The sequence below is a fragment of the Procambarus clarkii genome, chromosome 30 (genome assembly GCF_040958095.1).
Source record: "Procambarus clarkii isolate CNS0578487 chromosome 30, FALCON_Pclarkii_2.0, whole genome shotgun sequence".
NCBI classification, from domain to species: domain Eukaryota; kingdom Metazoa; phylum Arthropoda; class Malacostraca; order Decapoda; family Cambaridae; genus Procambarus; species Procambarus clarkii.
This window is the reverse complement of record NC_091179.1, coordinates 31,511,564-31,583,652: the sequence shown is the minus strand read 5'-3', so window position 1 is coordinate 31,583,652 and position 72,089 is coordinate 31,511,564. Positions and strand designations below refer to the sequence as shown.

The 72,089-nt window shown below is 42.6% G+C and overlaps 2 protein-coding genes across 2 annotated transcripts; one reads left to right on the top strand and one right to left on the bottom strand.

Annotated features, from left to right (window-relative positions):
* Positions 1-20,612: 20,612 nt before the first annotated feature.
* LOC123753523 (mucin-2-like) lies at positions 20,613-51,109 on the top strand. The gene is made up of 18 exons (XM_069333800.1): positions 20,613-20,641; positions 30,329-30,845; positions 40,814-40,936; positions 41,258-41,827; positions 42,150-42,347; positions 42,582-43,121; positions 43,227-43,796; positions 43,962-44,354; positions 44,589-45,083; positions 45,466-45,873; positions 46,213-46,347; positions 46,438-46,635; positions 46,870-47,409; positions 47,515-48,084; positions 48,250-48,642; positions 48,877-49,371; positions 49,754-50,161; positions 50,471-51,109. The coding sequence occupies exons 1-18, from the start codon at positions 20,613-20,615 to the stop codon at positions 51,107-51,109; spliced, it is 7,221 nt and encodes a 2,406-aa protein (XP_069189901.1).
* Positions 51,110-65,548: 14,439 nt separating this feature from the next.
* LOC138370028 (putative carbonic anhydrase 2) lies at positions 65,549-66,127 on the bottom strand. The gene has a single exon (XM_069333799.1). It carries the CDS (start codon positions 66,125-66,127, stop codon positions 65,549-65,551), a length of 579 nt encoding a protein of 192 aa, XP_069189900.1.
* Positions 66,128-72,089: the final 5,962 nt, after the last annotated feature.

Sequence of the window (72,089 nt, the reverse complement as noted above, 5' to 3'; positions counted from 1 at the left end):
AGAGGTCATCTCTCGCAAGCACAAATAGGCGAGTACAAACAGGTGAGTACAAATAGGTGAGCACAGGAGGCACTGAACTACAAGACAGTATGCATACCATGCAAGATGATGGAGAAGAGTGTGCAAAAAAACTAGTGGAACATCTGGAGCGAAAAAACTTTGTAACGCAACAGCAGCCTGGGTTCTGAGATGGCAAATAATGCCTCCTGGGATTAATGGAATTCTTTGACCAGGCCACACAAATCAGGCAAGATAGTGAGGACTGGGCAGACTGCGTATTTCTGGACTGCCAGAAAGCCTTTGATACAGTATCACTTAAGGAACCACTGCACAAGCTGTAAATGCAGGCAGGAGTGAAAGAGAAGGTACTCCACTGGATAAGGGAGTACCTAAGCAACAGGACACAGCGAGTTACTGTGAGGGGTGAGGTCTCGGATTGACGAGGCGTGACCAGTGGAGTTCCACAGGGATCAGTCCTTGGACCTATACTTTTTCTGATATACGTAAACGATCTCCCAGAGGGAATAGACTCGTTCCTCTAATGTTTGCTGATGATGCGAAAAATATGAGGATGTTCAAGACAGAGGAAGATAGTATGAGGCTGCAAGATGACCTAGACAAACTGAAGGAATGGTCCCACAAATGGCTACTAAAGTTCATCCCAAGTAAATGTAAGGTAATGAAACTAGGCGAAGGAAATGGTAGGCCAGACACTTATTACCAAATGGGAGACGAATGTCTTCACGAAACGGACAGAGGGAAAGGTCTAGGAGTTCATGTCACGCCAAACCTGTCTCCTGAAGCCCATATCAAAAGAATACCATGCTAGACTGGCTAACATCAGATCTACCTTCAGAAACCTGTGTAAGGAATCCTTCAGATCCTTGTATACCACATATGAAAGGCCAATCCTGGAGAATGCGGCCCCAATATGGAGCCCGTACCTTATCAAGCAAAAGACGAAGCTAGAAAAAGGTAAGAGGTTAGGCTAGTATTTTTTTTCTACCACAGACGTGGCCACACATTTACAATGTTAACCAGGCATATATACATTTTCTTCTGTCCTCCATGGACAGGGTTAGAGAAGTGTTAAACATATAGTTCAGGAGTTTATTGAACACAACCACAGAAGGTGATTCGGTGCTTTTAAAATGCTAAGCTATCTTGAGGTTATCTTGAGATGATTTCGGGGCTTTTAATGTCCCCGCGGCCCGGTCCTCAACCAGGCCTCCACCCCCAGGAAGCAGCCCGTGACAGCTGACTTAACACACAGGTACCTATTTTACTGCTAGGTAACAGGGGCATAGGGTGTAAGAAACTCTGCCCATTGTTTCTCGCCGGCGCCTGGGATCGAACCCAGAACCACTGGATCACAAGTCCAGTGTGCTGTCCGCTCGGCCGACCGGCTCCCGTAACCTACATACGTAAATACATTGATACTCAGATTTACGTATGCCCTACATAAAGTGTTTGATGTGTCTTTTACATAGTGTCATTAATGTACAATTACAAAGGTGAAATGTAATTCTGATCAGCTTCCATATATACTTTATACCCATACATATACATACACACACACATATACATACATATATACACACACATGCATTCATATACATTTGTCTCATTTACTCTGACAGGGTGAGATAGCTGATAAAGAAACTAGTGTGCAATTAAGCACTTAATCACTGAAGGTGATGAAGGTGCTTTTACAAGCTCAGGTTATATAGTTACATCATATATATACATTGTATAATTGACATATTAAATGGTCAATCTTGGATACAAGTCCAATATATCATCAAGTGTTCCAGTACTCATGTAATAACTACAGAGTTCAGCATACCTTAGCCCAGGAGGGCGAAAGTCAGTCAATATGGGACATTCTACAATATAATGGTCAAGAGAGTGCATGTTTTCTCTTTCACAAAGTTGACACATTGTGTACTCGACATTTGGGTTTTGAGAAAGCTGCCAGATACGTCTATATCCCGGCGTATTCTGGCCACTATAACATCACATTGCCGGGTTCTTGTTCTATTAGTCCCATATGTGAATGTCTCCTCACGATATCTATCATAATATTTAATGCTACAACTTTCAGGTCTTTGTGAATTTGTTAGGTCGGTGAGATCTTCATTTGATATTTGTTTAAGTATTCTCTTTGTCACTGCTAATGAAACACCCATATCAATTTCTACCACTGGTTTTCTGCAGGCTGTCTTTGCAAGCATGTCAACAGTGTCATGCCTTGAGATGCCAACATGTGATGGTATCCATAGGAATTTAATCTCAAATATGTTTTCTTTAGCAGCTAAAACATTCATTAGAATATCACTGACTATTTTCTGGGTGTCACTACTATGTGCGTTCAATGCCAGGAGTGCACTCTGCGAGTCACAGTATATAAGTCAACTGCCTTTGTCTTTTAAAAATTCAGTGGCAAGGTATATGCCTGCAAGTTCGGTTTGAGTTGTACTTGTCAAGTCATTGAGGCGCTTCATTGTTGTATGTACGAGAGAAGATTGTTCAAATATGTTACATGCACATCCGGTACATCGTCCACCTTCTTCTACAGAGCCGTCGGTATAGCACTGATACACATCGTTACCCATACTCTGAGTACTTTCAGTGATGCTTTTCAGTGTTAACTGTTTTAATAATTTAGTGTGCACACTATCTTTCTTGGGCGCATTTACAAAATCAACTGATAGATCCCAGTTATCCCATGCAGTAATTGGTTGATTTATCATTAGTTGAGTTGGGTACATATTTGATATTTTGATGGAGTTGGCTACCTTGTAGAACCAATTAGGCTTGAAGCCAATTAGGCCAACTAGGCTTAGAACCAATCTGGGTTAGGCTAGTCCCAGAACTGAGGCATGAGTTATGAGAAAAGGCTGCTTGAAATACACCTCACGTCGCTGGAAGGCAAGAGAGCTCAGGGAGACATGATCACCACATACAAAATACTCAGGGGAATTGACAGCATAGACAAAGAGGGATTATTTAACACGGCTGGTACACGCACAAGGGGACACTAGTGGAAACTGAATATCTGTGGGGGTTTTCTTTTTTGCTTGCACGACTGCAATGTGTACGTCGCCAATGTACATGTGGCAGGCGCTTCACGAAACTGTCGGAATTAGCAGAATAGAAAATACGAGAGCAACCGTACAGGGCCTGGGAGCAAGGTCGAGTTAGAGTCCTTGAGGGTCTCTTCTCAGACTAGCCTCACCTGGTCCTGCTCCACGTTGATCGTTGGAATCTCCTCAATGATTTAACACTTTAAGGGACTCCTAGGGTCCTCATCACATTTATAGTTTAGTGAATTAGGCACCTCGGTGTTGAAGACACCTAGAGCTGAAGAACGACTCGTATCCACTCGTGGAGAAACACCTAACTTAACACAGTTGACAGCCAATCATTAACACGGCAACCTAACTGCCAGTATGCAAAGGGATCACAAGAGTTCCAACCGGATACTCGGTTAATGATGATATGCAATAAACACAATGGCACTGTCAATGGGACAGGCCATAACATGCACAATAATAATCACACACAATAAGTAAATGTGTGGTGTATGTGAAGCTCACATTCACAAACGAGTGAAATGCAGTGATACCACACATAACCACGCATTCACCGTCGATTCACCTATAACCTGTGACAGGTATGAGAAGGTGAGAACTGTGGTTGATACCTCAGATCAACACAGACACAATAAAACAATGACAAGATCTTGTACTTACAGATAAGGTACCTTTCCTTACTCACTCACTCACTCAGACACATTTATGCAAGAACTCGTAGGTGGCCTGACAGCTGGTTTCGCTCGTAGACACGGAGGGTACTCGCAGTAAGGCGTACAGACACACGCACACACTCTTGGCACTGGCGGTGAGTAAGGGTGGTGACGTCACGTGGTACAGTGAGGGCGGCTGCAGGTTATATGGTACCATGCACTACACTGTACACTGTGGTACAGGTACACTGTGGTAAAGTCACACACAAGTTACTTAGGCGGCGGCACTGCCTTAGTTCACTCTAAGTCACTCACAACGATCTTTGTCACCAGGGGTTCCCTGATACCAGTCTGTTTCGCTCTGGGGATTTTGTCACTTTAAGCTTCTGAAAAATATATTCACACTCGTGATTCTGGGCGAGTGTGGAGTATATCGCAAAGATGCTGAGTTAACTTGACGGTGAGGAATAGACGGTGTTCAGTCTATTGTCCGATAGACAGAACAGCTACACGTCCTCTGGGTTTAGTCTCCCTCACGTGAATGCTTTTGCCTGAAGCTCAGGGTGTCTCGTGGGCACCCAACACAAAAGCTTACAATTTGACCAATAGCATTGCAGTAAATGAGCAGGAACCAATCATATTCACCGTTCGATGATCAGTAGCAGGAGTGACGTCATGAACACATCACGACCACGTCATAGCTGTTATTTTCTAGCGCGACGGTTGACCCCAGAGGTCAGACGCTGCTGGCGTCTCCCCTCTGTCCCATGCTCCCACCGGCCAATGTACCCACTGACCCTTGGTGGCAAGTATGCTTAACTCCCTGTATCTACTTCCTGCCTGGACATACAGCGGCCTCTGTATTATGAAAGTGTCCCTGGTTAAGTGGGCATTCTGGAGATACCAAACATGCCAGGTCACTATCCAGGGTTAACAGAAATAGGACCTTCCCACCAAACACACAACGAAACTAGGACGTTGGTACAACGTTCGAACAAATTTTAACACTACCTAACCAGTTATAACAACCAATATAGCAAGTTGTAACAACGTTCTAATACGTCATAAACACGCTAAGCCAAGATGTAACAACTTTATTACAAGTTGTAACAAGCGGAAAATAGAGACAGTTTCGGTTTGTGTTTCCAGGGTTGTGCACGAAGTCGGTGCACTGTGCACTGCAATGAGCCATTCCAGTCAGCTGTGGGAGAATCTTGGGAGACATACTCCCACGTCACCCAAATGAGCCAAAGAGACATTAGAAAGAACTTTTTCAATGTCAGAGTAGTTAGTAAATGGAATGCACTTGGAAGTGATGTGGTGGAGGCTGACTCCAAACACAGTTTCAAATGTAGATATGATAAAGCTCGAGAAGCTCAGGAATCTGTAAACCAGAAGATTGACAGTTGAGAGGCGGGACCAAAGAGCCAAAGCTAAACCACCGCAAGCACATCTAGGAGAGTACAACTAGGTGAGTACACACACACACACACCATGCACCATGAAATATCCATCAGAGACACTTTAAGTTATTAAGTTATTGCTCTACTGGAGTCAAGATTAGAGTCATGAACTTGTTACAAATTGGTCTCTGTAAGTATTGTCTAGGCCTCTAGAGAATAGATAACTTAAAACGACATTTAAATATAATTTAAATTATCTGCACCGCTTATAAACTTGAACCATAAAAACTCTTTATTGCAAAATAGCAAAAACTGCCAAAATACCTATTGCAACTGTCTGCATTACTAACAAACAAATTACACGAATACAAGCGTAAGCTAACAACTTTATTTTCTATCTCAGTTTTAATTCAGTGGTAGAGTCTAGTGGATCATCCTTGTATGTCACAACTGTGCCTTGATACAAGAGCAGCTTCGTAGGAGGAATACAGACAGATGGCGCCTCTCCACATGCATCCAAAGGCCTACCAATAATCTCCATATTCACTTGCCAGAGCAGGCAGAGTATGTCACTCTATTACCCCCATTCACCCTATGCTGTTGTTTGTTGCATGAGAGCAATAAAGATCACTATGCACATGGCTTCTCTTAAGAAACACTTGTCGTTTCATTAAGCGCACCAAAGCGTAACTTTGGTACACTTAAGGAAGCATACCAAACATTGAATGACATATGTGAGGGAGCATATGCAGTAGGCCTAAATATTAAGGTTAGATCGAATATATCAACATGCCTATCAACAGCGAAGATTAGGAAGGTTGCAAGTTACATTAAACACATGTTCTAACCTTATCTTCAGGTTATCTTGAGATGATTTCGGGGCTTTAGGTGTCTCCGCGGCCCTGTCCTCGACCAGGCCTCTACCCCCAGGAAGCAGCCCGTGACAGCTGACTAACACCCAGGTACCTATTTTACTGCTAGGTAACAGGGGTATTGGGTGAAAGAAACTCTGCCTATTGTTTCTCGCCGACGCCCATGATCGAACTCGGGACCACAGGATCACAAGTCCAGCGTGCTGTCCGCTCGGCCGACCGGCTCCCCTGCAAGCAGTATTATAATCCCAAACAAATGTGAAGATTAAGATATATTATTAGTATATTTATCCATTAAGACATAGGCTGCCTCTCCAGTTGTAGATACCAATCTATAGGGGAGCCGGTCGGCCGAGCGGACAGCACACTGGACTTGTGATCCTGTGGTCCTGGGTTCGATCCCAGGCGCCGGCGAGAAACAATGGGCAGAGTTTCTTTCACCCTATATGTCAACCATTAAGTAAACCATTCACTGAATGGACGTACCAAGAGTGGGTTCGAATCCTACTCATGGCTTTCACTGATTTCCTCATTTATACATCACCTTATTGTGACTTCATTGTGCACTGACATCACTGCTAGTTGAACTGACATCACTAACGTCACTGTTGCCCGGGGCAACAACAATTTTCCCCATGAAATATACTCACATTATCTCACATTGCTTTTTCGGTCATTAATTGCAAACAACATCGTTTTTTCGTTACATTTTTTGGCAATAAAAATAATTTCACTTCACGTTAAAAAAGAAAATGGAAAATTACCAGACGACCATTATGTTAAACTGGCGAAGAGCAGTGACGTTATCATTATATGCAGCTCAACGTTCATCAATGCTTTTCTAACAGCTTCATATTTGACACAGCATATCAGTTCACACACACATATATATATATATATATATATATATATATATATATATATATATATATATATATATATATATATATATATATATATATATATATATATATATATATATATATATATATATATATGTCGTACCTAGTAGCCAGAACGCACTTCTCAGCCTACTATGCAAGGCCCGATTTGCCTAATAAGCCAAGTTTTCATGAATTAATTGTTTTTCGACTACCTAACCTACCTAACCTAACCTAACCTAACTTTTTCTGCTACCTAACCTAACCTAACCTATAAAGATAGGTTAGGTTTGGTTAGGTAGGGTTGGTTAGGTTCGGTCATATATCTACGTTAATTTTAACTCCAATAAAAATTTTTTTACCTCATACATAATGAAATGGGTAGCATTTTCATTTCATAAGAAAAAAATTAGAGAAAATATATTAATTCAGGAAAACTTGGCTTATTAGGCAAATCGGGCCTTGCATAGTAGGCTGAGAAGTGCGTTCTGGCTACTAGGTACGACATATATATATATATATATATATATATATATATATATATATATATATATATATATATATATATATATATCAAACTGAGTTTTCAACTGAGTTTTCAGCTGCATATTGTCCTGGGGACCATTCAGGCTTGTTCGCATTTGTGTTCCTCACGTGTGCCCCAAAGAATGAGGTGATTTGGTAAAATGCTATGCCCAAGATTACTATCCGAGTGCCGGCGGTGGGGTGGTTCAAATAGCCTCGGCTATCACCTCATTATGTCCGGTCGTGATGGTCAAGTGGATTAAGGCGTCTTGTACATACCAGTTGCGTTGCTCCTGGGAGTATGGGTTCGAGTCACTTCTGGGGTGTGAGTTTTCAGTTGCATATTGTCCTGGGGACCACTCAGGCTTGTTCGCATATATATATATATATATATATATATATATATATATATATATATATATATATATATATATATATATATATATATATATATATATATATATGTCGTACTTAGTAGCCAGAACGCACTTCTCAGCCTACTATGCGAGGCCCGATTTGCCTAATAAGCCAAGTTTTCCTGAATTAATATATTTTCTCTATTTTTTTTCTTATGAAATGATAAAGCTACCCATTTCATTATGTATGAGGTCAATTTTTTTTTATTGGAGTAAAAATTAACGTAGATATATGATAGAACCTAACCAACCCTACCTAACCTAACCTAACCTATCTTTATAGGTTAGGTTAGGTTAGGTAGCCGAAAAAGTTAGGTTAGGTTAGGTTAGATAGGTTAGGTAGTCGAAAAAGCATTAATTCATGAAAACCTGGCTTATTAGGCAAATCGGGCCTTGCATAGTAGGCTGAGAAGTGCGTTCTGGCTACTAGGTACGACATATATATATATATATATATATATATATATATATATATATATATATATATATATATATATATATATATATATATATATATATATATATATATATATATATATATATATATATATATATATATATATATCGTCCCCTCGTCCTTCTCCACCATTATCCCCCTCACTTGTCCCCTCGTCCTCCCCACCGTCTCTCACTTCCGTCCCCTCGTCATCCCCCACTCCCTCGTCCGATGCCTTCCCAGATGATCTGATGTTCCAATCAGAAAATTGGGACCATCATGTGATCTGATGTTCCCATCACTGAAATATAAGAAAAACAGTTAAAATATGAAGTGAAAATGTGACAAGATAAAAAAATAAACTATACTCATGAAATGAACGGTATGGTAAACAACACAGCTCAATTCCAACGCAATTCACACAAAATAATTAAATAAAAATTAAAATAAATCAAAATCTATTTAAATTCAGTTTATCAACACAATCAGAAACATTGAAATGGAATTATTACATATATAGTATAGCATGTGAGTTGATCTTACATGCAACAGATGGCGCTGTTTTTCAAGAAAAGCATAGTTTTACCTGTCACAGGTGTGGCACCTTTACATCAATACTTATAAGGGAGCCGGTCGGCCGAGCGGACAGCATGCTGAACCTGTGATCCTGTGGTCCCGGGTTCGATCCCAGGCGCCGGCGAGAAACAATAGGCAGAGTTTCTTTCACCCTATGCCTCTGTTACCTAGCAGTAAAATAGGTACCTGGGTGTTAGTCAGCTGTCACGGGCTGCTTCCTGGGGGTGGAGGCCTGGTCGAGGACCGGGCCGCGGGGACACTAAAGCCCCGAAATCATCTCAAGATAATCTCAAGATACTTACGATATGAATGGTATGGTAAACAACACAGCTCAATTCCAACACAATTTCACACAAAATAATTCAATAAATAAATAAAATAAATCGAAATATATGAAAATGAAATTTATCAATGCAATCGGAAACATTGAAATGGAATTCGTGACATATTTAGTATAGCGTGCATATTGCTATTATGTTCAACGGATGGCACTGTTTTCCAAAAACGCATGTTTTTGTGTGAAAATTTCAAAGCAATCGGTGATGAACTTTCGGAGATTACATCGTGTTTTGCAATTACGTCCAACAGATGGGGCTGTTTTTCCAAAAAAGCATGTTTTTTCCTGTCACAGGTGAGGCATGTATATGGTAGATATATAAAAAGACGCACCTATTCGAATACAACGTTGTTCCAAAATTTCAAAGCAATCGGTAAAGACAATAAAGAGGTTTCGAAGATTTCCCTCACTTTAAAAATACATGAAAAACACATTTTTTCAGAAAAAGCATGTTTTTTTCCGTCACAGACGTGAAAGCTATTTAGTATTTATAAAAAAAAAACGTGCTTGGATTCGAATGGAACGTTGTGTGAAAATTTCAAAGCAATCGGTGAAGAACTTTCCGAGATTAGCGGTTATGCAGGCGATGAGTCACAAATACGTGGCTGAAGTAGGTTGACCAGACCACACACTAGAAGTTGAAGGGACGACGACGTTTCGGTCCGTCCTGGACCATTCTCAAGTCGATTGAGAATGGTCCACTACGGACCGAAACGTCGTCGTCCCTTCAACTTCTAGTGTGTGGTCTGGTCAACATTAGCGGTTATGCACAAACGAACATTTCCATTTTTATTTATATAGATATATATTAGTAGCAGTCTTTCTTGTAAACACATGTTGTTGAATATGACTGACAGGGTAAAATTAATGATTCTAACACGAATCTTCTCAATGTTTCTTATGTTTTTCTTCACTGTCGGGGGTAATTGACAAATTAACTCTCCAAAGTTAATTTTCACACTTTATTTATAGTCTGACGTCAAGAAGCGTTTTGCAAGACACTTCTTACATTTTCAAAAACAATTTTAAATATATAAAATTGTCACTATATATATATATATATATATATATATATATATATATATATATATATATATATATATATATATATATATATATATATATATATATATATATATATATATATATGTCGTACCTAGTAGCCAGAACTCACTTCTCAGCCTACTATGCGAGGCCCGATTTGCCTAATAAGCCAAGTTTTACTGAATTAATATATTTTCTCTAATTTTTTTCTTATGAAATGATAAAGCTACCCATTTCATTATGTATGAGGTCAATTTTTTTTTATTTGAGTTAAAATTAACGTAGATATATGACCGAACCTAACCAACCCTACCTAACCTAACCTAACCTATCTTTATAGGTTAGGTTAGGTTAGGTAGCCGAAAACGTTAGGTTAGGTTAGGTTAGGTAGGTTAGGTTGTCGAAAAAACAATAATTCATGAAAACTAGGCTTATTAGGCAAATCGGGCCATGCATAGTAGGCTGAGAAGTGAGTTCTGGCTACTAGGTACGACATATATATATATATATATATATATATATATATATATATATATATATATATATATATATATATATGTCGTACCTAGTAGCCAGAACGCACTTCTCAGCCTACTATGCAAGGCCCAATTTGCCTAATAAGCCAAGTTTTCATGAATTAATTGTTTTTCGACTACCTAACCTACCTAACCTAACCTAACCTAACTTTTTTGGCTACCTAACCTAACCTTACCTATAAAGATAGGTTAGGTTAGGTTAGGTAGGGTTGGTTAGGTTCGGTCATATATCTACGTTAATTTTAACTCCAATAAAGAAAAATTGACCTCATACATAATGAAATGTGTAGCTTTATCATTTCCTAACAAAAAAATTAGAGAAAATATATTAATTCAGGAAAACTTGGCTTATTAGGCAAATCGGGCCTTGCATAGTAGGCCGAGAAGTGCATTCTGGCTACTAGGTACGACATATATATATATATATATATATATATATATATATATATATATATATATATATATATATATATATATATATATATATATATATATATATGTATATATGCATACAAGCCTGAACGGTCTCTAGGCATATATGCAACTGAAGACTCACACCCCAGAAGTGACTAGAACCCATACTGCTAGGAGCACTCCTCATCTGGCGTACAGGACACCTTAACCACTCGACCAACACGACCGGACAAAAGAAGATGGTAACCGAGGCTAATTCCCCATCCCCCCGCTGGCACTCTGATGGTAATCTTGGGCATGGTATTTTATCAAATCACCTCATTCTTTGGGGCACACGTGAGGAACACAAATGTGAACAAGCCTGAATGGTCTCCAGGCATATATGCAACTGAAAACTCACCCCCCAAAGAGACTCGAACCCATACTGCCAGGAGCACTCTGCCTCTGGCGTACAGGACACCTTAACCACTCGACCTATCTTGAAAATAGGGACCATCGATTTTTATGAAATGTGAGCAGCAAATCCCTTATGATTTAATGCTCTTGTAACATCCCTATAACACTCAGTACTTGGTAAGGATCAAGTCTGACGTCTCAAGATGTTTCCATGACTCTTCCCTGTTCCGCTGATACTATTCCGGTTCCCATTGTCCTCGTATCTCTTCCTCGCTCTGGTTACATCATTCCGATCCCAGTAGGAATATTTCCTCACTGCGTCGGTCGCTCTCCTCTCTTCTCCGTTCATTATCGAGCCTTCTCAACTTGCCAACCGGGGTCTTATTACAGCAATGGATCATTCGCTTGAAAGTGACCATCATCACAGAATCTAAATTTTCTTTCCTTTGATTAATGTCATTCAATTGTCGAAGTTTTCACCTAACATTTCATGCTCAGCTGCCAGAGTGCATCTTACAAGACGGCGTCTGTTGCACCAAATCCATATTGGAAGATAACTTTAGATGAAACAAATCTGTTGGATGTAGCGTAAAATATGTTTGAGATTCCTAGGGAAAGAGATATGAAACTAGGCAGGAAACATATTTAAATATCTACTAAATCAGAAAGAAAATAATATGAAAAACGTTGCAGATGATTAGTAGCCTCATAAAAAGTAAATATTTCAATTAAGAAAACATTGTGAACTGATCCTCGTATTTTATTAAGAATTTTGTTATAATAATGTGGCGGCGGTCGCCTAAGGGTTAATGGCGCCGGCCAAGTGATATGGTAAGGATAAGATATCAATGAGAGGAGCTCACCTTGAGCTGTAGTCGTCTGGGAGGCAGGTGAGGCGATGCTAGGCTTCTCAGGGAAGGTAGAGTAGAAGACTGGCCAAGTCCAAAGGAAAGATTCAGCCAAGAGGTGAGTATCCCAAATACTAGTGGATGCGGTATGAGGTCCGTGCTGGGTCAGGTGCGGTTGTCTTCTGTCTCTCTGCTCCCTCCAGACGTGCGCGTGGGAGATGCGCATAGACGCTGCGCACGATCACCGTCCACCAATCAGGGCACAGTTCTGCCTAAGATAAGAAATGCTTCCCCAAGCGGGCTCTTTGAATGTGGTTCTCTCCACAATAATTATAATAATAATAATAATTATTATTATTATTAATAATAATAAAAATAATAATAATTATTATTATAATAATAATAATAATTATTATTATTATTATTATTATTATTATTATTATTATTATTTAAAAACACATTATCTGTAAAGTGATATAACATAGTCTGTTGTGTAAGACAATGAAAGAGAATGGAACACGTGAGATGGAGTTATTGTTGTTGTCTTAGATTCAGTTACTGGGAACAGAAAGTTGCAAGTAGCACATATGGTGAGCTCATAGTGGACTTCCCAGGCAAAGGAGCGGGGCTCTAACATGTGAGGTGGAGCTTAAGCGCTTATATGTATGTTTTGATTAATCTGTCACTTACGACCAAATATCAAATTCATATCTACCACTTACTGGATATTCAATCCCGTGCCACCTCTTGGTTGTCTTAATCTGCACCAACCAATGAATCAATCGACCAGTCAGCCTGCAAGTAGCGTGCGATGGGCACCTGGTTCAGCCCTGGCGACGAGCGCACGTCATTACACCTGCTTTGATTAACGACCGCACGAACTCATTACGCAATTTTCTCCCCTTTCCTCTTCAACGGCCAGACTGCCACGATGCCCTGGGCACTTTTCGCTCGGATCACAGGGAAGTCGACTTTCTTCAGAAAGGCAAAGAGCAGGGGTGACAGTATGGAAGTATACAAATGTGTGAAAGTGTAGTATAACTAGGGGATTATTATTGCGGTAATAATATATCAACACATATTAGAACACTAAACACACATTAGATAGGAGAACTGTAAGTCTCTTTATCAGGGTGACGTGAGAGGCGAGGGAGCGCGAGGTATAGTCAAGCGCAGGTTAGATAGTCTTGTATAAATAAGATTGATTACATATAAACAAAATCTGACTCGAATGGTTTCGAGCCATGGTCATTGTGCTTGTCGTTTTCTTTTAGTTTAATAACATTTATAATGCTCCCCCCCCCCCCCCCCGCATACTTATCCGGCTGGCGGTAGCAGAAATAACACACACACACTGGGTTTTTTTTTTCTACCACAGACGTGGCCACACATTTACAATGCTAATCAGCATATATACATTTTCTTCTGTCCTCCATGGACAGGGTTAGAGAAGTGTTAAACATATAGTTCAAGGGTTTATTGAACACTCAACCACAGAAGGTGATTCGGTGCTTTTAAAATGCTAAGCTAACCTACATATGTAAATACATAGATACACAGATTTACGTATGCCCTACATAAAGTGTTAGATGTGTCTTTTACATAGTGGCATTAATGTACATTCACAAAGGTGAAATGTAATTCTGATCAGCTTCCATATATACTTTATACCCATACATATACATACACACACACACATATACATACATATATACACACACACACATGCATTCACATACATTTGTCTCATTTACTCTGACAGGGTGAGGTAGCTGATAAAGAAACTAGTGTGCAATTAAGCACTTAATCACTGAAGGTGATGAAGGTGCCTTTACAAGCTCAGGTTATATAGTTACATCATATATATACATTGTATGATTGATATATTACATGGTCAATCTTGGATACAAGTCCAATATATCATCAAGTGTTCCAGTACTCATATAGTAATTACAGAGTTCAGCATACCTTTGTCCCGGAGGGCGAAAGTCAGTTAGTTTGATTTGAGATTAAATTCCTATGGATACTATCACATGTTAGCATCTCAAGGCATGACACTGTTGATATGCTTGCTAAGTCAGCCTGCAGAAAACCAGTGGTAGAAATTGATATGGGTGTTTCATTAGCAGTGACAAAGAGAATACTTAAACAAATATCTAATGAAAATCTCACCGACCTAACAAATTCTCAAAGACCTGAAAGTTGTAGCATTAAATATTATGATAGATATCGTGAGGAGACATTCACATATGGGACTAATAGAACAAGAACCCGGCAATGTGATGTTATAGTGGCCAGAATACGCCTGGGATATAGACGTATCTGGCAGCTTTCTCAAAACCCAAATGTCGAGTACACAATGTGTCAACTTTGTGAAAGAGAAAACATGCACTCTCTTGACCATTATATTGTAGAATGTCCCATACTGACACACACAGTACCTTTGACACAGTACCCCATAAAAGATTGATGCATAAGCTGGAGAGACAGGCAGGAGTAACTGGTAGGCGCTCCAGTGGATAAGGGAGTACCTAAGCAATAGGAAGCAGAGAGTTACAGTGAGGGGTGAGACCTCAGACTAGCGTGAAGTCACCAGTGGAGTCCCACAGGGCTCTGTACTAGGAACTATCCTGTTTCTGATATACGTAAATGATCTCCCAGAGGGTATAGACTCATTCCTCTCAATGTCTGCTGACGACGCCAAAATTATGAGAAGGATTAAGACAGAGGAGGACAGCTTGAGGCTTCAAGAAGACCTGGACAAGCTGCAGGAATGGTCGAACAAATGGCTGTTAGAGTTTAACCCAAGCAAATGTAATGCAATGAAGATAGGGGTAGGAAACAGGAGACCAGATACAAGGTATCATTTGGGAGATGAAATACTTCAAGAGTCACAAAGAGAGAAAGACCTGGGAGTTGATATCACGCCAGACCTGTCCCCTGAAGCTCATATCAAGAGGATAACATCAGGAGCATATGCCAGGTTGACTAACATAAGAACAGCCTTTAGAAACTTGTGTAAGGAATCTTTCAGAACATTATATACCACATATGTCAGACCAACCTGGAGTATGCGGTTCCTGCATGGAGTCCATATCAAGTCAAGCATAAGACTAAACTGGAATAGGTTCAAAGGTTTGCCACCAGACTAGTACCCGAGCTGAGAGGTATGAGCTACGAGGAGAGACTATGGGAATTAAATCTCACTTCGTTGGAAGCGAGAAGAGTTAGAGGGGACATGATCACCACATTCAAGATTCTTAAGGGAATCGACAGGGTTGATAAAGACAGGCTATTTAAGTGGAAACTGAGTGCCCAAATGAGCCACAGAGATATTAGAAAGAACTTTTTTAGTGTCAGAGTGGTTGACAAATGGAATGCATTAGGAAGTAATGTGGTGGAGGCTGACTCCATACACAGTTTCAAGTGTAGATATGATAGAGCCCAATAGGCTCAGGAACCTGTACACCTGTTGATTGACGGTTGAGAGGCGGGACCAAGGAGCCAGAGCTCAACCCCCACAAGCAGAACTGGGTGAATACATAATGGGTGTAAATAATGTAAAATAGGTTTGTAGTCAATAATAATCTAACCTATGCCTAATTATACATAAAATTTAATTAATACTATTAATAAACGACAAAAAACAGAACAGGACACAGAACTGACAATAACGTGATATACACGTTATTGACCAATAACGTTATTGGTACAGTTAACAAAGGCCCAGCGGGGAACATCCCGTGCGTAGGTTCGAACCCTCATCAAGACCCTTGTGGATTTGTTCATCTAACAAAACTGGATTTTGAAAAAAACTTTACGTTAAAAATATCGAAGACGTGTTTGGAGTCGCTGGCGCTTAGATGAGCCAAGCCTGAGGACAGGTTGTTTGTTCACTGGTGTTCTACTCGCCTCGTCCCCACGACCCTTTGTGCTCCACTGAACACCACCTGGTGCTCCACTGAACACCACCTGGTGCTCCACTGAACACCACCTGGTGCTCCACTGAACACCACCTGGTGCTCCACTGAACACCACCTGGTGCTCCACTGAACACCACCTGGTGCTCCACTGAACACCACCTGGTGCTCCACTGAACAGGTGGAGGCTGAGGACACAGGTAGAGGCTGAGGACACAGGTAGAGGCTGAGGACACAGGTAGAGGCTGAGGACACAGGTGGAGGCTGAAGACACAGGTGGAGGCTGAGGACACATGTGGAGGGTGAGGACACATGTGGAGGGTGTCCACATGTGTATATATATATATATATATATATATATATATATATATATATATATATATATATTTATATATATATTACTAATTTTTCTCATTTGTAATAGAAAAAAGCCTCAAAAATTATAGAATTATGTTTACCTCTTTATAATGGATATTTCGGAAAAGAAATCTAATTTAAAGCTAAAATTTACAATGAAACCATGAATGATTATCTCAGATATAGTTAATCGCTAAATATTCCATCAATATAGAGATAAAAAAACATGCTTTAACTTTAATAATACCATCAAATAACACTGACACTGTACAAACACTGCAGTATAACATATGATTCGATAACACCACTGAATATTAACGCTGCCAATATAATGACAGCGAATAAATAACATGCCCGAGTGGAAACAGAACAATGAATTGATATTATATATTTCTAAAACTAATCCCACATGAATCTGTTCTCCACACATACACCTGTCCAATAATTCTAGATAATATATTACATCAGTAACTTTGAAACACCAATTTTACATTCATGAACACAGCACTACACTTGAGACCACGGGCTCACCATAGCCCGTGCTACTTGGAACTTATTGTTCCTGGTAGCAAATCTTAAACAACAAAAAAACCTGAGACCATGGAATGGGGGGGAGGAACAAGTCATATTTCTACAGGTGTCATATCTTGTCTCTCATCTCCCTGTATTACCTTGTCTTACTTGTTATCTCAAGACAACCACCTGCTCACTACGAACAGTATCCGTTAGCAACGCCAATTCAAAGCGTTATCAATGTTGATTCAACCTTAAATTAACGTTAATAATTATAATTCTACGTCGAAGCAAAGCCACGTTAGGATACTGTGTCCACTGGCAGCCTTTCAGTGTGTCCTCTTTCTCATTGTGGTGGTTATCTTGAGGTTATCTTGAGATGGTTTCGGGGCTTTAGTGTCCCCGCGGCCCGGTCCTCGACCAGGCCTCCACCCCCAGGAAGCAGCCCGTGACAGCTGACTAACACCCAGGTACCTATTTTACTGCTAGGTAACAGGGGCATAGGGTGAAAGAAACTCTGCCCAATGTTTCTCGCCGGCGCCTGGGATCGAACCCAGGACCACAGGATCACAAGTCCAGCGTGCTGTCCGCTCGGCCGACCGGCACCCAATACTGGTATCTATACTCGTCAACTATTTCCACTATTTATGTCACTAACTCCTATTAACTAGTTCATAAGTGGTTATTTACCCCCTATGAAATAGTTCATGTTTGTTTCTAATAATAATACAATATCATTGATTTCAAGAACTAAATATTTATCAATAGTTTCCTTACGATAACAGAGCAATATGAATGATTCCCAAGAATTCATATCACTTAAGAACACGTCACGTTGCGCATGCGCAAGAAAGACTTGAGGCTCGCAGGCAGCAGAGATTTTATGTAACGCTCTAACTTAGCGAATGGAGAACTCCAGGAAATTTGGGGCCAGAATCACGAAACAGTTACGCAAGCACTTACGAACCTATACATCTTTTCTCAGTGGCTTTGTTTACAATTATTAAACAGTTATTCAGCTCTGAAGCACCAGGAGGCTGTTTATAACAATAACAACAGTTGATTGGGAAATTTTCATGCTTGTAAACTGTTTAGTATTTTTTTTTTTTAACAGAGCAATTACAACATACAGTAACCATATAAACAGGAAAGCAGAGTAACAAATAACACAGAATAACAACAACACAGATAACAAGGAACACAGATCACCATAACACAAAAGTGAAAACAAAGAATAACATAAAACTCATAAGAAGACACACACACAAAAACAAAAGCAGCACTACCCAGACGGGGCGCGCCAAAAGTGTCAGTAATTACAATAGCACACAAGGAGCACAATAAAACCAGAGGGGAAATATAAACAAGGAATACACATACAAAATTACACAACACACCACAGAATCGAGAACACAATAACAGAACATGGTAATACAATACTGTAAATACAACATAGTAAAGAAAATGCAGGAAATTAACAAGGGAATACAACAAAGCAATACACAGCACAGTACATAGAACAAAGGAAACAGAACACATTTGCATGACATAGTAAATTATCAAATAAAAAATAAAGAATCGGTATAGCGCAAACCAACATCGGAACATATAACACAGTAAATAGGGCACAGATAAGAGAACAAATCGTAAATAAGCATAAACAAAAATGGAATCTTACACATAGGTAACAATGAAAGAGTCAAAAAAAAAGAAAAAACACTAGAGCATTATAACCCAGCAAGAACTAGGTAAGAAAACAGGGGAAGAAAAAAAGGAACCCGTAACACATAGCTCAACAAACCAATGAAAGAAAGAAGCAACACAAAGCAAGAACCACACACACAGTCAATCTTCATATTTATCCGGATAGTAACGACGCGGGTACTTCTTCCGATAGGCATCCCACTGTGCCCACATTTCCATAGGCGCATTAACGTGACTACGTGACCCTCGTGGTCGACGCATAAAGTTAGGAACCTCCAGCTCGGCGCCCTCCACCAAGGGGGCGGTAGGCACGGGAAGAGGCCGCACAGAGGGCTTTGATACAGACAGTGGAACCACGCGGGACTGAAGCACAGGAGTCGGCTGGACACAGGCCGGCAACATAGCGGGCGGAGTCGCAGGGGACGCAATCACAAAGGGCGATGGTGCAGTAGCCGACACCACAGGGGACGGAGTAACAAAGGATGACTGAGCAGAGGGCAAAGGCGAGGAAGGCACAGACATGGACGCCAGAGGCACGGAGGCCGCCGGAACAGAAGCATTTGTAAGAACCGGCACCAAGCCTCTACCCTCTCTCGCAATCTCGGCCGGTGCCACAACCTCCCAACCCGGGGAACCAGCATCCGGTGATGCGGAGGCAGCCGGAGAAGACACCGGACCAAGGCCAGGCGACAATCCCACCACAGGACCCATCACTGCTGCAACACGACCCACAGGAGCCGCAGGCACTCCAACAGCGTCGCACAAATCACCATCCCCAGACGATGAACTCCCGGAGTCCTCAAATTCCCCGACGTCGGCTCAGGCCGCATTACGAGGCGGAGACAGACTCAAAGCTCGTCGCGAACGCTTGGACACAGGTCGCAGATCGTCGGAACTATCACCCCCGCTAGGAAGCACCGTAGCAGAACCGCTGGTTGCCCGCGCAACTCCCTGCAGCGCACGATCACTCGATATTGCAGCCTCAACAACCTGGGGAACAGGACCACACACCTCAGGAGACATCACAGTGTTCACGTCGACACGGGTCGAAGACACAGCTGCCGGAGACAGTACAGGCCGAGGCGCAGCCTCGACGTCCGGAGCCACGAGACCACACACCACAGGAGACACAACTGAAGACTCGACTGGAGACGAGGCAGGCAGGGGAGGCTGAGGTGCGGGAGCCGGGGATGCACTTCCTTCCACTCCGACACCCACAGCCACATCGAGGCTGGCATCAGAGACCGGCAACGGGGCAACAGAGGACTGGGTAGTAACACTGTCCACAGCAGCACCTTCCGACAGGTCCGGGACCGCCAACGGGGGAAAGTCTTCCTCCCTGAAGAGGTTCACAGGCCCGCGGGTGCGGGTCACAGTGCGGGTCCCATTCGGGATACCCTTCCACCGCCCGGAGGAGACTGCATTCATTCGGACACTCAAGACCAGCCCATACCGGGTAAAATGACGCTGTAGAAGAGAGTCAGGGAACTCAAAGGGAGCACCATTAACCGCCACATAGGTAGTCTCACTGCACCTGTCCGACACTAACACCGAACCACCACCCTCAGGCAGAGTAAATGTCCTCCCGTCATAGCGTTCCACAAAGTCACGATACACAGCCGCAGAGCAGAATTTCACAACAGCTCGATGCTCGGATACAAGTTGAACGCCGCACACAGACGCAACATGTCAATCATCACCACCTCAACTGCCGGGTAAGACGCTGGGCCAGTAAATTCTAGGCCAATGGTATCCCTCCGCTTCACAGGGGGGAGGGGGGCCGCCATCCCTCCAGCCGCCACGGCCCCAAGGGTCCGCTCACACAAACTACCACGGGCCAGCAAACCAGGAGCTCACAGGCGACACGTCCACCTCCGCCCAGAGCTAGGCGAACACTCATTTAGTAAATGTAACCAAAACCGTCAATGATTGAGGAAAGACGTACACGTTCGTACGTACTTGCGTAACTGCTTCGTGAATCTGGCCCCTGGAAGAATGTAAATGTGCCTTCCGTAGTCAGTAAATAAGACATGAGAACTTAAATTTCAGCCTAAGATACGTGGATTGCATCTTCCAAGATTGCCAATATACCTTTAACACTTTCCAGCACAAAAAGCTAATTTACAAGTTGGGAAAGCAGGCTTAGGTTTCAGGAAAGATATTGGGCTAGATAAGATGGTATTTCATAAAACGAAAATAGAAGAAAGAAGTGAGGGAAAAAGAGTGAAGGTTGGAAGGAAGAAGCGGGGAATTTCTTGGATCTCAACTCTTCCTGATTGATTTCATTGACATCCCAGAAGAATAAGGATCATACATGTCAATGTTTACAGATAATTTAAAGTTCATAAAAGATGAAATAATCAGGAAGGATCTCCAAATGGACCTATTCAGGCTTCATGAATAAGCAGACAAATGGCTACTTAAAGCTTAATCCAAAAAATGTAAAGCAATATGGCTTATAAGATGAGAGAAGACAAGAAGAGCAGTACAGTTAGCGAGAAAGAAATTCCCACCAACAATAACACCAGAGATAAACATTAACAAACCAAACACGGCTTCATGAGCAAGATTAATTAATTTTATGTAATTCAATAAATCTAATCAATGAAATCTTCATAATTACACACGACGTTTGTTAAAGCCGCCCTAGAGTATGTATCTTCAACATGGAACTTGAGCCTGATAAGGCACAAGACAAAAGCCACAGACTTGGGTAAAAGAGTTGTCAGTGATAAGATAAATGAGCGATAAGGAAAGCCTAAGTGAACTAATACTATCAATACTGGAAGAGGGACATTAGATGTATTAGAAATGAAGGGAAGGGAACTGTCAGGAGAAGCACCAAGCCATTAAGACTATATAGCACTTGGAAGGGATCAAGATTAGGATATGGGATGGGAGTGGGGGAAGGAAGGGCGCCCAACCACTTGGACGATCAGAGATTTAATTACAACCTGCATGAAGTGAGATCTTCGCTCTATCGTCCAGCTCAAGTGGTTGTGCGGTCATTTGCTGCCAGTATACAAGATACAGAGGGGAATAAGCAGAGTTAATAGAGTCAGGTATGTAAAGTTAGGGACAATAAATAAAGAAGATAATTTTAAGAAAATACTCGTTAGCAGTGAGGGATAAACAAGAGGAATGACTTTGAATCAGAGGTGCTTGATATCCCCTCCCCCCTCCCGCCAATCTCCATAATAAAAACAAGTTTGAAAGATATCTGGGGTCAGATTCACGAAGCTGTTACGCACGTTCCAAGGACACTAGAGCAGGTAAGCAGGGGATGGAAGGCCGGGGCGAGGATGTAGAAATATTGAGCTAAGGGCTGGAGACAAGTCGAAGAGTGGAGACAAAAGATCGGTGGGCCAACCACCGTGGATATGACTTGCAGCTGGCGCTGTGGGTTGGTGGTGGGAGGAATTCTCATGGATGCTCTCTGACACAGGACTGGGCTCGCAAGCAGCTGGCAGTTGATGGTAGTTGAAGGCAGTCGATGGTGGGTGTCGCCAGTCTTTCTTCATTCTTGGTTCTACATTTCTTTGGTCTCCGTTCTTCAGTCTTCTTCGTTGTTTTCTTCTTCTTCTTACTTCTTTTTCTTCCTTGTCTTGGGAATAACAGATGTCGTTATTGTCTTACTTCTCGTTGACATTGCCGTGCTGTCGTTCGAGGTGGTGTCCAATAGGAAGTCATATTACTGTTTAACAATAATACAGAGGTTAACTTAAAGTAAAAAGTTACGCAAATACTTAAGGTAGTTTTCGCTCTTGCCATCGTCGTGGCGGCTACGTCGGGATTCAGAAAAGCATTTAAGAACGTCAATCTCCCTATGAACACCGCCTCAAGACAAGACGCCTTGAAATTTAATAATAAACAAAACATTTCTGCTGGGGCGTCCCATGAAGAAGAAGTCCTTCATGTTAGCTATATATATAAATATATATATATATATATATATATATATATATATATATATATATATATATATATATATATATATATATATATATATATATATATATTATTAAATATGAACGAAAAAGTAAGATTAATAATTCTAACACGAATTTTCTCAATCTTTCGTACATTTCTTTTCACTGTTGGAGGTAAATCAAAAATCAATTCTCCAAAATTCATTTTTATTTCTAGTCTGACGCGACACGAGCGCGTTTCGTAAAACTTATTACATTTTCAAAGACTTTAGTTTACAAATACACAACTGAATAGAACTTACGCATCTTCGATTTTATATCTACATTTGAGTGAGGTGGATGAGGTGAGGTGGCATTAATAGGGTATTAATTTCATCAACACAAGACAGAACAAGAGGTGGAATTAATAGAGTATTAATTTCATCAACACAAGACAGAACAAGAGGTGGCATTAATAGGGTATTAATTTCATCAACACAAGACAGAACACGAAACAATGGGTATTGAATAGAAGTGTTTGTAGAAAGCCTATTGGTCCATATTTCTTGATGCTTCTATATTGGAGCGGAGTCTTGAGGTGGGTAGAATATAATTGTGCATTAATTGGCTGTTGATTGCTGGTGTTGACTTCTTGATGTGTAGTGCCTCGCAAACGTCAAGCCGCCTGCTATCGCTGTATCTATCGATGATTTCTGTGTTGTTTACTAGGATTTCTCTGGCGATGGTTTGGTTGTGGGAAGAGATTATATGTTCCTTAATGGAGCCCTGTTGCTTATGCATCGTTAAACGCCTAGAAAGAGATGTTGTTGTCTTGCCTATATACTGGGTTTTTTGGAGCTTACAGTCCCCAAGAGGGCATTTGAAGGCATAGACGACGTTAGTCTCTTTTAAAGCGTTCTGTTTTGTGTCTGGAGAGTTTCTCATGAGTAGGCTGGCCGTTTTTCTGGTTTTATAGTAAATCGTCAGTCGTATCCTCTGATTTTTGTCTGTAGGGATAACGTTTCTATTAACAATATCTTTCAGGACCCTTTCCTCCGTTTTATGAGCTGTGGAAAAGAAGTTCCTGTAAAATAGTCTAATAGGGGGTACAGGTGTTGTGTTAGTTGTCTCTTCAGAGGTTGCATGGCGTTTCACTTTCCTTCTTATGATGTCTTCGACGAAACCATTGGAGAAGCCGTTGTTGACTAGGACCTGCCTTACCCTACAGAGTTCTTCGTCGACTTGCTTCCATTCTGAGCTGTGGCTGAGAGCACGGTCGACATATGCGTTAACAACACTCCTCTTGTACCTGTCTGGGCAGTCGCTGTTGGCATTTAGGCACATTCCTATGTTCGTTTCCTTAGTGTAGACTGCAGTGTGGAAACCTCCGCTCTTTTCCATGACTGTTACATCTAGAAAGGGCAGCTTCCCATCCTTTTCCATCTCGTAAGTGAAACGCAGCACGGAACTCTGCTCAAATGCCACCTTCAGCTCCTGCAGATGTCTGACATCAGGTACCTGTGTAAAAATGTCGTCAACATACCTGCAGTATATGGCCGGTTTCAAGTTCATGTCGACTAAGACTTTTTGCTCGATGGTACCCATGTAGAAGTTTGCAAACAGGACACCTAGGGGAGAACCCATGGCGACCCCATCTACTTGCTTATACATGTGCCCATCCGGGCTCAAGAAGGGTGCCTCTTTAGTACAAGCTTGGAGTAGTTTCCTCAGAATATTTTCTGGTATGTCAAGAGGAGTACAGGCTGGATCACGATACACTCTGTCGGCTATCATCCCGATTGTCTCGTCCACAGGTACGTTGGTAAACAGCGATTCTACATCCAACGAGGCTCTTATCCCTGTGGCCCGTGTGCCCCACAGTAAGTCAACAAATTCCTTTGGAGACTTTAGGCTGAAGGCGCAGGGAACGTAAGGAGTCAGCAGGCCGTTGAGTCGCTTCGCCAGTCTGTACGTGGGTGTGGGTATCTGGCTAATGATTGGCCGAAGTGGGTTTCCAGGCTTGTGTGTCTTGACATTTCCATACGCATATCCAGGTTTATATTCCCCAATGATCTTTGGCAGGTGGAGTCTGGATTTCTTGGCGTTCACAGTTTCGATCAGTTTGTTGACCTTTGCTTTTAATTCGGCTGTAGTGTCCTTCGTTACCCTTTGGAACTTAGTTTGGTCAGAGAGTATGATGTTCATTTTCGCCAGATATTCGTCTTTTTTAAGAATGACATTTATTGGCGACTTGTCACCTTTCCTGACAACTATCTCCTTGTTCTCACGAAGGCTTTTAGCTGCCGCTTTGAGCTCGGGGGACAGTATGGTGCTTCTGTAATTGCCTCGATTCTTTCCTCCTTCTGCAATAAGTTCTGCTTGTAAGGTATCTTTGGTAGTGACCTTCTTTTGTGTCTCGAGGTCGAATATGTTGTCCAACAGAATTTCCAACTCTACTTTCCGGGCCATCTCACTCGGTCTGGACATAACATGACAGTTTATGCCCAGATTTAGGAGAGTGACTTGGTCCTCAGTGAGGTTAATTCCTGCAAGGTTCAGGAAGCCATCTCTTGGTCGTGGAATTGCCATAGGTCCTCCATATAATGTTGTTAGTTTCTTGATAATCCTTGTTTCAGTGCTGAGGTGATGTTGGTCTGTGAGGATGTCGAGGTGTTGTTCAATGCGGGTACGGATACTTTCGTCGATGTTGCTATTTCTCCACTCGTTTGTAGCATGGGTGGGACAGGAATACTTGCAAGCATTTACTATCACCTAATGCCGCTGTTCACCTAGAAGTAAGTATAGCTACCCACGAGTTTGTCAGCGTGTTGTGAGGCTGCATTCTGTGAGTGTTGGTGGGGAAGGGGGGGGGGGGTAACCTTTATACAAGCCTAACGTGTCTATAATAAATAATATTAATTCATTTTGTCGGGGACAGGATGCCAGATTGTATATATACATGTTAGGCTAATATCGAGTCCTCCCCTTCCCAAGAGTCGAATTACTGACCCTCACCAAGGGTGCAACTCAACAACAAGTTGACTAACCATTGGATACCCACTTATTGCTAGGTGAACAGTTGTATTAGGTGATAGGAAATGCGCTCTACCATTTGTGTCTCGCCCAGAATTCGAACCCGGTATGCTCGATTATGAGTCGAGAACAAACCTGACTATACTACCGGGACCCTCATATATACACTGGCTGCCTGTCCCATGACACAAAGAATTATTATATAAATTATTATTTCTAACTTTGTCAACACAAACAGGAAGGCCCTTTGTTGGTTTTCAATGCTAACTAAATCCTTTGTAATTGTCTCATTAGTATTATATATGTAATTTTTTAGATTAAAAATATCACGGCAGTATAGAATATTATTTGATTATTTAATAAATAAATGTAAACTGCTGAACATGATAAATAAGGCAATAAGCAAGATGTATTTTTTTAAACATTATTTTAACTTACATGTAATTGTACTTCACCCACAATGTCAAGCTTCCAACTCTATCTCAACCCAACCCATCGCAACCTAACCTTACCGAACCCAACTTAGCCCAACCCAACCTAACCCATCCTAACCTCCTAACCCAACCGAACTCAATATAGCCAAATCTAAGCTACTGCAGCCTAGCATAATAATATATAAATTACAATTTTAGCAAACAGAAAATGATTTTTGTCAAATCGTCTTGTGTCCGAAACGCCCAAGTCAGGCACCTTGCAATTTATACGCTTCATATTCCATTATTTACAAAAGTTTTTCAGTTATTATTAAATCTTAACTAGGACAAACCTTCACCTAACATCATTTTTCCTGCATTTTTATTCAACACTTATTGTGTTGCATTTTCTACAGTATTGTTTCTTATCTGTAATCACACTACAGACTGAAGATCCTGTTGCCTTTAAGTAGTCATGGCGTAACAACGATGGTATAAATTTATCGTTATGTGCAGGCGATGAGTCACAATAACGTGGCTGAAGTATGTTGACCAGACCACACACTAGAAGTTGAAAGGACGACGACGTTTCGGTCCGTCCTGGACCATTCTCAAGTCGATTGTGAGAATGCTCGACTTGAGAATGGTCCAAGACGGACCGAAACGTCGTCGTCCCCTTCAACTTCTAGTGTGTGGTCTGGTCAATTTATCGTTATGTGATGAGGTAGATCGGTCAGCTGCTTCCTCTACACGTAGCGTTGAAGAAATGTGTGTCCACGACTTCTTCCTCTGTTACACAGTTTGGTTCTGTGTAACAATAAACCTAATTTGTTTTATAACAGAGAAGTGCACTTGTGAGTAAACAAAAGTCATGTCAGCTGTAAAATCATTTATACACTTGCTATTCCATTCACCTTGGCCGTATGGGTCGACTATGATCAGTCTTAGTGTTATTTGTTTGTGCAGTCTTAGTGTAGTTTGCCCGAAACGCATTGCGTAATAGTGGCTTTAGGCATTGTATGTACTAGCTCTATCTATATATCAATCCATTAATGTAACATCACTTGTATGTATATACCTTACCTGAATAAACATATTTATTTATTTACTTATTTGTTATATACTTGTTCATCTCAATACCTCCTACATCACTGTAACTCTTTGCTTTCAGATACTCCCTCACTCAGTGCAGTGTTCTTCCATCTATCTCAGCCTGATTCTTCATCTTGTACCAAATTCTTTCATAGAGAATAGTGTTAACTGCCTTTTGGCAGGCTCGAAACATACAGTCTACTCTGCCTTCCTTTTCCTGTCTTATTTATGTAATTTTGTCATAAGACTCATTCAAGTTTGTCATGCACGATTTTTTATTTCTAAATCTATGTTTTTTTTTGTCACAAAGTTGATCCTCTCAAGATGCTCCACCATACCTTACCTTGAGGTTACCTTGAGATGCTTCTGGGGCTTAGCGTCCCCGCGGTCCCGTCGTCGACTAGGCCTCCTAAAGCCATCCTCGACTTGATGACTTTCTCCCACACTCTGCAAGGAATACTTGTCAGTGACACTACTCTGTTGTTTAGTGCCCCCCTTTATATCCCCTTTTTTGTATAATGAAACTACATTTTCCTTTTTCCAGACAACTGGGAGACTTCCTGTCCCAAATGTTTAATTAAAAATGCAAGACCCGTTCAAGCAACCCGTGACAGCTGACTAACTCCCAGGTACCTATTTACTGCTAGGTAAAGTGTGCAGAGTGTTTCTTCAGCCTCCGTCAGCAGCCTTGGTAAGGTCTCGTCCCACGGATTTTCTCTCATCTAGTTTCTCCAGGATTTTTTTTTTTACCTCTTCCACGATGACTACAATGTCATCCAGTATTTCCTCTGGCCTTTCATCTTTCAGCCTTGGTCTCCACCCTGTGTGTGTGTGTGTGTGTGTGTGTGTGTGTGTGTGTGTGTGTGTGTGTGTGTGTGTGTGTGTGTGTGTGTGTGTGTGTGTGTGTGTGTGTGTGTGTGTGTGTGTGTGTGTGTGTACTCACCTATTTGTTCTCACTTATTTGTGCTTGCGGGAGTTGAGCTCTGGTTCTTTGGTCCCGCCTCTCAACTGTCAATCTACTGTTTCTTTTTATTTAATCTTTCCCCACACCACACACACACACATACACACCCCAGGAAGCAGCCCGTGACAGCTGACTAACTCCCATGTAACTATTTACTGCTAGATAACAGGGGCATAGGGTGAAAGAAACTCTGCCCATCGTTTCTCCCCGGCGCCCAGGATCGAACCCGGGATCACGTGTCCAGCGTTCTGTCTGCTCGGCCAGCCTTGTGCTCCCTTGCATGTGTGTGTGTGTGTGTGTGTGTGTGTGTGTGTGTGTGTGTGTGTGTGTGTGTGTGTGTGTGTGTGTGTGTGTGTGTGTGTGTGTGTGTGTGTGTGTGTGTGTGTATGTGTGTGTATCCACCTAGTTGTGTTTGCGGGGGTTGAGCTTTGCTCTTTCGGCCCGCCTCTCAACTGTTTACTAACTTCTTTTTTTTCTCGCGCTCTCTCCACTCCACACACACACACACACACCCCAGGAAGCAGCCCGTGACAGCTGACTAACTCCCATGTAACTATTTACTGCTAGATAACAGGGGCATAGGGTGAAAGAAACTCTGCCCATCGTTTCTCGCCGGCGCCCGGGATCGAACCCGGGACCACAGGATCACGTGTCCAGCGTGCTGTCTGATCGGCCGGCCTTGTGCTCCTTTGTGTGTGTGTGTGTGTGTGTGTGTGTGTGTGTGTGTGTGTGTGTGTGTGTGTGTGTGTGTGTGTGTGTGTGTGTGTGTGCAAGTTTTCAAGGGTGTGCGCGCGCGCTACAACAAGAATAACACCTTTCAGGCAGTATTTAGTGTGATTTTAGCCTTCGTTTACACTAATGAGACGAGGAGAAAAAAATGAATTTTCCTCGTTGCAAGATTAGAAACTTTTCAACGTTTAATTAATGTTGGTTCCGGGGCACACCTTGTCGTGTTTACTTAGTGGTAATTACAAGCAGTAGCGATCACTCTAGCGTTCCTCTCAGTGTGTGTGGCAGCTCCACTGTGACAGGAACCGACCTTTCCTCTGTGTGTGTGTGTGTGTGTGTGTGTGTGTGTGTGTGTGTGTGTGTGTGTGTGTGTGTGTGTGTGTGTGTGTGTGTGTGTGTGTGTGTGTGTGTGTGTGTGTGTGTGTGTGTGTGTGTGTGTGTGTGTGTGTGTGTGTGTGTGTGTGTGTGTGTGTGTGTGTGTGTGTGTGTGTGTGTGTGTGTGTGTGTGTGTGTGTGTGTGTGTGTGTGTGTGTGTGTGTGTGTGTGTGTGTGTGTGTGTGTGTGTGTGTGTGTGTGTGTGTGCGCGCGCGTTTGCCTGTGTATCTGGGTTCTCTCTAGGTACGCAGAATTTCCTCATTTTGGACGGACATACCTGCACAATAAGAAATAATGAAAGCAATTTTTCACGTGTAAATAATTATTTAATTGTTGAATTATATCAGGTGCATGTAAAGCACATGAAATTCATAATTACATTCTGGTTTAAAATGTAATTGCTAACACTCATTCAACAAAAAATGTGGGATTTAATTTCTGCAAGCTTGCACACGCGAACGCTTGTGACTTCGAATATTTCAGTTGATATCACCTAGGCTCACCAGACCTATACTACCGTGAACCTGCATAGGACCATTTGAGAGATGGTTCCACCAGCTTAGAACCTGCTTAGGGCCAGCTCTTTGTTTTTTTTCTCACGATCTTCTCCATCACCTTGCATTGTATACACGTTAAGGGCACCGGCCTCTAGTTCAGTGCCTATTGTCTGACCCCATAAACTAAAACACATTTCGAGGAACTCAAGTCTCCTGCCACATTGCTTCAGATCTATGAGATAAAATAGGAAGTGCCTCGATGGGCCAATTGGCCTTTTTCAGTTTATTTCCAATTCAAGTCCAATTTCTCTATATATTTTTTCTTGTGGTTATTTGCGTAAGGTCGACCATAGAGAACGGAACCGTAAATCTGTGAAGGTCTGACAACCAGAGGGACGAAGAATGCACCATACGAGAAACATAAAGCTCTGGACACAGTGGACACAGACACATGTGGCAACCTGAGGGCGCAGGAGGTAACGGGGGACACAGGGGACACAGACACATGTGGCAACCTGAGGGCGCAGGAGGTAACGGGGGACACAGGGGACACAGACACATGTGGCAACCTGAGGGCGCAGGAGGTAACGGGGGACACAGTGGACACAGACACATGTGGCAACCTGAGGGCGCAGGAGGTAACGGGGGACACAGGGGACACAGACACATGTGGCAACCTGAGGGCGCAGGAGGTAACGGGGGACACAGGGGACACAGACACATGTGGCAACCTGAGGGCGCAGGAGGTAACGGGGGACACAGGGGACACAGACACATGTGGCAACCTGAGGGCGCAGGAGGTAACGGGGGACACAGGGGACACAGACACATGTGGCAACCTGAGGGCGCAGGAGGTAACGGGGGACACAGGGGACACAGACACATGTGGCAACCTGAGAGCGCAGGAGGTAACAGGATAATGAGTTGAGAAAGAGGGACATGAGAGAGCACCTCTTCATTTCCCGGGCACTAAATGCATGTGAAATGAACTAAAATGGGCGGCAATGTTGGCTAATTGAGTTCACAGTTTTCAAAGTGTGTGTAAATTAACTATAACATGGTAGTCATGTTATAGAGTCATAACTCTAGAAGAGTCATCTAAAGTCCTTAGGAGAGACAATATTCTGTTCAGAGGCGGGGCCCAGCAGCTAAATATGAACAGCTATATAATACCAACTAAGAATAGCAGGCGAAGACCACGTTAAATGTTATGTATGCATATCCTCACATACTCACAACCTATGTACGACCAACAATTCAATATGCAGCCTAGGTGTGAACCCTTGTTACGAGTCAGGTAATTTCCTGACTCTCACTATTGTTAATGTATTCATAATTATATATTCATCCCAATTCAGTTTGACATATATGATAAAAATTACCATATTATGAACAAATCCACAAGAGCCGTGACGAGGGTTCGAACCTACGTCCAAAAGGATCCCAGATACGCCTTAATCGACTGAGTTACGACATGGTATAAGAACTGCAACCGGGAAATCACCTTGACCTACCACGGATCCTGCAGTCTCTCCGAGACACAAACCAGGTTTTTACACAATTTCCCCATGCACCCGAGCACTGCCAATAAGCTGTTCTACCTCTTCGCCCTTACTTCATTACACACAGAAGTTTGACTAGTCCCAGAACTGAGAGGTATGAGGTACGAGGAAAGGCTAAGGGATCTGAACCTCACTTCCCAGGAAAATTGAAGAATAAGGGGAGACATGATAACCAGCTACAAAATTCTAAGGGGAATTAACAGGGTGGACAAAGACAAACTCTTTAGCACGGGTGGAACACGAACAAGCGAACAACGGTGAAAACCTAGTACCCAGATGACCCATAGAGACATTAGAAAGATTTTTTTCAGTGTTAGAGTAGTTAACAAACGGAATGCATTAACTAGGGATGTGGTGGAGACAGACTCCATACACAGTTTCAAAATGTAGATTTCATAGAGCCCATAGTTCAGTCCATTGCTCATCAGATTTCTGAACCAGTAGGTTCAGGAATCATTTCAACAGTTGTATAATCAAAGCGGGACCAAAGAGCCAAAGCTCAGCCCCGCAAGCACAATTTGGTGAGTACAATTAGGTGAGTACACACACACACCAATCAAGACCAATCCTGGAGTATGCAGCAGTATGCCTGGAGTCCATACTTAGTTAAACACAAGACAAAGTTAGAGAAGATTCAGCGGTATGCCACCAGACTCGTCCCAGAACTGAGAGGATTGAGCTGCGAGGAAAGGCAAAAGGAGCTGAACCTCACATCCCTGGAAAACAGAAAAGTAAGGGGAGACATGATAACCACCTACAAAATTCTCAGGGGAATTGACAGGGTGGACAAAGATGAACTCTTCAGCACAGGTGGGACACGAAGAAGGGGACACAGGTGGAAACTTAGTACCCAGATGAGCCACAGAGACGTTAGAAATAATTTTTTCAGTGTCAGAATTGTTAATAAATGGAATGCACTAGGAAGTGATGTGGTGGAGGCTGACTCCATACACAGTTTCAAATATAGATGTGATAGAGCCCAGTAGGCTCAGGAATTTGTACACCAGTTGATTGACAGTTGAGAGGCGGGACCAAAGAGCCAAAGCTCAACCCCCGCAAGCACAATTAGGTGAGTAGACACACACACACACACACAGTCGTGACCTGACCACCGCCCGGGTCAGAGGTGACATGCCGTGCTCTGAGAATGTGTAGGGAGGATGAGGGTGGGGTGGAACTGTGAAGGGATACTGAGGTATAAATAGTGGAAAGTGAACTGGCAATGCTGGGAACTGTGAATGAAGAAATTGGAAGCTCCAGACTGTGCAGATAACGTACCTGGAAATGCTCACCTATTGTGCTGGCAGGAGGGTAGGGTTATTGACACGCTTGCTTCTTACGGAAGTCTTGCCTTGACTGACACAGGAAGCGTAACTAGTTCGAGGACCAGCATGGAGAAACTCACAATGGGAGGAGCAGATTAGACTGTAGAGAGAGCTCTGGGGTAATGGGAAGAGAGGAGTAAACTTTGGGTTGAGGAGATCGTCATAGCACAGAAAAACTACTTAGACACTTAATGGGAATATGCAATGACCAAACAGAAGCAGTGGATAGAGGGATATTATTAAGCAAAAATAGGAAGATGGGGACACGGTGGAGGGCAACAATGGAAAGATTGGAGAGAAGAGTAACTAAGAATCAGTCATTGCTGGGCGGAAGGGGGACATAATCCTCGACACCAGAGCAGCAGAGGTAGCGTCAACCACCACTGGAGTAGCGAGCAAGCTGGGAGGGGGGATGGGGTTATGAGACTACAACAGCTAGAGGACACATTGAAAAGATTACAAAGCACCTCTCGAATATGTAAAAATGAAGAGAGCAATACGGTAATTAGAAACGACAAAGAGAAAGCGGGCGGCACAATACACCAAGGGACTTTGAAGCAGAGTGATGAGAGACATGTCGACATGGAACTACAGAAGAAAAGAACAATAGTAATACGGGGGACTAATCCAGGAACGCCATGACTTCACAACACGAGAGGATACAATGTGAAAGACTAGAGCCTGGGAGAGATCATGAGATTTAATTTTTTTTAAATTTTGCCCCGAGGGGCGAGTTTATTGGGCAGCGCCACTCATCTTGTGAGTGGACATACCGCCATAGCAGCACGATCATCATGAGATCATCATGGGTTACACGATCATCATGAGATCATGAGATGTTTGAATGCTGTCTGGGCGATGACGGAGGTTGTGATATCACACCTAATGGATCATATACTCAGAATACTACGAATCGACCTGTTGTTTTTAGATTTCACCAATGTACATGCAGTTGAATATATATTGCAGCACAAACATTTGCTAAGGAGGTCATGGAATTACTATAATGTTTACACAAAACGATTCATGACAAAACAGGAGCAGAAGGAACATAAATCACAGAGATTTCATGACAGTAGAAACGGAACTTCCATACATTGACTGGCAAGACCTCGACCTCACAACCACACACCTTCCCTCACCCAACCACAACCACAACCACACACCTTCCCTCACCCAACCACAACCACAACCACACCCTAACATGTCCCCCAACCCTCCATTACCTGAGTATGACCAGACACCCCCCCCCCTGTCGCTTGGTGCACCAAATTCCCCCACCCATTCATGCTTCCCAACACACTCCCTGACCGTACAGGATCCTGCTCTGCCCCCCCCCCCTCTTTGACTAATACCCATGCCCTACCTCCCACCAACACCTTCCTACTCCCACCCACACCCTGAGCCCCCCCCCCCACCCTCACCCCCAGACTTCCTCCCACTGCTTGACACTGAAATCTCTGGAAATAGTGTGTCCAAGAAGAGCCTGAAGATTTGGTACACGAACGCCGACGGAGTTACAAACAAAGCAGAGGAAATTAAAGAGTAAGTGAAAATGACCCAGATTTGATCGCAATAGTGGAAACGAAAATAAATGATATGATCTCTGATGCAATATTCCCAGGGGAGGGGGGGGGGGGTCCATGTGATAAGGAAAGACAACAAAGGCAAAGAAGAGAAGTTACACTCCTAGTAAAACGGGAGTGTTAATTTAAAGAACTCAAGAATCAGAGTGAAAACATATACACAGACTCCATAATTAGCACACTGACAACAGATGGAAAAAGAATTGTGGTCCAGGTAATATACAACCCTGTATATATATTGTATTAATATACCATATGGTAATATACAATATGTAGGCTAGCTAAGCAGCAAAGTAAAAGGGCATGGAGAAACTATAGGAATAACAGGACATTGGAGAGCAGAGAAAGATACCAGAATACCAGGAATGAATATGTCAGGATGAGAAGAGAGGCAGAAAGACAATACGAAAATGACATCGCAAGCAAGGCAAAGACTCAGCCTAAATTGTTACATAGCCACATCAGGAGAAAAACAACAGTAAAGGAACAGGTTATGAAATTAAGGATAGGGGCAGAAGGATTCACTACAAACGACAAGGAAGTGTGTGAGGAACTGAATAAGAAATTCCAAGAGGTCTTCACCTTAGAGCAAGGAGAAATCCCAGAGATAAGAGAGGGAATAGCTAACCAGGAACCACTGGAAGAGTTTGAGATTACCAGCGGGGAAGTAAGGAAGTGTTTACTAGAGTTGGATGTGACAAAGGCTATAGGCCCAGATGGAATCTCCCTTTGGATACTAAAGGAAGGTGCTGAAGAACTGTGCCTCCCACTCTCCATTGTGTATAACTAATCTCTGGCAACAGGGGAACTGCCAGAAATTTGGAAAGCAGCTAACGTAGTCCCGATAGACAAGAAAGGGAATAGACAGGAGGCATTGAATTACAGGCCAGTGTCCCTAACCTGCGTACCATGCAAGCTGATGGAGAAGATTGTGCGAAGAAAGCTAGTGGAGCACCTGGAGCGAAAGAACTTTGTAACACAGCATCAACATGGATTCAGGGATGGCAGGTCCTGCCTCACAGGGTTACTTGAATTCTTCGACCAGGCAACAAAAATAAGGCAAGAAAGAGAAGGATGGGCAGACTGCATATTTTTGGATTGTCAGAAAGCCTTTGATATAGTACCACACAAGAGGCTAGTGAAAAAGCTGAAGATGCAGGCTGAAGGGAAAGGGACGGTACTCCGTTGGATACAGGAGTTCCTAAGTAACAGGAGACAACGAGTCAGTGTGAGGGGTGAGGTCTCAGATTGGCGAGACGTTACGAGTGGAGTCCCGCAGGGGTCAGTCCTTGGACCTATACTGTTTCTGATATATGTAAATGATCTCCCAGAGGGTATAGAATCGTTTCTCTCAATGTTTGCCGATGATGCAAAAATTATGAGGAGGATTGAAACTGAGGACGATAGCAGGAGGCTACAAGATGACCTAGACCGACTGAGTGAATGGTCCAACAAATGGCTGTTGAAGTTCAACCCGAGTAAATACAAGGTAATGAAACTAGGCATTGGAAATAGGAGGCCAGACACAGGATACAGAATAGGAGATGAAGTACTTAATGAAACGAACAGAGAGAAAGATCTAGGAGTTGATATCACACCAAACCTGTCTCCTGAAGCCCACATAAAAAGAATAACGTCTGCGGCATATGCGAGGCTGGCTAACATCAGAACAGCGTTCAGGAACCTGTGTAAGGAATCATTCAGAATCTTGTACACCACATATGTAAGACCAATCCTGGAGTATGCGGCCCTAGCATGGAGCCCGTACCTTGTCAAGCACAAGACGAAGCTGGAAAAAGTCCAAAGGTATGCCAATAGACTAGTCCCAAAACTAAGAGGCATGAGTTACGAGGAAAGGCTGCGGGAAATGCACCTTACGACACACCACAGCTCATAAAATGGAGGAAAGGGTCCTGAAAGATATTGTTAATAGAAACGTTATCCCTACAGACAAAAATCAGAGGATACAACTGACGATTTACTATAAAACCAGAAAAACGGCCAGCCTACTCATGAGAAACTCTCCAGACACAAAACAGAACGCTTTAAAAGAGACTAACGTCGTCTATGCCTTCAAATGCCCACTTGGGGACTGTAAGCTCCAAAAAACCCAGTATATAGGCAAGACAACAACATCTCTTTCTAGGCGTTTAACGATGCATAAGCAACAGGGCTCCATTAAGGAACATATAATCTCTTCCCACAACCAAACAATCGCCAGAAAAATCCTAGTAAACAACACAGAAATCATCGATAGATACAGCGATAGCAGGCGGCTTGACGTTTGCGAGGCACTACACATCAAGAAGTCAACACCAGCAATCAACAGCCAATTATTGCACAACTATATTCTACCCACCTCAAGACTCCGCTCCAATATAGAAGCATCAAGAAATATGGACCAATAGGCTTTCTACAAACACTTCTATTCAATACCCATTGTTTGTGTTCTGTCTTGTGTTGATGGTGGGTCGTGCACTTTAATATTAGTATATTTTGGTAGCAGTCTTTCCTGTAGACATATATTATTAAATATGACCGAAAAAGTAAGATTAATAATTCTAACACGAATTTTCTCAATCTTTCGTACATTACGCTTCACTGTTGGAGGTAAATCAAAAATCACTTCTCCAAAATTCATTTTCGGTCATATTTAATAATATATGTCTACAGGAAAGACTGCTACCAAAATATACTAATATTAAAGTGCACGACCCAGCAGCAAGGAATCAAGCCTTCACGATAAAATATCGCCAGGATCTGATTCGTGATCAGATATACAAGGCAGAGAATGAAATCAAAGACAACAAAACGCAACTACTTCATGCTACAAACGAGTGGAGAAATAGCAACATCGACCATAGTATCCGTACCCGCATTGAACAACACCTCGACATCCTCACAGACCGACATCACCTCAGCACTGAAACAAGGATTATCAAGAAACTAACAACATTATATGGAGGACCTATGGCAATTCCACGACCAAGAGATGGCTTCCTGAACCTTGCAGGAATTAACCTCACTGAGGACCAAGTCACTCTCCTAAATCTGGGCATAAACTGTCATGTTATGTCCAGACCGAGTGAAATGGCCCGGAAAGTAGAGTTGGAAATTCTGTTGGACGACATATTCGACCTCGAGACACAAAAGAAGGTCACTACCAAAGATACCTTACAAGCAGAACTTATTGCAGAAGGAGGAAAGAATCGAGGCAACTACAGAAGCACCATACTGTCCCCCGAGCTTAAAGCGGCAGCTAAAAGCCTTCGTGAGAACAAGGAGATAGTTGTCAGGAGAGGTGACAAGTCGCCAATATATGTCATTCTTAAAAAAGACGAATATCTGGCGAAAATGAACATCATACTCTCTGACCAAACTAAGTTCCAAAGGGTAACGAAGGACACTACAGCCGAATTAAAAGCAAAGGTCAACAAACTGATCGAAACTGTAAACGCCAAGAAATCCGGACTCCACCTGCCAAAGATCATTGGGGAATATAAACCTGGATATGCGTATGGAAATGTCAAGACGCACAAGCCTGGAAACCCACTTCGGCCAATCATTAGCCAGATACCCACACCCACGTACAGACTGGCAAAGCGACTCAACGGCCTGCTGACTCCTTATGTTCCTTGCGCCTTCAGCCTGAAGTCTCCAAAGGAATTTGTGGACTTACTGCGGGGCACACGGGCCACAGGGATAAGAGCCTCGTTGGACGTAGAATCGCTGTTTACCAACGTACCTGTGGACGAGACAATCGGAATGATAGCCGACAGAGTGTATCGTGATCCAGCCTGTACTCCTCTTGACATGCCAGAAAGTATTCTGAGGAAACTACTCCAAGCTTGTACTAAAGAGGCACCCTTCTTGAGCCCGGATGGGCACATGTATAAGCAAGTAGATGGGGTCGCCATGGGTTCTCCCCTAGGTGTTCTGTTTGCAAACTTCTACATGGGTACCATCGAGCAAAAAATCTTAGTCGACATGAACTTGAAACCGGCCATATACTGCAGGTATGTTGACGACATTTTTACACAGGAACCTGATGTCAGACATCTGCAGAAGCTGAAGGAGGCATTTGAGCAGAGTTCCGTGCTGCGTTTCACTTACGAGACGGAAAAGGATGGGAAGCTGCCTTTTCTAGATGTAACAGTCATGGAAAAGGGCGGAGGTTTCCACACTGCAGTCTACACTAAGGAAACAAACATAGGAATGTGCCTAAATGCCAACAGCGACTGCCCTGACAGGTACAAGAGGAGTGTTGTTAACGCATACGTCGACCGTGCTCTCAGCCACAGCTCAGAATGGAAGCAAGTCGACGAAGAACTCTGTAGGGTAAGGCAGGTCCTAGTCAATAACGGCTTCTCCAATGGTTTCATCGAAGACATCATAAGAAGGAAAGTGAAAAGCCATGCAACCTCTGAAGAGACAACTAACACAACACCTATACCCCCTATTAGACTATTTTACAGGAACTTCTTTTCCACAGCTCATAAAACGGAGGAAAGGGTCCTGAAAGATATTGTTAATAGAAACGTTATCCCTACAGACAAAAATCAGAGGATACAACTGACGATTTACTATAAAACCAGAAAAACGGCCAGCCTACTCATGAGAAACTCTCCAGACACAAAACAGAACGCTTTAAAAGAGACTAATGTCGTCTATGCCTTCAAATGCCCACTTGGGGACTGTAAGCTCCAAAAAACCCAGTATATAGGCAAGACAACAACATCTCTTTCTAGGCGTTTAACGATGCATAAGCAACAGGGCTCCATTAAGGAACATATAATCTCTTCCCATAACCAAACCATCGCCAGAGAAATCCTAGTAAACAACACAGAAATCATCGATAGATACAGCGATAGCAGGCGGCTTGACGTTTGCGAGGCACTACACATCAAGAAGTCAACACCAGCAATCAACAGCCAATTATTGCACAACTATATTCTACCCACCTCAAGACTCCGCTCCAATATAGAAGCATCAAGAAATATGGACCAATAGGCTTTCTACAAACACTTCTATTCAATACCCATTGTTTCTGTTCTGTCTTGTGTTGATACTTTTAATACCCTATTAATATCCCCTCCTGTTCTGTCTTGTGTTAATGCCACATCACCCTTCCCACCTCACTCAAATGTAGATATAAAATCAGAGATACGTTCTAATCAGTTGTGTATTTGTGAAGTCTTTGAAAATGTAATAAATTTTACGAAACGCGCCCGTGTTGCATCAGACTAGAAATAAAAATGAATTTTGGAGAAGTGATTTTTGATTTACCTCCAACAGTGAAGCGTAATGTACGAAAGATTGAGAAAATTCGTGTTAGAATTATTAATCTTACTTTTTCGGTCATATTTAATAATATATATATATATATATATATATATATATATATATATATATATATATATATATATATATATATATATATATATATATATATATATATATAGGATTACTGCTATTATGTAACTAGCCTTTGACAGGAACAATTGAAGAGGAAGCAAGAATAGTAACCTAGTAACCAGTACATGAGTTGGGAGCCAGCCACACCCACATGGTGGATCGACTGGCTTATTCATCCGTGTTCCTACTGGTTGTTTAGGACTAAATCAGTCATATAAGATAAGGCCTCTCAGTTTCAATTAATAATATATGTTGTTTAATAATACTGTAGTTTGATTGGCTGCATAAATAAACAATATAACCCCCCCCCCCCTAATGTATAAAGGAGTCGATTTGTAAGAATATTGTAGAAATAGAGTCTGGTTAAACTTCATACAATTCCTATCGAAATACATAAAAAGTTACGTAAATATAAATACTATATAAATTCATGTAAAATAAATAAATATAAATCTCACAGGTCGGTTCCCCTCAAACCCGACGGCCTTTAACCACCTTCATATGTCCTTTCACTGAGCTCGTGTATAAACCTAGTGGTACGACCCAATGGTCTTCTGGTGTGGGGAATTACATAAGGGTAGTAACGGCTCCTGAGGCAAGGGAGTTATCGTTGTGTAATCGCCGTGTTCGGAATGAAGCAGCGATCACGACACATACATATGTATCATCAACAATAATAATCACTCGGAGAATCGAACCCTCGGCGCCATGACGTCAACTACTGAACTTGGGGGCCTTGCACGCCAAGCATTTATACATATGTACTCATGTACACGCACAAGACGATATGTATACAGGGGAATAATAATGTTCTCTCATGTAAACACAGACGAAAGCATCGTTTAAATGTTGACACTGGAGAGTAATGGTGGTTGTGAATTCATTCAGGACTCCACAGGTTGTAACTCCACAGGTTATAACTCCACAGGTTGTAACTCCACAGGTTGTAACTCCACAGGTTGTAATTCCACTGGTTGTAACTCCACAGGTTGTGACTCCACAAGTTGTGACTCCACAGGTTTTAACTTCAAAGGTTGTGACTCCACAGGTTGTAACTCCACAGGTTGTAACTCCACAGGTTTTAACTTCAAAGGTTGTGACTCCACAGGCTGTAACTCCACAGGTTTAACTCCACAGGTTGTGACTCCATAGGTTGTAACTCCACAGGTTGTAACTTTACAGGTTGTAAATCCACAGGTTGTAACCACAGGTTGAACTCCACAGGTTGTGACTCCACAGGTTGTAACTCCACAGGTTGTAACTTTACAGGTTGTAAATCCACAGGTTGTAACCACAGGTTGTAACTCCACAGGTTGTAATTCCACAGGTTGTAACTTAACAGATTGTAACTTCATAGGTTGTAACTCCACAGGTTGTAACTCCACAGGTTGTTACTTCATAGGTTGTAACTCTACAGGTTGTAACTCCACAGGTTGTAACTCCAAAGGTTGTAACTCCACAGGTTGTAACTCCACAGGTTGTTACTTCACAGGTTGTGATTCCACAGGTTGTAACTTCACAGGTTGTAATTCCACAGGTTGTAACTCAACAAGTTGTAACTTCACAAGTTGTAACTCTACAGGTTGTGATTCCACAGGTTATAACTTCACAGGTTGTAACTCCACAGGCTGTGACTCCACAAGTTGTAACTCCACAGGTTGTAACTTCACAGGTTGTAACTCAAGAGGTTGTAACTCCACAGGTTGTGATTCCACAGGTTGTAATTTCACAGGTTGTAACTCCACAAGTTGTAACTCTACAGGTTGTAACTCCACAGGTTGTAACTCCACAGGTTGTGATTCCGCAGGTTGTAACTTTACAGGTTGTTACTTCACAGGTTATAACTCCACAGGTTGTAACTTCACAGGTAGTAACTCCACAGGTTGTAACTCCACAGGTTGTAACTCCACAGGTTTTAACTCCACAGGTTGTAACTCCACAGGTTATAACTTTTCAGGTTGTAACTCCACAGGTTGTAACTCCACAGGTTTTAACTCCACAGGTTGTAACTCCATAGATTTTAACTCCACAGGTTGTGACTCCACAGGTTGTAACTCCACAGGTTTTAACTCCACAGGTTGTAACTCCATAGACTTTAACTCCACAGGTTGTGACTCCACAGGTTGTAACTCCACAGTTTGTAACTTGTAACTCCACAGCTAGTGACTCCAAAGGTTGTAACTCCACAAGTTGAAACGCCACAGGTTGTGACTCCACAGGTTGTAACCCCAAAGGTTGTAACTCCACAGCTTGTGACCCCACAGGTTGTAACTCCACAGGTTGTAACTCCACAGGTTGTAACTCCATACATTGTGACTCCACAGGTTGTGACTCCACAGGTTGTGACTCCACAGGTTGTAACTTCACAGGTTGTGACTCCACAGGTTGTGACTCCACAGGTTTTGACTCCACAGGTTGTGACTCCACAGGTTTTAACTTCAAAGGTTGTGACTCCACAGGTTGTAACTCCACAGGTTGTAACTCCACAGGTTTTAACTTCAAAGGTTGTGACTCCACAGGCTGTAACTCCACAGGTTGAACTCCACAGGTTGTGACTCCACAGGTTGTAACTCCACAGGTTGTAACTTTACAGGTTGTAAATCCACAGGTTGTAACCACAGGTTGTAACTCCACAGGTTGTAATTCCACAGGTTGTAACTTAACAGATTGTAACTTCATAGGTTGTAACTCCACAGGTTGTAACTCCACAGGTTGTTACTTCATAGGTTGTAACTCTACAGGTTGTAACTCCACAGGTTGTAACTCCAAAGGTTGTAACTTCACAGGTTGTAACTCCAAAGGTTGTAACTCCACAGGTTGTAACTCCACAGGTTGTTACTTCACAGGTTGTGATTCCACAGGTTGTAACTTCACAGGTTGTAATTCCACAGGTTGTAACTCAACAAGTTGTAACTCCACAAGTTGTAACTCCACAGGTTGTGATTCCACAGGTTATAACTTCACAGGTTGTAACTCCACAGGCTGGGACTCCACAAGTTGTAACTCCACAGGTTGTAACTTCACAGGTTGTAACTCAAGAGGTTGTAACTCCACAGGTTGTGATTCCACAGGTTGTAATTTCACAGGTTGTAACTCCACAAGTTGTAACTCTACAGGTTGTAACTCCACAGGTTGTAACTCCACAGGTTGTGATTCCGCAGGTTGTAACTTTACAGGTGGTTACTTCACAGGTTATAACTCCACAGGTTGTAACTTCACAGGTAGTAACTCCACAGGTTGTAACTCCACAGGTTGTAACTCCACAGGTTGTAACTCCACAGGTTGTGAATCCACAGGTTGTAACTCCACCGCTTGTGACTCCACAGGTTGTAACTCCACAGGTTGTAACTCCACAGGTTGTTACTTCATAGGTTGTAACTCTACAGGTTGTAACTCCACAGGTTGTAACTCCAAAGGTTGTAACTCCACAGGTTGTAACTCCACAGGTTGTTACTTCACAGGTTGTGATTCCACAGGTTGTAACTTCACAGGTTGTAATTCCACAGGTTGTAACTCAACAAGTTGTAACTCCACAAGTTGTAACTCCACAGGTTGTGATTCCACAGGTTATAACTTCACAGGTTGTAACTCCACAGGCTGTGACTCCACAAGTTGTAACTCCACAGGTTGTAACTTCACAGGTTGTAACTCAAGAGGTTGTAACTCCACAGGTTGTGATTCCACAGGTTGTAATTTCACAGGTTGTAACTCCACAAGTTGTAACTCTACAGGTTGTAACTCCACAGGTTGTAACTCCACAGGTTGTGATTCCGCAGGTTGTAACTTTACAGGTTGTTACTTCACAGGTTATAACTCCACAGGTTGTAACTTCACATGTAGTAACTCCACAGGTTGTAACTCCACAGGTTGTAACTCCACAGGTTTTAACTCCACAGGTTGTAACTCCACAGGTTATAACTTTTCAGGTTGTAACTCCACAGGTTGTAACTCCACAGGTTTTAACTCCACAGGTTGTAACTCCATAGATTTTAACTCCACAAGTTGAAACGCCACAGGTTGTGACTCCACAGGTTGTAACCCCAAAGGTTGTAACTCCACAGCTTGTGACCCCACAGGTTGTAACTCCACAATTTGTAACTCCACAGGTTGTAACTCCATACATTGTGACTCCACAGGTTGTGACTCCACAGGTTGTGACTCCACAGGTTGTAACTTCACAGGTTGTGACTCCACAGGTTGTGACTCCACAGGTTTTGACTCCACAGGTTGTGACTCCACAGGTTGTGACTCCACAGGTTGTGACTCCACAGGTTGTAACTTCACAGGTTGTGACTCCACAGGTTGTGACTCCACAGGTTTTGACTCCACAGGTTGTGACTCCACAGGTTTTAACTTCAAAGGTTGTGACTCCACAGGTTGTAACTCCACAGGTTGTAACTCCACAGGTTTTAACTTCAAAGGTTGTGACTCCACAGGTTTTGACTCCACAGGTTGTGACTCCACAGGTTGTAACTCCACAGGTTGTAACTCCACAGGTTTTAACTTCAAAGGTTGTGACTCCACAGGCTGTAACTCCACAGGTTGAACTCCACAGGTTGTGACTCCACAGGTTGTAACTCCACAGGTTGTAACTTTACAGGTTGTAAATCCACAGGTTGTAACCACAGGTTGTAACTCCACAGGTTGTAATTCCACAGGTTGTAACTTAACAGATTGTAACTTCATAGGTTGTAACTCCACAGGATGTAACTCCACAGGTTGTTACTTCATAGGTTGTAACTCTACAGGTTGTAACTCCACAGGTTGTAACTTCACAGGTTGTAATTCCACAGGTTGTAACTCAACAAGTTGTAACTCCACAAGTTGTAACTCCACAGGTTGTGATTCCACAGGTTATACCTTCACAGGTTGTAATTCCACAGGCTGGGACTCCACAAGTTGTAACTCCACAGGTTGTAACTTCACAGGTTGTAACTCAAGAGGTTGTAACTCCACAGGTTGTGATTCCACAGGTTGTAATTTCACAGGTTGTAACTCCACAAGTTGTAACTCTACAGGTTGTAACTCCACAGGTTGTAACTCCACAGGTTGTGATTCCGCAGGTTGTAACTTTACAGGTTGTTACTTCACAGGTTATAACTCCACAGGTTGTAACTTCACAGGTAGTAACTCCACAGGTTGTAACTCCACAGGTTGTAACTCCACAGGTTGTAACTCCACAGGTTGTGAATCCACAGGTTGTAACTCCACCGCTTGTGACTCCACAGGTTGTAACTCCACAGGTTGTAACTCCACAGGTTGTTACTTCATAGGTTGTAACTCTACAGGTTGTAACTCCACAGGTTGTAACTCCATAGATTTTAACTCCACAGGTTGTGACTCCACAGGTTGTAACTCCACAGGTTGTAACTCCACAGGTTTTAACTCCACAGGTTGTAACTCCATAGACTTTAACTCCACAGGTTGTGACTCCACAGGTTGTAACTCCACAGTTTGTAACTTGTAACTCCACAGCTAGTGACTCCATAGGTTGTAACTCCACAAGTTGAAACGCCACAGGTTGTGACTCCACAGGTTGTAACCCCAAAGGTTGTAACTCCACAGCTTGTGACCCCACAGGTTGTAACTCCACAATTTGTAACTCCACAGGTTGTAACTCCATACATTGTGACTCCACAGGTTGTGACTCCACAGGTTGTGACTCCACAGGTTGTAACTTCACAGGTTGTGACTCCACAGGTTGTGACTCCACAGGTTTTGACTCCACAGGTTGTGACTCCACAGGTTGTGACTCCACAGGTTGTGACTCCACAGGTTGTGACTCCACAGGTTTTGACTCCACAGGTTGTGACTCCACAGGTTGTGACTCCACAGGTTGTGACTCCACAGGTTGTAACTTCACAGGTTTTGACTCCACAGGTTGTGACTCCACAGGTTTTAACTTCAAAGGTTGTGACTCCACAGGTTGTAACTCCACAGGTTGTAACTCCACAGGTTTTAACTTCAAAGGTTGTGACTCCACAGGTTGTAACTCCACAGGTTGTAACTCCACAGGTTTTAACTTCAAAGGTTGTGACTCCACAGGCTGTAACTCCACAGGTTGAACTCCACAGGTTGTAACTTTACAGGTTGTAAATCCACAGGTTGTAACCACAGGTTGTAACTCCACAGGTTGTAATTCCACAGGTTGTAACTTAACAGATTGTAACTTCATAGGTTGTAACTCCACAGGATGTAACTCCACAGGTTGTTACTTCATAGGTTGTAACTCTACAGGTTGTAACTCCACAGGTTGTAACTCCAAAGGTTGTAACTTCACAGGTTGTAACTCCAAAGGTTGTAACTCCACAGGTTGTAACTCCATAGGTTGTTACTTCACAGGTTGTGATTCCACAGGTTGTAACTTCACAGGTTGTAATTCCACAGGTTGTAACTCAACAAGTTGTAACTCCACAAGTTGTAACTCCACAGGTTGTGATTCCACAGGTTATAACTTCACAGGTTGTAACTCCACAGGCTGGGACTCCACAAGTTGTAACTCCACAGGTTGTAACCCCAAAGGTTGTAACTCCACAGCTTGTGACCCCACAGGTTGTAACTCCACAGGTTGTAACTCCACAGGTTGTAACTCCATACATTGTGACTCCACAGGTTGTGACTCCACAGGTTGTGACTCCACAGGTTGTAACTTCACAGGTTGTGACTCCACAGGTTGTGACTCCACAGGTTTTGACTCCACAGGTTGTGACTCCACAGGTTTTAACTTCAAAGGTTGTGACTCCACAGGTTGTAACTCCACAGGTTGTAACTCCACAGGTTTTAACTTCAAAGGTTGTGACTCCACAGGCTGTAACTCCACAGGTTGAACTCCACAGGTTGTGACTCCACAGGTTGTAACTCCACAGGTTGTAACTTTACAGGTTGTAAATCCACAGGTTGTAACCACAGGTTGTAACTCCACAGGTTGTAATTCCACAGGTTGTAACTTAACAGATTGTAACTTCATAGGTTGTAACTCCACAGGTTGTAACTCCACAGGTTGTTACTTCATAGGTTGTAACTCTACAGGTTGTAACTCCACAGGTTGTAACTCCAAAGGTTGTAACTTCACAGGTTGTAACTCCAAAGGTTGTAACTCCACAGGTTGTAACTCCACAGGTTGTTACTTCACAGGTTGTGATTCCACAGGTTGTAACTTCACAGGTTGTAATTCCACAGGTTGTAACTCAACAAGTTGTAACTCCACAAGTTGTAACTCCACAGGTTGTGATTCCACAGGTCATAACTTCACAGGTTGTAACTCCACAGGCTGGGACTCCACAAGTTGTAACTCCACAGGTTGTAACTTCACAGGTTGTAACTCAAGAGGTTGTAACTCCACAGGTTGTGATTCCACAGGTTGTAATTTCACAGGTTGTAACTCCACAAGTTGTAACTCTACAGGTTGTAACTCCACAGGTTGTAACTCCACAGGTTGTGATTCCGCAGGTTGTAACTTTACAGGTTGTTACTTCACAGGTTATAACTCCACAGGTTGTAACTTCACAGGTAGTAACTCCACAGGTTGTAACTCCACAGGTTGTAACTCCACAGGTTGTAACTCCACAGGTTGTGAATCCACAGGTTGTAACTCCACCGCTTGTGACTCCACAGGTTGTAACTCCACAGGTTGTAACTCCACAGGTTGTTACTTCATAGGTTGTAACTCTACAGGTTGTAACTCCACAGGTTGTAACTCCAAAGGTTGTAACTCCACAGGTTGTAACTCCACAGGTTGTTACTTCACAGGTTGTGATTCCACAGGTTGTAACTTCACAGGTTGTAATTCCACAGGTTGTAACTCAACAAGTTGTAACTCCACAAGTTGTAACTCCACAGGTTGTGATTCCACAGGTTATAACTTCACAGGTTGTAACTCCACAGGCTGTGACTCCACAAGTTGTAACTCCACAGGTTGTAACTTCACAGGTTGTAACTCAAGAGGTTGTAACTCCACAGGTTGTGATTCCACAGGTTGTAATTTCACAGGTTGTAACTCCACAAGTTGTAACTCTACAGGTTGTAACTCCACAGGTTGTAACTCCACAGGTTGTGATTCCGCAGGTTGTAACTTTACAGGTTGTTACTTCACAGGTTATAACTCCACAGGTTGTAACTTCACAGGTAGTAACTCCACAGGTTGTAACTCCACAGGTTGTAACTCCACAGGTTTTAACTCCACAGGTTGTAACTCCACAGGTTATAACTTTTCAGGTTGTAACTCCACAGGTTGTAACTCCACAGGTTTTAACTCCACAGGTTGTAACTCCATAGATTTTAACTCCACAAGTTGAAACGCCACAGGTTGTGACTCCACAGGTTGTAACCCCAAAGGTTGTAACTCCACAGCTTGTGACCCCACAGGTTGTAACTCCACAATTTGTAACTCCACAGGTTGTAACTCCATACATTGTGACTCCACAGGTTGTGACTCCACAGGTTGTGACTCCACAGGTTGTAACTTCACAGGTTGTGACTCCACAGGTTGTGACTCCACAGGTTTTGACTCCACAGGTTGTGACTCCACAGGTTGTGACTCCACAGGTTGTGACTCCACAGGTTGTAACTTCACAGGTTGTGACTCCACAGGTTGTGACTCCACAGGTTTTGACTCCACAGGTTGTGACTCCACAGGTTTTAACTTCAAAGGTTGTGACTCCACAGGTTGTAACTCCACAGGTTGTAACTCCACAGGTTTTAACTTCAAAGGTTGTGACTCCACAGGTTTTGACTCCACAGGTTGTGACTCCACAGGTTGTAACTCCACAGGTTGTAACTCCACAGGTTTTAACTTCAAAGGTTGTGACTCCACAGGCTGTAACTCCACAGGTTGAACTCCACAGGTTGTGACTCCACAGGTTGTAACTCCACAGGTTGTAACTTTACAGGTTGTAAATCCACAGGTTGTAACCACAGGTTGTAACTCCACAGGTTGTAATTCCACAGGTTGTAACTTAACAGATTGTAACTTCATAGGTTGTAACTCCACAGGATGTAACTCCACAGGTTGTTACTTCATAGGTTGTAACTCTACAGGTTGTAACTCCACAGGTTGTAACTTCACAGGTTGTAATTCCACAGGTTGTAACTCAACAAGTTGTAACTCCACAAGTTGTAACTCCACAGGTTGTGATTCCACAGGTTATAACTTCACAGGTTGTAATTCCACAGGCTGGGACTCCACAAGTTGTAACTCCACAGGTTGTAACTTCACAGGTTGTAACTCAAGAGGTTGTAACTCCACAGGTTGTGATTCCACAGGTTGTAATTTCACAGGTTGTAACTCCACAAGTTGTAACTCTACAGGTTGTAACTCCACAGGTTGTAACTCCACAGGTTGTGATTCCGCAGGTTGTAACTTTACAGGTTGTTACTTCACAGGTTATAACTCCACAGGTTGTAACTTCACAGGTAGTAACTCCACAGGTTGTAACTCCACAGGTTGTAACTCCACAGGTTGTAACTCCACAGGTTGTGAATCCACAGGTTGTAACTCCACCGCTTGTGACTCCACAGGTTGTAACTCCACAGGTTGTAACTCCACAGGTTGTTACTTCATAGGTTGTAACTCTACAGGTTGTAACTCCACAGGTTGTAACTCCATAGATTTTAACTCCACAGGTTGTGACTCCACAGGTTGTAACTCCACAGGTTGTAACTCCACAGGTTTTAACTCCACAGGTTGTAACTCCATAGACTTTAACTCCACAGGTTGTGACTCCACAGGTTGTAACTCCACAGTTTGTAACTTGTAACTCCACAGCTAGTGACTCCATAGGTTGTAACTCCACAAGTTGAAACGCCACAGGTTGTGACTCCACAGGTTGTAACCCCAAAGGTTGTAACTCCACAGCTTGTGACCCCACAGGTTGTAACTCCACAATTTGTAACTCCACAGGTTGTAACTCCATACATTGTGACTCCACAGGTTGTGACTCCACAGGTTGTGACTCCACAGGTTGTAACTTCACAGGTTGTGACTCCACAGGTTGTGACTCCACAGGTTTTGACTCCACAGGTTGTGACTCCACAGGTTGTGACTCCACAGGTTGTGACTCCACAGGTTGTGACTCCACAGGTTTTGACTCCACAGGTTGTGACTCCACAGGTTGTGACTCCACAGGTTGTGACTCCACAGGTTGTAACTTCACAGGTTTTGACTCCACAGGTTGTGACTCCACAGGTTTTAACTTCAAAGGTTGTGACTCCACAGGTTGTAACTCCACAGGTTGTAACTCCACAGGTTTTAACTTCAAAGGTTGTGACTCCACAGGTTGTAACTCCACAGGTTGTAACTCCACAGGTTTTAACTTCAAAGGTTGTGACTCCACAGGCTGTAACTCCACAGGTTGAACTCCACAGGTTGTAACTTTACAGGTTGTAAATCCACAGGTTGTAACCACAGGTTGTAACTCCACAGGTTGTAATTCCACAGGTTGTAACTTAACAGATTGTAACTTCATAGGTTGTAACTCCACAGGATGTAACTCCACAGGTTGTTACTTCATAGGTTGTAACTCTACAGGTTGTAACTCCACAGGTTGTAACTCCAAAGGTTGTAACTTCACAGGTTGTAACTCCAAAGGTTGTAACTCCACAGGTTGTAACTCCATAGGTTGTTACTTCACAGGTTGTGATTCCACAGGTTGTAACTTCACAGGTTGTAATTCCACAGGTTGTAACTCAACAAGTTGTAACTCCACAAGTTGTAACTCCACAGGTTGTGATTCCACAGGTTATAACTTCACAGGTTGTAACTCCACAGGCTGGGACTCCACAAGTTGTAACTCCACAGGTTGTAACTTCACAGGTTGTAACTCAAGAGGTTGTAACTCCACAGGTTGTGATTCCACAGGTTGTAATTTCACAGGTTGTAACTCCACAAGTTGTAACTCTACAGGTTGTAACTCCACAGGTTGTAACTCCACAGGTTGTGATTCCGCAGGTTGTAACTTTACAGGTTGTTACTTCACAGGTTATAACTCCACAGGTTGTAACTTCACAGGTAGTAACTCCACAGGTTGTAACTCCACAGGTTGTAACTCCACAGGTTGTAACTCCACAGGTTGTGAATCCACAGGTTGTAACTCCACCGCTTGTAACTCCACAGGTTGTAACTCCACAGGTTGTAACTCCACAGGTTGTAACTCCACAGGTTGTGAATCCACAGGTTGTAACTCCACCGCTTGTAACTCCACAGGTTGTAACTCCACAGGTTGTAACTCCACAGGTTGTGACTCCACAGGTTGTAACTCCACAGTTACTCTTTTCCTCCATAATGTAATAAGTTTTACCAGTGGCAAAAGATTTCATTATCGTGTTTGTTAGTCTGGTGTTGAGATTACGGCCTATCCACGTCTGGATGATTATCAAGTCGTCATCCAACTTTACTGACCAACCAGCAGGTATATTGTATTCCAGAATACAGTAACCAGCAGGTATATTGTATTCCAGAATACAGTCCAGCACAAAATAATCGTTGTATATTCTCCGAGAAGTTATATATATATATATATAACTGAAAACTCACACCCCAGAAGTGACTCGAACCCATACTCCCAGAAGCAACGCAACTGGTATGTACAAGACGCCTTAATCCACTTGACCATCACGACCGGACATAATGAGGTGATAGCCGAGGCTATATGAACCACCCCACCGCCGGCACTCGGATAGTTATCTTGGGCATAGCATTTTACCAAATCACCTCATTCTTTGGGGCACACGTGAGGAACACAAATTTGTGTTCCTCACGTGTGCCCCAAAGAATGAGGTGATTTGGTAAAATGCTATGCCCAAGATAACTATCCGAGTGCCGGCGGTGGGGTGGTTCATATAGCCTCGGCTATCACCTCATTATGTCCGGTCGTGATGGTCAAGTGGATTAAGGCGTCTTGTACATACCAGTTGCGTTGCTTCTGGGAGTATGGGTTCGAGTCACTTCTGGGGTGTGAGTTTTCAGTTGCATATGTCCTGGGGACCATTCAGGCTTGTTCGCATATATATATATATATATATATATATATATATATATATATATATATATATATATATATATATATATATATATATCTATATATATATATATATATATATATATATATATATATATATATATATATATATATATATATATATATATATATCTCGGTGTTTATACCCTGCGTGTATAACCGAGTCAATGTTTATAATGCGCATAAACTTCGCCCAAAAGTTTCACACATGGCAGAGTTTTCATATATATATTCCCTCATATTTTAGATCGTATTGTCCTTTTTTTATGGGTTCTTTCTACTGATATTGCAATTTTTGTTGTTGTTGTTTTGGCAGAGATATTCCTGCGCGGGCCCTAAGCCTCTGGCTGGCCCACTGCGCGGGCCCTAAGCCTCTGGCTGGCCCACTGCGCGGGCCCTAAGCCTCTGGCTGGCCCACTGGGCGGGCCCTAAGCCTCTGGCTGGCCCACTGCGCGGGCCCTAAGTCTCTGGCTGGCCCACTGCGCGGGCCCTAAGCCTCTGGCTGGCCCACTGGGCGGGCCCTAAGCCTCTGGCTGGCCCACTGCGCGGGCCCTAAGTCTCTGGCTGGCCCACTGCGCGGGCCCTAAGCCTCTGGCTGGCCCACTGGGCGGGCCCTAAGCCTCTGGCTGGCCCACTGCGCGGGCCCTAAGTCTCTGGCTGGCCCACTGCGCGGGCCCTAAGCCTCTGGCTGGCCCACTGGGCGGGCCCTAAGCCTCTGGCTGGCCCACTGCGCGGGCCCTAAGCCTCTGGCTGGTCCACTGGGCGGGCCCTAAGCCTCTGGCTGGCCCACTGCGCGGGCCCTAAGCCTCTGGCTGGCCCACTGCGCGGGCCCTAAGCCTCTGGCTGGCCCACTGCGCGGGCCCTAAGCCTCTGGCTGGCCCACTGGGCGGGCCCTAAGCCTCTGGCTGGCCCACTGCGCGGGCCCTAAGCCTCTGGCTGGCCCACTGCGCGGGCCCTAAGCCTCTGGCTGGCCCACTGGGCGGGCCCTAAGTCTCTGGCTGGCCCACTGCGCGGGCCCTAAGCCTCTGGCTGGCCCACTGGGCGGGCCCTAAGCCTCTGGCTGGCCCACTGCGCGGGCCCTAAGCCTCTGGCTGGTCCACTGGGCGGGCCCTAAGCCTCTGGCTGGCCCACTGGGCGGGCCCTAAGCCTCTGGCTGGTCCACTGGGCGGGCCCTAAGCCTATGGCTGGCCCACTGGGCGGGCCCTAAGCCTATGGCTGGCCCACTGGGCGGGCCCTAAGCCTCTGGCTGGCCCACTGGGCGGGCCCTAAGCCTCTGGCTGGCCCACTAAGTGTTACTTGTTTCTGTTTTACTTGGGCGGAGTATGAGTATTTATGACTCGTATGTTCGCCTCAGTAAGATTTTGCCATATGTGTTTAACAACTTCTTCTGCTCTGTTGAATCTAAGTTGAAATCTTAATGGGTTTGTAACTGTGCACTGTGTTAGATAATGTTCCAGTGGTCTGTTGTGGTTGTAACTGTGCACTGTGTTAGATAATGTTCCAGTGGTCTGTCGGGCATTTCTCCACTGTGCTGACATTTCCTCTCATCTTCCGGAACCTGTAAGCCTATTTCCCATGCACATGGGTATCCAAGCCTGATGCGATGTAAGTGTACTTCTGTTGCTCTACTGCTCCCTTTCATCAAACTAAGTGGTTCGTAGTTGGTTGAATTCTTGTGCCAACCCGCAGATCCTGATATTGCAACTGTTGTGTTGTGGTCACTGTACATCTTTTGCATTGCTGTTTCTAATTACTTTCTTAATCTGTAATAGACTCTGTGGTATGTAAAATATTGCAGTTCAATTCCAGTGTTACGTTTTGGTCTAATGGCCGGACTACAGAGATTGCCCTGAGTACTGGGTTACAACAGATCTCTACTGGTTTCTAAAATGTCTCTTTATATCAACCACATTCACTATAACGTTGCACTATAACGACCACAATGGCAGAAAGGTCGTTGTATGGCGGCCGCACAAACAAGAAGGTTGTGCTATGTGGAATACACTTATTAAATGTCGGATTATTCTGCCTGCATTAACCAGGTCGTGTTGACTGAAGGTCCAACTATACAGGTCGTGTTGACTGAAGGTCCATCTATAAAGGTCGTGTTGACTGAAGGTCCAACTATACCGGTCGTGTTGACTGAAGGACCAACAATACCGGTCGTGTTGACTGAAGGTCCAACTATACCGGTCGTGTTGACTGAAGGTCCAACTATACAGGCCGTGTTGACTGAAGGTCCAACTATACCGGTCGTGTTGACTGAAGGACCAACTATACCGGTCGTGTTGACTGAAGGTCCAACTATACCGGTCGTGTTGACTGAAGGTCCAACTATACAGGCCGTGTTGACTGAAGGTCCAACTATACCGGTCGTGTTGACTGAAGGACCAACTCTACCGGTCGTGTTGACTGAAGGTCCAACTATACCGGTCGTGTTGACTGAAGGTCCAACTATACCGGTCGTGTTAACTGAAGGTCCAACTATACAGGCCGTGTTGACTGAAGGTCCAACTATACCGGTCGTGTTGACTGAAGGTTCATCTAAACTCTTCTGGCTGACAAAAGGTCCATTCATTAGTCACATATATATCTCGCTGCTGACCAAAAAGACAAATTTGGACATTATGATTACATTATAAATTAAGCCCTTAAATAGGCATTAAAAATTTGACTAAGCGTTTTGTTGGTAATTTGTGATGGTTGATTTTAGTTATATTAAAAGTTGAGATGGACCGGGAATGACCTATTCCACCATTGCTCTTTATCTAGTTAACTAAATGATGCACTTAAGTCACTGTTGCTTCATCACGTGAGCTCTTAATTCCGTTGTTGCTTCATCACGTGAGCTCTTAATTCCGTCGTTGCTTCATCACGTGAGCTCTTAATTCCGTTGTTCCTTCATCACGTGAGCTCTTAATTCCGTTGTTCCTTCATCACGTGAGCTCTTAATTCCGTTGTTCCTTCATCACGTGAGCTCTTAATTCCGTTGTTGCTTCATCACGTGAGCTCTTAATTCCGTCGTTGCTTCATCACGTGAGCTCTTAATTCCGTTGTTGCTTCATCACGTGAGCTCTTAATTCCGTTGTTGCTTCATCACGTGAGCTCTTAATTCCGTTGTTGCTTCATCACGTGAGCTCTTAATTCCGTTGTTCCTTCATCACGTGAGCTCTTAATTCCGTTGTTCCTTCATCACGTGAGCTCTTAATTCCGTGTTGCGTCGCTTGATCTCTTCCTACTGATGTTGCGTTACGTTACGCAATGTTACTGTTTAGGATTATAACTTCATGCTACTACTGTTGCTGAACATGATCTGGTACTACTGTTGCTGAACATGATCTGCTACTACTGTTGCTGAACATGACCTGCTACTACTGATACTGAACATGATCTGCTACTACTGTTGCTGAACATGACCTGCTACTACTGTTGCTGAACATGATCTGCTACTACTGTTGCTGAACATGACCTGCTACTACTGTTGCTGAACATGACCTGCTACTACTGTTGCTGAACATGATCTGCTACTACTGTTGCTGAACATGACCTGCTACTACTGTTGCTGAACATGACCTGCTACTACTGTTGCTGAACATGACCTGCTACTACTGTTGCTGAACATGACCTGCTACTACTGTTGCTGAACATGATCTGCTACTACTGTTGCTGAATATGACCTGCTACTACTGTTGCTGAACATGATCTGCTACTACTGTTGCTGAACATGATCTGCTACTACTGTTGCTGAACATGACCTGCTACTACTGTTGCTGAACATGACCTGCTACTACTGTTGCTGAATATGACCTGCTACTACTGTTGCTGAACATGACCTGCTACTACGGTTGCTGAACATGACCTGCAACTCTTTGCCTGGTATCAATACTCTTACAACAATACATGTCAGTCTACTCTGTATTACTCTGTCCAACTCTGCCTTTCAATCCTGTGAGTCGTGATCATACGAGATCATCACCAGACAACAAATCAACATGCAACACATAAAAAAGGACGTCTTGGGTCAAATCAATCATGCAAAAGATGTGCATCTAACCTAAACTACTTAAGGTACTCATACCAGCTTGATGGGGATCAGGGAGTTCTTCTACTTCCCAAGCCCGGCCCGAGGACTGGCTTGACTTTACTTAGCTCATGTCCCAAGAAGAACTGGTGTCGAAAAACCCGATACCATTTAATAATATTACATGTAATATTACATTATAATATTGCTGCTGTTGTATACACAAGTTAACCCATAGAAAATGTAGCTTGTAGTGAAATTTTCCGTCAATAGAAAACGGGATATCATTGCCACATAGTACTATAAATTCACCATTCTTTGGACTTATTCCCGCCAAACACACACCGAAACTACGACGTTGGTACAACGTTCGAACAAGTTTTAACACTTCCTAACCAGTTATAACAACCAATATAGCAAGTTGTAACTCCGTTCTAATACGTCATAAACACGTTAAGCCAAGATGTAACAACTTTATTACAAGTTGTAACAAGCGGAAAATAGAGGCAGTTACGGTTTGTGTTTCCAGGGTTACATCATAAAAACATCTCATTTGATTTAACTTAATTATCAGTGTCAAAATAGAGTAAATGTGACTCTTCCATCAGTTACTGACATCTGGACAAAGTGAGCCAGGAGCGCCAGTGTGAAAAGGTCAGCCATTGTTTGTTAAGATCAGGGGCCAGATTCACGAAAGAACTTACGCAAACACCTACGAACCTGTACATCTTTTCTCAATCTTTGGCGGCTTTGTTTACAATTATTAAACAGTTAATAAGCTCCGAAGCACCAAGAGGCTATTTAGAACAATAACAACAGTTGAATGGGAAGTTTTCATGCTTGTGAACTGTTTAATAAATGTAACCAAAGCCGTCAAAGATTGAGAAAAGATGTACACGTTCGTAAGTGTTTGCGTAAGTGCTTTCGTGAATCTGGCCCCAGAGTCGTTGGAGCAAATTCAGCTCCTATAATTTATCTTGAACGAAGTGTTATGGAGATAAAATCTATTAGTGCTCTACCATCATCAACACGCTGTCAACAACCACAACGGAAGTGTCTTTCCGAAATCTTATCTAAGTCATTATTAGCCAGTAATGTTATGTTTGATAGGATTATATCCGGTTAGAACACGAACGATCGACTCAACACAGGTAATTAGGCCTTGGTCCTTATCTAATAATATACAGTGTTTTCTCTGATATAGCTGTCATATATTAGGGTTCCGGCTTTACAGCTAGTGCCCTTTGACAGGAACAAGAAGAGGAAGCAAGAATTATTCTTGGTACATCAATTACTTGGGTGATGGAAGCTAGCCTCACACGAGGATAATTTGGTGTCTATATCCTAGTTATACCTGGTGGACTAAGCCTACCATGTTATAAGATAGGGCACCTCCAATTTTATATACACTAATATATGTAGTTTAATACTGTAGTTTGATTGGCTGCATATAAATAAATTTAATATAAAACCCCCCTAATGTGCAAGGATCGATTTGTGAGAAATATTGCAGAAATACAGTCCACTTAACATCATACAAATTGCTATCGAAATATATAAATTAACGTAAATATAAATTCTATATAAATTCATATAAATTAAATAAATATAAATCTCACAGGTCGGTTCCCACACCTGGTTAAATCAATATAAGTCTCTGCCAAATGTCTTTAAATTAAATATGAATAATTGAACCATTTTTCCTAATCCTCAACAATCATAGTCACCACTTTTATGTGGTGAATTATGAATTTGTCCTCTCGAAAAGCACATAACAGTTTGACGTATAAACTCCCCACCGACCAAAATATGATGCACTATTAATCATAGCTTCTCGAAAATTGATGGTCTCTCCCGTTTTCTGTTTGTGGGTTCTCCATTAGGTTAGGTTCGGGGATATTTAGAATATTTTTGTGACGCTGTGATAACTCGTGAGGATGGGCTGACCTGATATGGGTTACTGCTAATTTAATACAATTTAATACAATTTCATGCAAATGCAGACCTTTGCCTCTTCACGTTTCTTTTCTAAGCAAGAGTGACAAAAAGGCAACCCAGACCAAAAAGCGGTCTATTTAGGGGGGTTACAATGAAACTCGGTTATTTGAACCATTCTGATACTAGCTTACCGTCGAACGGAGACCCAAACCACTCCCTGACAGGATAATGACCGACCACGACAGCCACACTTCTGCTGCTGTTAGTCGACCTGCCATGGACACTGAGGTGCTTGCAATTATTTGAGAGATCACCCTGGTAAGCGTATGGTTCTGGGAGAGTGGTTCAGTTTCACCTTTATTCAGGGCTACGGTTCACACTGCCTAGTTGTCATGAGTACGTTCCCGCTCTTGAGCTACCGTGACTCCCCGCACTCTCCTTACTGTGAGATGATCTCTCAATCCCCCTTAAGTTTACAATTGTCCACTGTCAACCAAGTTACAGGCGTCTCTCTCTCTCTCTCTCACTAGCCAGGAAGCCTCATCAGGACTAAGGCAAACACCAGCTAACATATGAGACATTTAATACATAAACTCATACAATAAATCTATACAAGAATAGTGATATTACTATGCAACTCCTTAGGCTGCTACCAACTGATAGCACTCTAATATTCCTCTAAATCTTCTTCCTATAACTTTATTCTAGGTTCTGCTCACTTCTCAGCTCACAATGTACTGCATCCTTTACCGCTTTGGGCTGAAATACAGGGTACAAAAATATTCATATATCACCTACTGTAACCAGATACCAGCCTGTCACCTAGCAATGCACCTTTCATGCTAAAAACGCAATTAAGCACTCTTTTTAAACCTTAATGTGTTCGAACGATCCTCTGTTCTATTCCTCGAGGTCTACTGTCAAATACATCTGTCTGGGTCCTCGAAATCAGGTTAGGTACTCTATGCAGTTCCTCCAATCTGTTGCATCTGAAGTCCTCCTCGAATGTCTGCGAAGCTCTCTCACACGGCTTCACACAAAAGACGTGTAGTTCCCTACACGACTTGAAGATTCACTATAACCATGGAGTTTCACTCCTCACTGGAAGTCCTACTCTACCTTGCAGTTTAGCTCCCACTATGAGTTTCAGCTCACACTTGGAGTTCACCATACACTACTCCTCTGGTACGAAATTTCTTCACTAACTTCTCCCTCACAAACCTGCAAATCCCTCACCATGCCAATATAAAATGTTTTCCTGACCAATCTCTATAAATATAAATGTAAATGTTCGTTTGTTCAAAATCACTAATCTACGAAAGTTCTTCACCGATTGCTTTGAAATTTTGACAGTGTTTTTATACTTACTATATAGATATAACGTCTGTGACAGGTAAACACATGCTTTTTTAAAAACTGTGTTTGTCATGAGATTTTTCATGTGAGGGAAATTTCCGAAACCTCTTTACCGATTACTTTGAATTTTTGACACAACGTTGCATTCAAATATGCGTGTGCTTTTATGTACCTACTATATACATGCTAAACGTATGACTGGTAAAAACATGCTTTTTTGAAAAACAGCGCCATCTGTTGGACTTAAGAGCAACACACGCTGTAAATCTCCGAAAGTTCTTCACCGATCGCTTTGAAATTTTGACACAATATTCCATTCAAATAAGTATTTTTATATACTTACTATATAGATGCCACACCTGCGTAAAGTAAAAACAGGTTTTCTTTTAAAAACAGCGCCATCTGTTGCACTTACGAGCAACACACGCTATACTATTTATTTATTTATTTATTTATTATTTATATTTTTTTATATACAAGAAGGTACATTGGGTTTGTGAGAATACATATCATAGTACAGTAATTACACTCTTGTAAAGCCACTAGTACGCGCAGCGTTTCGGGCAGGTCCTTAATCTAACAGATAATTTTAAGTAGGTAAATTCTATCAGAATTAATAAAATGATAACAAATACATTGCAAGAAAAAAAAATGAGATGAGAGAGATTAGTAAGAATATTAAAGCACATTGGTATATTAAAGCTCTGATTGATTACATTGACAGCTTGATTGGTAATTTAAACAAGATTAATAGACACCATACAGCAGATTGACAGTACATATAGGAAGACAGCATTGATCGCAATGATAAAGATGTTCAGATTGGGTACATAAAGATTGGGAGATTGGGTAGCAATAGATACAGTGCAAATTTAAAGCAAAAGGTAAAAAACTATGAAGATGAAATTAGGAACTTTTTAGTATTGTTTTTGAATGACGCAAAAGTTGGACAGCTTTTCAATTCAATAGGGAGTGAGTTCCATAGACTGGGTCCCTTTATTTGCATAGAGTGTTTACACAGATTAAGTTCGACTCTGGGGATATCAAAGAGATATTTATTTCTGGTGTGGTGATAATGGGTCCTATTACATCTGTCCAGGGAAAGTTTCAGAGCAGGATTTGCATTTAAGAACAGGGTTTTGTAAATGTAGTTGACACAAGAGAATTTGTGGAGTGAGATTATGTTTAGCATGTTTAAGGAGTTAAACAAAGGGGCTGAGTGTTGTCTGAAAGCAGAATTTGTTATTATTCTGATAGCAGATTTTTGCTGGGTGATGATGGACTTGAGGTGTTTTGCAGTGGTTGAACCCCATGCACAGATACCATAATTAAGATAGGGATAGATTAGTGCATAATATAGAGAGATGAGAGCAGAGTTAAGTACATAATATCTGATTTTGAAGAGTATACCAACTGTTTTAGAGACTTTCTTAGTTATGTGTTTTATGTGGGTACTGAAGTTGAGTCTCTTGTCTAGGAATAGGCAGAGAAACTTTCCATCATTTTTATTGCTAATGTTTACATTGTCTATCTAAAGCTGAATTGCATTTGTAGATTTGCTTCCAAATAAGATGTAGTAGATCTTTTGTATGTTAAGTGTTAGTTTGTTGGTTGACATCCATAAGTGGACTTTTTTTTAGTTCATTATTAACAACATTATTTAGTGTATGTGGGATGGGGTTATAGTAGATGAAGGTAGTATCATCACCAAACAAAATAGGTTTCAGAATGTTAGAGACATTAGGCAGATCATTTATGTATATAAGAAATAGGAGAGGTCCCAAAATGCTGTGTTACAATTTGTTACATTGTTACAAAAACATTGTTACATTTGTTACAAATTGTTACAAAAACTATGTTACAATTACATTTCAATGTTTCCGATTGCATTGACAAATTGAATTTTCATAGATTTCGATTTATTTCCATTTGACTTAATTATTTTGTGTGCCATTGCATTGGAATTGAGCTGTGTTGTTTACCATACCATTCATTTTGTGAGTAAAAGTATAGATGCCACACCTGTGACAGGTAAAAACATTCTTTTTTTAAACAACAGCACCATTCGTTACCCAAAAGAACAACACAGGCTATCAATATAAATAAAAATGTAAATGTTCGTTTGTTCAAAATCGCTAATCTCCGAAAGTTCTTCCCCGATTGCTTTAAAATTTTCACACGACGATCCATTCGCATCCGAGCGAGTTTTTATATACATACTATATAGATGTCACGTCTGTGGCGGGGAAAACATGTTTTTTTTTTGGAAAACGGTGTTTTTTATACATTTTTCATGTGAGGGAAATCTTCGAAACCTCTAACGTTTGCTTTGAAATTTTTACACAACATTGCATTCTAATAGGAGCGTGTTTTTATATACCTGCTATATACATACCTCACCTTTGATAGGAAAAAACATTTTTTTTTTTAAAGAGCACAATCTGTTGGACACAATCGCAACACATGCTGTAATCTCCAAAAGTTCTTTACCGATTGGTTTAAAATTTTTACACAACGTTCCATTTGAATGTGCGCATGTTTTTATATAACTACTATATAGATATCACACCTGTGACAGGTAAAAACATGCTTATTCTGTAAAACATTGCTATCTGTTGCATGTAATATAAACACACGCTATGCAAAATATGTCACGATTCCATTTCAATGTAACTGATAGCATTGATAAATTGAATTTTCAAAGATTTCGAAATATTTTCAATTTGATTCAATTATTTCGTGTGACATTGCATTGGAATTGAGTTGTATTGTTTACCATACCGTTCATTTTGTAAGTATAAGTAGAGAGGAAACACCTGTGACAAGTAAAAATTTATGTTTTTTTAGAAACACCACAATTTGTTGCACGTAGGAGCAACACACGCTATACTAAATATGTCATGATTCGATTTCAATGTTTCCAATTTCATTGATAAATTGAATTTTCATAGATTTCGATAGTTTTTCATTTTGATTTGATTATTGTGTTACATTGCATTGGAATTGAGCTGTGTTGTTTACCATACTGTTCATTTCGTGAGTATAGTTTTTTTTTTCATTTTTTTAACTGTTTTTCTTATATATAAGTGATGGGAACATCAGATCAATTGATGTTCCCAATTTTCTGATGGGAATGTCAGATAATTTGGGAAATGCATCGAACGAGGGAGTGGGGAATGGTGGGGAGGACAAGGGGGACGAGAGTTGGGGATAGTGGAGAGGATGAGGGGACAGGGAAGGGGAGAATGGTAGGGAGGACGAGGGGACGGAGAAGAGGGAGATGGAGGGAGGTCGAGGGGACGGTGGAGTGGGAAATGGTTAGGAGGACGAAGGGACGTTGGAGTGTGGAATGGTGGAGAGGACAAACAAACAGGGGGTAGAGGACTGGTGGGGAGGACGAGGGGACAGGGAGTGAGGAATGGTTGGGAGGACGAGGGGATGGGGGGAATGGTGGGTAGTACATGGAGACAGGGGGAAGCTTGCCGAGTCTCAGCCACTCAAATGCATTGTTGAGCCACAGCAACACGTGGCCGGGAACAGCTAATACTAAATATGTTACGATCCCATTTCAGTGTTTCCGACTTAATTGATAAATTGAATTTTCATAGATTTCGATTTATTTTCATTTACATTTAATTATTTTGTGTGATATTGCATTGGAATAGAGCTGTGTTGTTTACCATATCGCTCATTTCGTGAGTATAGTTTATATTTTAACTTTGTCATTTTTTCATTCCATTTTTTAACTGTTCTTCTTATTGTTCAGTGATGGGAACATCAGATCATTTGGGAATGCATCGATGTTGCTGTGGCTCGTCAACGCCAATGCGTTGCTGAGCCACGGCAACGGGTGGCCGAGTACAGCTAGTCATAACTATATGTATTCACAACAAATTAACTCCTCCACCCGACATCCTTTCAAATTGTATGGCACCGCCGAGGTGATCCCTCTCCCACCATGGACGAGTCCACCTGGTAACATGTCTTGATGCGTTGCTGGGGGTCTATTGTCCGCCACTGCTGGGGGAGGGGAGTCCGCTGGCCTCAGTCGTTCACCAGACACTGGAGAGTGAGGGTGCGCCACTCCCCCCCTACAGCATGTCCTTTAATTGCTTCTTTTATCTCAATGGCTCAATATAAATTACTACCTTATATATACATATGTTCACTATGATCGATAGGCACACGATGAAACACTGGTAGCTAATCTAACAAACGATTAAATAGACTTACCGCAGGGATCTATGACGTAGGGCGCTCACTCCCTGGCCCTCAACATGGCGCTCACACAGGCCGCCCACAAAAATCGCTATAAGACTGCTTCACAAAGCTTCTTCTAGTCCTGACTTGAGTACACGGAGTCGCCCTGCAGGCTCCACAACACAAACGCCTGCTTACCTCCTTCCTCTTGGAGAAGCAACACAACACTCACTTCGAGGTCGCCTCTAATTTATCCAAATCTCAAATAAATGGTGTAGTAAGTTCCCAACAGCTTCCTCACACTTGCAAACAAGTAGCCTTCGCTCCATCACCAACACAGGGAACTATATTCATCCTCCTTCCAGGAGATAAACGCAGTATGACCATCTCTGATGACTGCTGTAGCTCAAGTGAGGTCACGACGTCCGGCTGGCGTCACATCATATCACCAAAGTATCGACATCCTATTTCATTTCACTTACTTAAATGCTCATCCTCTGCTCAAACTCATAAATTATTTGCTGACATTTATTATATATTTTCTTTCTCTGACCTCTTAATCTCAGGTCCGGAAAGCAGGATAACTCTTCCTGGGAAGACTCGTTCCACCCGAGCTGCATGGGGGCCATAACAGGTCTCACTGGGAATTCCACAAAATTATGACTACGATGATTTTATCTCATATCTAATTAATACAAGATCGTCTCAAAAGTTAATTTTAAGAATGCATTCGTTGGGAATGAGTTTCCCTATAAAATTAAGCCTCACGACATTGGGGAAAAAAATAAAGACTCCCAACCACTAGCAAAATCCAAGGAGAAACGTAACCAACCAATTAGAAGTCCCCCACTTTTTTGTGATGTGGTAATAGTTCTCCTCGTGCTTAGATTGTCTCATCACTCTTCCTGTTAATTATCCTCTCTATTTATTACCACACTTCTTTTTTTTCACTTCCACGTTACTTTCACCATATACCAAGATCGTTACTTTTCCACTATGTAGCTCTCTTGGCCACCACGTGTTAGTTCCTTCACTGTACACAGTCACTATCTTCTACTGTGCTCACGAGTACATTGTAACACTATAATTTCCTGCATTGTCTACACAGTTTACAAGTGAGCATCGTTTAGTACTCCGGGTTTCATTGTGTAGTATTATCCACAGTTCATTAATAACACAATACTTGTATGAACTTCGTTATCATTTGTAGCGTACACCATATGTCTATATTAACAGTGTCACTATCAGTTGCAGTTAACCACTTTATGTTTGTTCACTATAAACAGGCTCACCATAAATTATAGGCAGTGTTGTGACTTCATATAGCACTTGATCACCTTGCACAGTTCTACAGATCACCATACATGCTTAACCATCACTTCCAATATTAAGAAAACATTAGACACCACTGTCAATATAACTCGTCTGTAGTATCAACAACCACTGCTTCTCAATATCACATATTAACGTATGGTGAATATAGCACGTCACAATCTGCTCACAATAAAACACACTGTGTTGTTCTGAATCATTCCTTTAGAGTTAATGACACACCAAAATGCAGTGATATAATACATATCATTAAGGAACAGAAATATTACTCTATTATAGTATTTACTTGTTATTTCCCTCCCTGCCCAAAATAAAACAAATTGAAATGTTACTTTGGGCAATATTGCCCACCTGCAAGTTCACATATATCTTACTCGCTGGAGAATATTGCTACCTTATCACGGCGTCCTCTCGCCGAGTAAATCAGTAGCGACCCGCCAAACACATACCGAAACTAAGACGTTGGTACAACGTTCGAACAAGTTTTAACACCTCCTAACCAGTTATAACAACCAATATAACAAGTTGTAACAACGTTCTACTACGTCATAAACACGTTAAGCCAAGATGTAACAACTTTATTTCAAGTTGTAACAAGCAGAAAATAGAGACAGTTTCGGTTTGTGTTTCCAGGGGAGTCGTGTATCAGCACGGTAACATTCAGGACTCTCGCAGAAAAGTTACTGACAGGGTGTTCCGGTGGCTGGTCCAGCAGCACCACTGTGACTAAGTAGGGGACTGGAGGTCCACTTCCACCTTCACGTGGATATATAGCCCCGCCTGGTTTGGCAATGGCGAGCGTTAATTGGCCCGATTGTCCGACGGCTAGACTCAGCGAATAGCCGGGAATTACTAGTTTGTCTTAGTCACTGGCCCGAACAACCTGATATTGGTCGGGGCCACGAGAATCCTGATCTTGGCCATTGTCCTGGGAAGCTTGATCTTGGCCATTGCCCTGGGAAGCCTGATCTTGGCCATTGCCCTGGGAAGCCTGATCTTGGCCATTGCCCTGGGAAGCCTGATCTTGGCCATTGCCCTGGGAAGCCTGATCTTGGCCATTGCCCTGGGAAGACTGATCTTGGTCATTGCCCTGGGAAGCCTGATCTCGGCCATTGCCCTGGGAAGACCGATCGTGGCCATTGCCCTGGGAAGACCGATCGTGGCCACTGTCCTGGGAAGACCGATCTTGGCCACTGTCCTGGGAAGACCGATCGTGGCCATTGCCCTGGGAAGACCGATCTTGGCCACTGTCCTGGGAAGACCGATCTTGGCCACTGTCCTGGGAAGACCGATCTTGGCCACTGTCCTGGGAAGACCGATCTTGGCCACTGTCCTGGGAAGACCGATCTTGGCCACTGTCCTGGGAAGCTTGACACTGGACACTCCAGTGTACAGTGTCATCGTCCAGCTGGGAGTCGTCCTTGCCTCCCCAGTGCGCCATGTTGGGGCGCCATGAACCTCATTGACGGTGACTTAACCTTCCTGACTCATCTCTACACCCTGGTGAAGGAATTACATTTCTATAAGAATTAAGACAGTTGTATCATTTTTACAGATGCGATAGATAACTGGGGATAACTAATTGATTTGTCACGTGACTCGCTCGTTTTGTTGTCACGTGACCTCTTGTGTCATGTGATTTAATATTCGTGTAGTGTCTCATTAAACTGTTGTTGCATGCCTTATGTTCAGCTCTTACCGGAAGTTATTGTCACGTAATATAGATTACACGAGGATTAGCAGATCACACGGCTCCTCATCGACGAGGATCACACAGGAGGCTGCATCTCCACTCTCATGCCGGCGCGTGTTGCTGAGTTAACACGAGTGTTGCATGCAACAGCAAACCTGTCACCATGACTACACCTGCAACAGTCAGACAATATGATGCTTAGTCACTAACACCATCAGTGGACAGGGGTGGTAAATAATAATAAGCCTTCCAACCAATATAAAGCATCCAGGAGATGAACCAGTGTGACATTGAGTCAGTTAAATTGTTAGAAAACATGTGTGGTTTAAACAGAAATGAATTTGCCATCATTAACACCCGTGTTGACGCTGTTCCCGGTGCAGTCATCAATTATTGCTAACGACTGTGATATTTTACCAACTTTATTTGTGGTTGGTAACGTCGGTTATTGCTTTGGACTAATTTGTTAAAAAAAAACGAACTGGTTCAGGTACATTCAGATAAGTAGGGAAAGCTGATGATTTACTCGGTTTGAGGGAGTGAATCAAACCCACTGAACTGGTTGATTAGTGAATACTTCAAGTCTCTGCAATGAGAGTGGTCCATCTTGCTCCCTAGTTGAGGGAGCATTAATTGCTCCCTCAAATAAAATTGTGTTATTGAGTAGACGATAATTTTCTTCATTGACAGTGTCCACCCAGTATGTGGACACCCATACCACACGGCCTTACGCTATGCATAACTGGTAGCGACAGGTGGACGCCCGTGGACAACGTGACGAGCAAACACGATTAAAATGAGTGTTTTTTCTAAGGCTGGGCAGTGGCCAGTTTCTGCCCTTTACCTGTGTTCACGAACAGTGATGTCGTCCCGTTTAGGCCGAGAATGTTGGGTATATGTGGCTCCTGATCCCTCCCATGTTATATAAGGAATGTTGGGTATATGTGGCTCCTGATCCCTCACGTGTTATATAAGGAATGTTGGGTATATGTGGCTCCTGATCCCTCCCATGTTATATAAGGAATGTTGGGTATATGTGGCTCCTGATCCCTCCCATGTTATATAAGGAATGTTGGGTATATGTGGCTCCTGATCCCTCCCATGTTATATAAGGAATGTTGGGTATATGTGGCTCCTGATCCCTCCCATGTTATATAAGGAATATTGGGTATATGTGGCTCCTGATCCCTCCCATGTTATATAAGGAATGTTGGGTATATGTGGCTCCTGATCCCTCCCATGTTATATAAGGAATATTGGGTATATGTGGCTCCTGATCCCTCCCGTGTTATATAAGGAATATTGGGTATATGTGGCTCCTGATCCCTCCGTGTTATACAAGGAGTGTTGGGTATAAGTGGCTTGTGGACAAATCATTTGTCGTTCCAGAAATGTGGAGTACATGTGGCTCATGATCGTTTCACGATAAAAACATAAGAATTCGAACTACACCCCCTTGTGGATTATGCTCTCGAATACTTAGCGGACCAGTGAAGCCTTCTGAATCAAAATACACTCCAATTGTTCTAAAAATTAAAAAACAAATTCTACCAGGTCTTTTCCAACATATAAATATATATATATATATATATATATATATATATATATATATATATATATATATATATATATATATATATATATATATACATATATATATATATATATATATATACATATATATATATATATATATATATATATATATATATATATATATATATATATGCAAACAAGCCTGAATGGTCCCCAGGACTATATGCGACTGAAAACTCACACCCCAGAAGTGACTCGAACCCATACTCCCAGGAGCAATGGGAGTATGGGTTCGAGTCACTTCTGGGTGTGAGTTTTTAGTCATATATATATATATATATATATATATATATATATATATATATATATATATATATATATATATATATATATATATATATATATATGTCGTACCTAATAGCCAGAACGCACTTCTCAGCCTACTATTCAAGGCCCGATTTGCCTAATAAGCCAAGTTTTCATGAATTAATGTTTTTTCGTCTACCTAACCTACCTAACCTAACCTAACCTAGCTTTTTTTGGCTACCTAACCTAACCTTACCTATAAATATAGGTTAGGTTAGGTTAGGTAGGGTTGGTTAGGTTCGGTCATATATCTACGTTAATTTTAACTCCAATAAAAAAAAATTGACCTCATACATAGAGAAAAGGGTTGCTTTATCATTTCATAAGAAAAAAATTATAGTAAATATATTAATTCAGGAAAACTTGGCTTATTAGGCAAATCGGGCCTTGAATAGTAGGCTGAGAAGTGAGTTCTGGCTACTAGGTACGACATATATATATATATATATATATATATATATATATATATATATATATATATATATATATATATATATATATATGTATATCAGACTAGAATAAAGAATGAGTTTTGGAGAGTTAATTTATCAATTACCCTCGACAGTGAAGAAGAACGTAAGAAATATTGAGAAGATTCGTCTTAGAATTATTAAATTAATCTTACCCTTTCAGTCATATTCATCAATATATGTTTACAAGAAAGACTGCTTCCAAAATATAGTAATATTAAAACGCACGACTCAGCAGCAAGAAACCAAGCCTTCACGAAAAAATATCGCCTAGATCTGATTCGAAATCAGATACACAAGGCAGAAAATGAGATCAACGATAGCAAAATGAAGAGAGAAAGGTCTATTTCTATATATCTATTTCTACACACGCACACACACACACACACACACACACACACACACACACACACACACACACACACACACACACACACACACACACACACACACACACACACACACACACACACACACACACACACACACACACACACACACACACACACACACACACACACACACACACACACACACACACAAACACACACAGTTTGAGGACTGTTTGAGGCTTCAAGAAGACCTAGACAAACTGAAGAAATGGTCGAACGAAAATGGTTGTTAGAGTTTAACCCAACCAAATGTAATGTAATAAAGATAGGTGTAGGGAGCAGGAGGCCAAATACAAGATATCATCTAGGAGAGGAAATTCTTCAGGAGTCAGAGAAAGAAAAAGACTTGGGAGTTGATATCACGTTAGACCTGTCTCCTGCAGCACATATCAAGAGGATAACATCAGCGGCATATGCCAGGTTGGCCAACATACGAACGGCATTCAGAAACTTGTTTAAGGAATCATTCATAACTTAGTATACCACATATGTCAGGCCAATCCTGGAGTATGCAGCCCCAGCATGGAGTCCATATCTAGTCAAGGATAAGACTAAACTGGAAAAGGTTCAAAGGTTTGCCACCAGACTAGTACCCGAGCTGAGAGGTATGAGCTACGAAGAGAGACTACGGGAATTAAACCTCACTTCGCTGGAAGACAGAAGAGTTAGGGGAGGACATGATCACCACATTCAAGATTCTGAAGGGAATTGATAGGGTAGATAAAGACGGGCTACTTAACACAAGGGGCACACGCACTAGGGGACACAGGTGGAAACTGAGTGCCCAAATGAGCCACAGAGATATTAGAAAGAACTTTTTTAGTGTCAGAGTGGTTGACAAATGGAATGCATTAGACAGTAATGTGGTGGAGGCTGACTCCATACACAGTTTCAAGTGTAGATATGATAGAGCCCGATAGGCTCAGGAATCTGTACATCTGTTGATTGACGGTTGAGAGGCGGGACCAAAGAGCCAGAGCTCAACCCCTGCAAACACAACTAGGTGAGTACAACTAGGTGAGTACACACCTCCCACCCACTACTCTTAATCCCTCCCGCCAACACCACTCCCCACACACCCGCCCCCTGACTCCCTCATATTCTCCCAGCCCCCCACTCACACTCACACTCCCTTCCACAGTCCAACTCACACACTCACACTTTTCTCTCCCCCTCTATCTCCTTCATAGTGAGAAAACATAACAGGAGATAGGAGACTAACTCGGGGAAGCAATCGCAGGGAGACAAACATGTCAGGGACATACTCAGAGACTGGGGAGGAACAGGAAGCCTGGCTTAGTGGAACATTCCAGCACACATGGCAGGAATTCAGTGAAGGACTGAGGGTAATGAGAGAGACAGTAACCAACCTGCAGGATGAACTAAGGGCGGCAAAGGAGGAGATAAGAAGCCTGAAGGAGACTCCTCCACAAAACCCGACACAGACCATCCCTCAGGGTGATAGAGATGCTACTGTTGAGGGGACTTCTACAAAAAATCCCTCATATGCAGAATTGCTTAAAAAGAGCCCTGAAGCTAGGTCTGCAGTAAGGGAAGTTGCCATGGAAGTGGCTTCTTCTCAGGAAGCAGCTAGATGTACTAGCCAGCTGATAGAGGGAAAAAGAGCCAAAGTAATAGTAGGCATTAAGAAGCAAACATGGACTGGTCGAGTGGAAAGGAGAAACAAGGACAAAAATGAAGTTAATGAAATCCTTAAAGGGATAAAGATGGAGAGAGAGCTGACCAATATATTGAAGAGGTTTTCAGGATTGGACGGTACAACAAGGACAGACCGAGTGATAAAGTTGGTATTCAAGAGCGAGAAAACTAAAGAGGACTTGTTAGCAAGGAAGAGCGGACTAGTATATGTACAGAAGTTCAAAAAAGTATTCCTGCAGAGGGATATGACAAGGGACGAGAGAAGGAGTACAGCAGCCACGAGGAGGGAGCGCAAGGAGAAAGAAAGGAATCAGGGAGCCACAACTCCAAGCCCTACATTCCCAGAAGGGAGCGGGGAACCCTTCACTAGCAGCTCAACAGACACAATGAGAAGCACCTCCCCCATCCTCCACCCAATAGGCACCCTACCTGCCCCAATCCCAGGTGCCCAAGAAACCCACCTTAGGCACCCTACCCCCCTCCCCAGGATCTCCCTTCTCCCCCACACTCTCAAAGCCCTCTCTAATCCCCCATGCCCTCCCTTCTCCCCTACCCACTCTAAACCCTCCACCCTCCTGAGCCCTCCCTTCTCCCGCACACTCCTAAGCCCTCCCTTTTTCCTCATCCCCCTCAGCACTCCTTATCCCCAAACCTCCCCCCCAAGCCCTCCTTTTATGCCTCCCCCCTCCATTCCCCTAAGCCCTCCTTCCTCCAATACCCCTCCAAGCCTCCCCTTCTCCTGCACTCTCGAAAGCCTCCCCCTCTAACCCACTCCCCCAAGCCTCAACAAGCCTTCACCAAGCCCTCTTTTCTCCCCCCCCACCCCCCCCCCCAAGCCCTCCCTCCTACACCACCCTCCCCATACCAGATCCTCCCAGCCCACACACACCCCAGATCCCCCAGGTCCCCCTTCATAGGCCCTCCCATCCCGGTCCCTCCCTGTTTCCGTGCTTCAGGAGAAGCAATAGGATCTGAGAAAGAACAGAAGAGAGTCAGCTTCAGGGTGATGTACTCGAACGTAGATGGAATCACAGGTAAGACAAGTGAACTATGGGAAAGAACACAAGAAGTGAACCCAGATGTAATCAAACTCACAGAAACAAAACTTTCAGGCATCATAACCAATGCGGTGTTTCCCCAGGACTACACTGTAATAAGGAAAGAGAGGGAAGGACGGGGAGGAGATGGAGTGGCAATATTAATGAGAAAGAAATGGAGTTTCAAGGAGATGGTTATCCTGGGCTGCGAGGGATTCAGAGACTACATAACAGGAACCATGACAATGGG

Excerpts from the sequence above, each read along its gene's own strand:
- LOC123753523 (XM_069333800.1), top strand. The coding sequence starts at position 20,613 with ATGTCAATCATCACCACCTCAACTGCCGG. Across the intron at positions 43,797-43,961 it reads CACAGGTTTTAACTCCACAG|GTTGTGACTCCACAGGTTGT; the intron begins GTTGTAACTCCA and ends GTGACTCCACAG. Across the intron at positions 44,355-44,588 it reads AGGTTGTGACTCCACAGGCT|GTTGTAACTTCACAGGTTGT; the intron begins GTAACTCCACAG and ends GTAACTCCACAG.
- LOC138370028 (XM_069333799.1), bottom strand. The coding sequence starts at position 66,127 with ATGGCGCACTGGGGAGGCAAGGACGACTCCCAGCTGGACGATGACACT.